Source organism: Enoplosus armatus, chromosome 19 (genome assembly GCF_043641665.1).
Source record: "Enoplosus armatus isolate fEnoArm2 chromosome 19, fEnoArm2.hap1, whole genome shotgun sequence".
In the NCBI taxonomy this organism is placed as follows: Eukaryota; Metazoa; Chordata; class Actinopteri; order Centrarchiformes; family Enoplosidae; genus Enoplosus; species Enoplosus armatus.
The window spans coordinates 2,805,523-2,866,470 of NC_092198.1; the positions used below are offsets into that span (position 1 = coordinate 2,805,523).

General features: G+C 40.8%; 2 protein-coding genes, 1 long non-coding RNA gene and 1 other non-coding gene across 4 annotated transcripts; 1 reads left to right on the forward strand and 3 right to left on the reverse strand.

The window, feature by feature from the left end:
• The first annotated feature begins 2,953 nt into the window (after positions 1 to 2,953).
• Positions 2,954 to 28,238, forward strand: clvs2 (clavesin 2). The gene is made up of 5 exons (XM_070926263.1): positions 2,954 to 3,342; positions 5,368 to 5,542; positions 24,590 to 24,700; positions 25,609 to 25,841; positions 28,145 to 28,238. Exons 1-5 carry the CDS (start codon positions 2,954 to 2,956, stop codon positions 28,236 to 28,238), a joined length of 1,002 nt encoding a protein of 333 aa, XP_070782364.1.
• On the reverse strand, positions 20,883 to 20,955 carry trnat-ugu (transfer RNA threonine (anticodon UGU)). The gene has a single exon. It is a non-coding gene; the product is annotated as a tRNA-Thr (tRNA).
• Positions 28,239 to 45,386: 17,148 nt separating the features above from the next.
• LOC139301906 (uncharacterized) lies at positions 45,387 to 46,630 on the reverse strand. Its single transcript, XR_011598898.1, has 4 exons — positions 46,599 to 46,630; positions 45,809 to 45,847; positions 45,555 to 45,599; positions 45,387 to 45,422 (listed from the first exon to the last, which is right to left on the reverse strand). It is a non-coding gene; the product is annotated as an uncharacterized lncRNA (long non-coding RNA).
• Positions 46,631 to 46,688: 58 nt separating this feature from the next.
• Positions 46,689 to 60,691, reverse strand: LOC139302594 (triadin-like). The gene is made up of 10 exons (XM_070926296.1): positions 60,673 to 60,691; positions 54,593 to 54,805; positions 53,246 to 53,296; positions 52,016 to 52,141; positions 51,402 to 51,467; positions 51,028 to 51,054; positions 49,779 to 50,143; positions 48,281 to 49,655; positions 47,562 to 47,705; positions 46,689 to 46,948 (listed from the first exon to the last, which is right to left on the reverse strand). Exons 1-10 carry the CDS (start codon positions 60,689 to 60,691, stop codon positions 46,689 to 46,691), a joined length of 2,646 nt encoding a protein of 881 aa, XP_070782397.1.
• Positions 60,692 to 60,948: the final 257 nt, after the last annotated feature.

A 60,948-nucleotide genomic window follows, 5' to 3' on the forward strand; every position in this document is an offset into this window, starting at 1 on the left:
ACTTTCTGAACACAACTGAAAAAATACAGCAGTAATAATACTAATACATATAATATTCATTATATTGAGCTATATTTCTGTATTATGTTAATATGTTATACTGTTTTATTACATAATTTACTACATCATGTTACTATATTTATACAGACAAACACTTTGCGTAATTACTTGATAGTATTATATATTATTCTGGTGTACACTGTAATAATAGATGGTGTCATATTACTCCATATATTCTGTATTCTTGCTTGAGACATGTAGGTGTGCTGCTCCTCATTTCTATTCTTATTTTTATTTGATATTCTTCAAATTATTTTTTGTTTTCTCTATTTATCTGCACTTAATTTATGTCCGCGTGCTGCTGAATTTCCCCTCTGGGGATCAATAACGGCTGATCTTATCTTCATTTATCTCATCTTATCTTATAAAAAGTGTCTCTGCCTGCAGGATACTTTGTCCCTCTTGACGTGGCCAGAAACAGAGCAGCCCATTTACACTCAGTTGTATCTTCCACTTATTTGATTTGTGTGTTAAAAGTTTGATTTTTCCTGATTCAGCAGACGGCAGTTAAAGGCAACATGTGCTGTGACACAGTGAACCGGAGGAGAGATAAGTAGGCAGATACAATAGAGATTAATTCAGCATGTTTAAGTGCAGCTGTCTGGTCACCACTGAGCAGGTGCCACCCCCACCCCTGCCACCACCACCCCCCCCCCCATCCATCCATTTCATCTGTTTCTGTCTGTCAGCAGCAGGTTTGCACTGTTTACTGTGAGTCCACTGTGATGGTGTCCTTCTTCCCTGATGGTCCGTCCCTCCATCTTTTACATCTCAGGCTACAACCAACACTCCTCTTTCACTTCATCCCTCCATCTCCACCCAGAGAGAGAGAGAGAGAGGGAGAGAGAGAGAGAGAGAGAGAGAGAGAGAGACTTCACAATCAGGAAAAAGTTTCTGCAACAACAATTCAAGCCGTTCATCATGTGAGAGGGCGGAGAGCAGAACAGCTGATTCTGCTGCCTGCTGTTAGCACTCATGCTACTTTATAAAGTCCTTTTAGCATTGATAACTTTAACAACGGCAAGCAGCTTCAGCCAGTATCTCACAAACAATGATTTGATGTCTATTTTTAACACTTTTTAGACAAAATATCTTTACATTTCTCCTGTTTTTAAGCTAATGATGATGAAGGGATTCAGTATTTTAAAACAAAATGATATTCTGGCTGAGTGAACACACTGTTTCAGTGTGAAGGAGGTCCTAAGTACACACTGAAATAAAGTCAGCGCTGTTGAAACGATGCTTTTATCCTAGAAATCTAAAAAAAACGTTTTAATCTGGACGTGTTTTGACCTGCAAATCACCAAGTCAATGCTTACAAAGACCATAAACTTTGTCTGTTTAGCTTTAAGAGCTCTGAGTGAAAGACGCCTCCGTCATGATGCTTTCATTCACTCCATGTTTCTTTGCTTACAGATCGAATACCAGAAGAACAAAAACTCCCCAAAATCTGAAACTCTATTGAAAATATCCACAAAAATGAAAAGATTTGGGAGGTAAAAAAAAAAACCCTGCAAACATCTGGTGCTTTAAGGAGACAGGGTGGTGCTGAGGCCCCTAATTTTGCCTCAGGCCTCCAGTCCACCCCCACCTTCATCCCTCCACCCTGTCAGGTTTTCATCTTATAGCCCTCCTCCCTTCACCCCTGCTCATCTGAGTTGCCTCCACTCCTCCCTCTCCTCCCATCAGCATCCTCTCTCCACCCCTCCATCCACTCCCCACTTCTCCACTTTCCTTTTTTGGCCCTCTACAGATATTCTCCATCTCTCCATCGTTCTACCGCCTTGCCCTCTCTCCCTGCATCCTTTATATATATATTATATATATATCTGTTGCCTTTTCATCTTACACTCCACCCCCTCCTCCCAGCCTCCCACCACCTCTTCCCCCTCCCTCCCCTCCGCCGGTGGCGTCCATACACCGACCGGAGCACAGACTCTCTTGTTGTCAGTCACTTTCCCAGCGAACAGACGGCAGCAGCAGCAACAGCAGCAGCAGGAGGAGCGGAGACGGTAATCCCCCCTCCCCAGTCCACCCCACCCCTTTCCAAAAACCCAGAAACCGGTGGCAGGAGGGGAACAAAACCTTCGCGGGACACCTGTGCTGGATACCCCTCTTTTGGGCTTTTAGAAAGATGATTTAAGATCTAAATTCGCACCCAGATTGTGGATGAGGATGATGAGAAGCAGCGGGGACTGAGACCTGGATGTAGACGCGGCGGAAACGAGCGGCCAAATCTGCCTCGATTGACGGTGACGGAGCGGTCGGCGGCACCACCAGCAGCCGCACCAGCAGCAGCAGCAGCAGTCGGTCGGCGGGTGGAGATGCGTTGTGAAGGCGGAGGGATGATGATGATGATGATGATATAGCAGGTGCTGCAGGGTCGTGCCGCATTGCCTGGCCGCCGCGAGCGACGCCGGGGAGACGGTGATGCTGTCGTCGTCATTGTGCCACAGAGAGAGAGAGAAAGAGAGGAGAGGCTTTGACATGGAGGGAAGCGGCTGTTTGTCGGCTCTGAGCTCAGGCCGCCCGGATCAGCAGGTTGGATGTACCGCCTGAAGCCCGGAGGACCTGAGTCATGATCTACATGGTGGGAAAATTACAATAAAGTTGAATTCTTCAAGGTGGAATTGAAATGTTTCTGTGCGTAAAAGTGAATGGCCCATATGTTGATAATGCATCATAGGAGCATCACGGCGCCTGAGCCTGTTCAGGGTGGATTACGTCTACAGAGCAGCGGGCCTCCATCTGAAGTCAGCTGCTGATCAGGAAACCATAGAGAAAATCGTTTCATATACTTCACCCTGTTGCTGGAGGTAGCAATTGATTCTGTTGTTTGACTGGACGCTGCCGTGCTGTGGGCCCCCCCGTGGAGGGACAGCTGTTGCAAAAGATGACTCACTTACAAGCTGGCCTCTCTCCAGAGACCCTGGAGAAGGCCAAGGTGGAGCTGAAAGAAAACCCGGAGACTTTACACCAGGACATCCAGGAGGTCCGGGACATGATCATCACCCGGCCGGACATCGGTTTCCTCAGGACAGACGACCCGTTTATCCTCAGATTCCTCCGGGCGAGGAAATTCAACCACTTCGAGGCGTTTCGGCTGCTGGCACAGTATTTTGAGTACCGACAGCAGAACCTGGACATGTTCAAGAACCTGAAAGCCACGGACCCGGGCATCAAGCAGGCCCTGAAGGACGGTTTCCCCGGCGTGCTTTCCAATCTGGACAGATACGGCAGGAAAATACTGGTCCTGTTCGCAGCCAACTGGGACCAGAGCAGGTAACACAGAGGCAGAGGGTTGGGGCTGGTGGAGGTGTGGCTGTAAAGTCTGTATTCAGGTCATCGGATCAGACACACAAAGAGAAAACAGGACACAAAGACTAGAGGAGAGTCCGTGTTTTAAAACCCATCATAATTAAGTGGAGTCTGGTTTATGGAGCTGTCCATTCAGCACCACAGAATCATTGTTTATCAGAAAACAACAGGAAACAAACTCATCTTTCTTCTTTAATCAGTTGTGGGGAAGCGAATACTCTACATGGCCAAAAGTATATGGACACCCAAACATAACAACCACTAATCAGCTGCTGTCACAGCCTCCACTCTGCTGCTTCCAGACTTCCCACCAGATGTTGGAACCTGGTTGCAGGGATTTGCTCCCATTCAGCTACAAGAGCATTAGGGAGGTCCAACACAGATGCTGGGCGATAAGGTCTGGCTTCAGTTTAGTTCCAGTTCCAGTTCATCCCAAAGCTGTTGAATGGGGTTGAGGTCATGGCTCATAGCCCAGTCAAGTTCCTCACCACCAAACTGGGAAAAGTCAAGCACATTTTATTTATATAGCCCCAAATAACAACATTTGCTTTAAAGGGATTTACAATCTAAATAACATACAACACCCTCTATCCTTAGATCCTCGATTCAGATAAAGAAGCCCCTCCAAAAGAGGAGCAGTCCCTCTTCCAGGACGGACAGACATGCGATAGATGTACAAAGTTGACTGAAAGAATAGTAAAATGACACTATGGAGAAACAGACAATATTAAAAACCATTTCTTTATGGACCTGGGGGTGTGCTCGGGGGCATCATCATGGTTAAAGAGGAAAGGCTCTTCCCCAAACTGTAGTCTAAAATATCATCGTGTGGTGTTTTAATTGAAAGATATACAACTCAAGCCCCAGACCGGAAGTGTGTGCACAGGTGACGGCACGTCCACATACAACAAGTGAACCTCCTGCATTTAACATTTTATTTCACTAAGATGTCCTGAGGTCTGATGAGTTCAGTTTTGAGTAGTTTAAACCAGCGTTTCACAACCTTTCTTTACCTGATAACCCTTTCAAACGCAGAAATGGGGGTGCTTTACTTCCAGTTAACCATACGATCATGTGACTTTTGTTCTCTGTGAAAGTGATTTTGGTTGTTTCATGAAGCTTGCAATAATCTTCTATTTGACACATCTCAGAAATACTATATTCTATAGCACGTTAGATAGAGCTGCAGTAGACTCAGCTCGTGTCTGTTCAGCTGCCAAATTAAGAAAAAACATTTGTTAGCTGTATGTAGAGGGAGGCTAAAGGTTTCTGGATAAAGAATCAGAGGGAAATGAAGAGGGAGACAAGATAATGAGGGAAAAAACACGACTGTGGAGTAAGACAGTGAAATCTCCGAAGCATCAGCTGGATGAAAACCCACCGAGGCATCAAACAGCGTGACCGGCAGCACCAGCATCCTCACGGTCACCGCCGAGAGCAATTATACAAAAACATGCAGTTTAGCTGTTCCACAATCATCTAGTGACACACCAACAACCGACTGTAAAGACCTGCTCATTAATTCAGAAATAAATTACACCGAGAGGAAGCTAACTAAAAGATACTGTTTCAGCTGTGATGAGATTTATGATTTAACGTCAGATAGTTTTTCTTTTTAATCGTTCAGGCCAAGAAAATGCCAAAACGAGACCAAACTCCAAATGTATTCAATTTAAAATTATATATGAAAGAAAAAAAGCAGACAATTCTCTCATTTGAGAAGCTGACTGAAATAATCAAATATCAAAATAGTGACTGATTATTTTATAACTGATACTGGGATGAAAAATCTGATTACAATATATCGGTAAACATAAACAAATCTTGATACCAATATTTCTTTGTTTTATTGGGACCAGGTGTAAAAATCAACTTGTCAGCGCCCTCTGGTGGACAAACTATGTAACTGCGGCCCCGTTGGTCAATTACGCCAAACATATTCACGATATATCTGTCAATAATAATTAAACATTTTGACTTTTTTCTCAGATACACATTCGTGGACATACTGAGGGCTATCCTGCTGTCGTTGGAATCTATGATTGAAGATCCGGAGCTGCAGGTCAACGGCTTCATCCTCATCATCGACTGGAGCAACTTCACCTTCAAGCAGGCGTCCAAGCTGACTCCCAGCATGCTGCGGCTGGCCATCGAGGGGCTCCAGGTGAGACGCTCAGCTGTCGGGCCGGTGTTGTTATGGTTGGGTTAGTGGTTGTGGGTGCAAAGTGTCGGGCTTTGGTCACTTTCCAGGACCCTTACCAGGTAAACTTAACCAAACCTACAGAACATTCAGAACATATACTGCGCTGCAGCTGAAGTGATTAGTCAATGACCGTAATCGATGTGTTAATTCTTGTGTAAAAACTGACCTACAACAGTTTGGATAAGCAAATTATTTTATCAAATGAAAATGTGAAACATTCTCTGGTTCCATCTTTGCTGCTTTTCTCTGTTTTGACTGTAAATTAAATAGTAAATTAAATATATTTGGACTGCTGGTCATCTAAAACGAGCAATCTGAAGACGTCACTTCAGCTGTTGGGATCATACTTATTTTCTTTTTACAACTTTCGGACATTTTGTTGACTGGAGAATTTCACACACAACAATAGAGTGTGAAAATAAATGCTAATTGCAGCTCTACGCGAGCATCCAGGAATCCACAGGAAAGCTATTTTATTTGCCATCAGAGCTGAGGGGAAGAAAAACATCTTGGGTAACAAGCTCTGACAGTGGCAGAACAAACCTCCAGCTCCCTTCCCATCATCCCCTCTGCAGTCAAAATGTTCCACTTATGAACAAGTCAAGCACCGTGTTAAAGCCTCGAGCTTGTTTAAAGAGCAATGGAAGAGAATAAGGACATTTCCATTTTGATTACACGCTGCTGGCTCGTTTGGCCGATAGATGATGTAAAAAAAAAAAAAAAAAAAAAAGATGTGATTTTTAGTGGTTGTCAGTTTGGTTTTCTTGAGTTCTCGTTTTCTCTAATGAGAGTTGGGATTCCAGTTTGTCTCACGTGGCATGTAGAAAACAGAGAAATGAGACGCGACGGCGCTCGTCGGATTTGTATCTGTGTATTGGGGATTTTTTTTCACGGCATGAAAACGCATTAGTCCTCTCCTCACCTTTAACGTCATTATTGAAACGAGTTACAGGAGAGAAGGCTCACAGGCAGAGTGTGCAGCTGTCCTCCGGTAACCAGCCAAACCCGAGAGGAAACGTCTTGCCTCTTGTGTGTGCGTGTTATTGCTTTCTCAACATCCTTGTGAATCATCTGCCAATTTGTGTTGGGCTCCATTAGTCAAAGAGAAATCTAAGGGGAAGTGTTTCTAGAGGGAAGTGTTGAGTAAGACGCAGCGAGGTCTGAAAGATTATCTGATGTGCTTGTGATGGATGCCAAACTGTCAAAGTTGCTTTCCTTGAATTTTGCACTAAATCCAATCCTATATTTGTGTCTTAAAGCTGAGAAAATAAGCAGAGGAAGTCTTACCCCTGAGGGTGAAAGAAAGTTATTTGAATTCTGAAGCTTTTTTTTGTGTAGTTTGAGTATTTTATCTTTAACCTTACAGTTCAAGTAATTTTGTTGGACCTGCATCAAACCTGTGTATTGAAGCTGGATATCAAATCATTTTACTTATTTGGTACCAGATGAAACGTGTCCACAGCACCAAGTACCAAAAGATACCATTTAGTGTCCGGTCCGGGGCCGCCGCTGCCAACGAGGACCTTTATTTCAGGGAATGTGTGGTTTTAGCAACCTGTTGCAATGAAGCATTTTGTGTAAATCAGGTGTAGAGATCAAGTCTTCAAGGGTAACGATCAGGTGGAGGGTTTCCATCCAAGTGTAGCGCAAAATTTGAAGAATCTCGAGAAAATTCAGCAAAAGAAAACGCGAATGGATGAGCGTTTCCACCCACTAAGTGACCAGAAGCTTAGAGTTGGTTCATAATTTTCCAGTCGGTTGCCATTAAACCATTTGCAGAAGAAGAGAGCGCGACAAGATGACATAATTAAAATGTATGCATGAAATCAGATCGATGGAAACACAGAGAGAGACTACATCAACTTAGATTGTGAAATGAAGAAGGAAACAGAACTGACTGACTGTTTGAACCATTTCATTAATGTACTTAATGCTTGTTATTAGGCAACATTTAACAGATTCGATCCACATCACCCAGTGATTTTTTAAATATTCCAAATCGTGTATCATTTACATCCATGTGTGTGTGTGTGCTGGCTAGCAGTAAAGGAGAAGCACAATAAAACAAAACAGAGACCCACCCATGAAACATTGCTCCACAGCGCTACTAGTGGTCAAAAACTCTGCAGAGCACCTTTAACATCCATCCATCACCTCTTCAACAGTAAATCCCTCCATCAGAGGAGCTTATTGTATTGGTTTGTGTTAAAATGACTGCCATACTTTCTTTAACCAATGCGTCCTCTTCCTGAGCCCCAGCAGGATTTAGATAAATATCCACATTAGCAGGAATCCTCCATACGTTTTTCCACCTCCTCCACTTTCTGTAAACATTAGTTTTCTGCAGTGTCAGCACGGAGTTGAAGTGGCACGTTGGCAAAAAAAAAAAAAAAATCCTTCTCCTTTTTCAGTCTGAGGAAACGAACATAGACGCAAGCCAGTGCATCACTGTGACGAGTCCATATATAACACATTTCCGACGGCTCTCCAGACACAGATTAGAGCTTGAATTATTGATGGGAGCTATTAGCTGAGCCCTGAGTCATTCCCAACTGTGCAACTGCTCACACAAATGGCTGCTCATCATGTGGTGCTGAAAACGCAAGAAAGAAGCGTAATAGGGTGATTTGATTTGACTTGATTTGACAAATAAAATGCACCAAACACATTACCAAAATCATCAAGGGTGTGGCGATGGATTCAAACTCTGGACGCAAAGATGGGAAAACAAATTTAAGATGTCCTCATTCAACAAATCACATGAAAATCCCAAAACCAACAATGAAACCAGTATTATCTGCGTCTCAAAGTCTGAAAACACCTCAGTGAGCCACACATAGTTAATACTCACTAGAGCACCAAATGTGTATTAATCCGCCACTGAAAATAGTCCCCAACAAAAACGCTATTTTCTCTTGTTTGAGTAAGTTTGATAAAAAACTACTACAGTGCCCAGCTGTTTTAGGACATTAGCCTTTTTTAAACTTGAACTATGTATTTTCTTTTACTTGTTTTTAAAGATTTACGTCTCCAGTAGGATCCTATGGGCTCGGGGCTGAGAGCCACAGACTGGGTCGGTTTTCGTCTTTTCATGGCAATGAGACAAATGTGGACTAACGCAGGCACTCTTATTCATCTTATTAACATATAGATTTAGTTTTAACCTGATTTGAAAAGCCTAACCAGGGACGGGGGCTGCAAATTAGGTATATATATTAGATTACATTTGTTCTATTACCTCTCCCTATCTGTATCACCCCTGTTAAATATAAACATATAAATAAATAAATGGCAAACACATTCAACATTCATGTTTCGCCCTCCGTACAGTACGTGAGAATAGCAGAGTCATTCGCACACTGAGATCTGAATGTTTTTAAACAGCCACAGTGAGTCACGTCAGTCTGAGCAGGTCTGGTTATGAATCTGAAAACCAGTAAGTGTCAAAGAGCAGCTGAGTCACTCATCTGCAGGCCAGTCGGACAGAGTTCCTCCTGCATGAGGGTCTGATGCAGTTTGATGGCTGATTTACACTGAACACGTCACTCAGTTAACTTCTGTGTGCATCAGCAACTTCATATCTGCTGCTGCTGCTGTCCTTGTTTCGCTTTGTTTCCAAAGATTTTTCAGCGCGCTGGATCATCTGATGTCTAAATGAACTGACAGCAATGTGACAAATAACAACAGCAATTACACTGCAGAAAAAAAGCCTGACAGGCACGCAATATATTCCATTATCTAGAGGAATGTACTAAATATATATAATATAATATATATAAATATTTTGTTTGTATCGGCTTCATTTTTATCATCTAATCATCTAAGTTGTTTTTATCTGGCATATATTCATTAGGATTGGTATGATTCTTAAAATAAGCTAAGTTTTACTACATATTTGGGATTTCAGTGTGACAAACGTGCCGTCGCACTCGTTTCTTATCAGCTGTGCAACTGCAGCTGTGACAAATCAGGACAAGTTACCTTGAAATAAGTTTATAACCTAATTCAAAATGTGCGTGACGATATTATGTACCCATGACAAATGAAAATCAGACTTAAACAACCTTAAATATGATAATATGACATTCTTGAATTGCCAGAATTGTCATCTGCCTGCCTTTCCTTTGTCTGGTCCTCCATGTTAATGCAGCTCAAACTGCCTCATTTGGGATTTACTCTTTGTCATGGCAACCCTGACGATGTTAGTTTTGAGCAAATACAAATAGCATGTAGGCCACATGCCTTGGGATCCAGATTTGTAGCACAGTATGCTGTTCAGATCACAGCAGAGGCAAGACTGTTAGTCTGGATCCCGGCTGGTGGCCCCTAGAGGGTCCAACGGTTATTACACCCCCCCGACTACGCAACAGTTATTATTTTGTTGTGTTGTGTTTTTCTTGGGATTCTTTGTGCCTGTAAGTATATAGTCAAGAGGCAGACAGGAAATAAGGAGACAGAGGGAGGGAGAGAACAGGGACGCTGTGGTTTATGTATTAAGTGAAACAACATACTGATTATTCTGCTAATGATGCTAAAACTGTTGCATGACATAAGAAGGGTTAATCTTTCCTGCTGCTGGAGGAAAAGCTCTCGGAAACCGAAAGGGTTCATCCTCTGGGGACTGTCACGTTTCAGGGATGATGAACCGTGAGTCGCAGAGGAAGATGCAGGCAAGATTTATATCACAGCATTCTCAGTCAAGACTTTTAGCCACAGCATGTAAAATACGATGGATCTTCTGACAGCAGCCGCGAAGGGAAACGATGGTCCGAGAAACCAGACCTCCTTCAAACTGCACGTCAAACAACAGCTGATCTGGCGGAAATTCAACCTGACAGACCAACTGACGGCCTTACATTTTTTTTTGCTTTGCTCACTGGTTTATATCTTGAAAAAGAAGCGACACAGAGTGAAAATCTAATGGTCAGTGTCCTCAAAGTGACCCTCTCTATCGCCGAGCGCTGCCTGATCCAACCGACAGTACATTTCCCCAGTTGTGAGAAAAGCATTTTTTCCACTTACATTTCTTTATGCTCTCATAAAAGAGATTATATTAAGGAGGTGAGACAGTGTGCAGGATGGGATACAAACCCATCCAGTCATAATCCTCCAGGATTACAATGTTACAGAGGGATTAAAGCTTCAAGTGTGTAAAACCTTCTTTTGGGTTCTTTTCAAAACAAGTTTTAAAAAACGTTAAACTGCATTCAAAGTAATGGATATGAAAACGCTCTGTTATAATAATAAGTTAAGCTTTAAATTAAGCAAAAAAAAAAAGAAGTCAACAGTTCAGGAGTTCAAAATACAGCCTTAAATCTAGATTAACGAGGCGGAGAAGAAAAACAGCCGAACAAATTAAAAGTGCTGTACGTAATGCATTAAAAGACAACTTAAAAGAACAGAAATCCTTTAGAAGTCTTTCAATAAATAAAGTATATTCTCATGTGAAATGGATGACTGTAGGGAAATGTCTCTTTGTATTGATTTAGAATATCTTTTAGTTTACGTCACGTTTTAATTACTGCAAATATACAACAAGACTCGAGGGACTTCCTGTGGATGTCTCGTCTCTTGAGGTCAGAGACGTGAATCGCCTCGATAAGGTGATCTGTCACAGCCTGGCGCCATCTGACCTCAGATCAGCTACCTGCCACTCAGTAATGAATGAGCTGTCCTGAACCTGTGACACTAACTGACTGTACAGCAGCTGACAGCCAGCAGACTCAACACTGCAGCTTAGGGCTGCTCGGCAAAAATCATTATTATTTTGAGATCCCGGTTATTTAACGCGATTACTCACTGACTTTGGAACAGTGGATTTCTTGAACTTTAAATTTTGCGGCGGAAGAAATTGAGGAGGCTTTACTTTCCTCTAGTTTTTGTTCCTTTCGTTGCCGTTGTTTGGGTCATAGACGGCTTTGTGACTGAATTTCAGATCATTACAACGAAGTAAAGAGAGTGAGTTTGGGCTTTTAGGGAGGGGCGGAAGTGCTCCACTGGATTTATGACACAAGACAAAAGGAGAGAATCGTCAATCAACAATCATTTATCTCGATTATCTTGTTTTCAGATTCGTTGAAAGCCCAAATCGTAACTGAAGATTTGATGAGTTGCCCTCCTGCAGCTTCATGTGTGTAACCTGCATTTAAAGCTGCAGTATTTAATGCACTACAGTCGCATTCTTACAGCTGTCTGTTTACTGCAGGAGTTGCTGACAGATCCATTAGACAGTTTTTCTTGTGGCCTTGATGTTGCATTCGTGGGAAAGTCCAACATATGGGACTTTTTACTGGGATGATAAAAGTACTTTTTTACAGAACAGGAGGATGATGAGGTTCAAACTTAAGTAAGCGATTAAAGCTAAACCAAGCAGCTGCACCAGTCGTCACCGTGATGTAAAACAAACCTGACGGCGTCACAGCTACAGGAAGTCTTCACAGGACTCGGTGTCTGGTGTCTAATGGACTCGATTCTGCTGTTCATGCCCGAATGAGTGCACTATCGGCTCTGCTGCATCATGGAGGATGTGATGTGATGGAAAAAGTGCAGGAAAGATCTATTGCTGCTTTTTTAGACCCTGGCTGCTCGATGGGGTCTAATTATCCTCAGATCTAATGGGATCTGGTCTCCTTTTACTCAGAAGGAATTAATGGCACAGAGTAAAGGCAGTTCTGCCTAAAGCTGACCTGTGGTTTTAGGTTCGGATGCACCAATTCGACCTTTTCTTCTCCTGATGACGATTCTTATTCCTGCTGTAAACATCCGACACCAGCGCTCATTTTTCTACCTCACTGTGTGGAGCTCTTTCAGATTCTTCATTCAGTAACATGAGGCCCGAAACACATCATTTCAAGAGGATGATGAGATTCCAGTTTTGTGCAGAAAAGTGCAGAAAATGCACTCTTTTGGTAAAGTTAGCTAAACCCGAGCGACAGCGGTGCTCGTTCATGTGCCAAGGAGCTGGATGAACTGATAACTGATACTGTAGCTGCAACACTTCCTGCAGTAATGACACTGACATGGATCCAGACGTTTGATGATCTCATCATGTGATGCTCTTTCAACTGACATCTTCACCTCGCGTTTAGTAAGAAAGTAAAAAAGGGAATATAGAGACGGCGTGTCAGCCACATGGTCATCTTCCTTTTAAAACTGTGCTGGTACGAATGACTCAACGCTCTCCTCCTCCTCTCCCTCTGGCCCCTCTGGCCTCCCCACCCCTTTTACTTTTGTTTTCTTTACCCTCCCCCCTCTCTCCTTAACAACATCATCATTCTCCCCCTCCCCCTTATCTCCTTCCTCTCTGTCCCTCGATCCAGTCACTCCGTCATTGTTCGCCAGAGACAATATTCGCCGGGCAGTTCATGTGATGTCAGCGTCTGAAGAGCGGCAGCTTGTGATTCAGCTTTACGTTTAAAAATGAGCTCAATAATCCTCCAGAATCAGCAGTATTAAAATAAAATATTCACCACCAGTCGTCAGTAACTCCTATAGAAACACAACACAGCCTAAAATGACAGAAATCATTAAAATCTCTTGTTTTTTTCCTCTTGTTGAACCTTAAAGAAGCATCTTCGTCTTCATCAGCCGACAGGTGCATGATACAATGTGCTTCGTCGTACCCCCCCCCCTTCCTCTTTCTTCCTCCACCCTCCCCGGCTCCCTCCTGCTACATCCCACCCTCGCCACGTTGCCACGGCAACATGTCGGACTGCCGCGCTGTCTGCTCTGCCCTCTCCTCCAAATGGGCTCCCTTTTGTTGTGCGTCTCAGACAGAAACACATTTCTCCATCTCACTCTTCTTCTTCTTCTTCTTCTTCTTCTTCTGCTTCTTCTTCTTCTTCTTCTTCCAAGACCGCTAAATACTGTAAATGTATCATGTCTTGTGTGAATGTGTGTTGCATAATTAGTCGTGCAGTGGTCCGAACAATACTAAGATAGACACAATACCGCAGGAAATAAATACAGAAACAGAGTAAAGAAATAGTTCCTTTGGTGCAGCTTCATCTCGTGCTTTTAGTTTTTCTAGCATCCACCATGAGGCTGACATTTGAGTTTTTTAATTAGATGTTTTGACAACTGTTGGACTTTTCTCAACATGAACTTGATGGATTGGCAGATAATCATAGTTCCCAGCTGACTCTGTTGATCCTCGGACTTTTCCTCAAGCGTCATCATCGGGTCAAACGTTGTCTAATACTTTGGTCATATGATCCAATACCTGCAAAACTAAAGACATTCCCGTCGGCCTCAGCTGTGCTTGTTGTTTCTTTTAATTTGAAATGTATTTTTTGGCAACTTGTTCTGTTGCCAAAAAAAATCAGTGAATGCCGGTTGAAATGCAGGTTTCTTACTTTTACATCTTGTAAAATCGGCTTTTGATCAATAAATAAGTGTAACATCTAGTGCTAAACAAGTAGTTGATTAATCAATTTAATTATTCAAATCATTATTATTATTATTATTATCATGCCAAATTGTCAAACACATCTTCTCAAATGTGTTGAGTTGCTGCTTTTCAGTTTTCTGACATTTTATACACTAAATGATTCATTGATTAATCATAAGACATATTTAGCAGATGAATCGATAATGTGAAAAATCATGAGTTGTAGCTGTAGTGAGATCAGTTAATTATTTTTACTATTAACATCACTTGTATAGATATTGACAAAATGTAAATCAGTGACCATTTCTTAATTACTGGCATTAATTTATGACTCAATGTGCCTTCAACGGTGGAGCTTATAGGTCCTGAGTAGATATTTAGTCAGTGAACTCCCTGTCGATTTACTGCATTAGCTTTGTCTGATATTACAATCTACAGAATTATGAGTAATAAGTGGTTTCTAAGGACCCTATAATTTGGCTTTTTTATTTATTTATCTCCAGTAGTATAATTTAGACAGCAAATTCATTATATGCTTTAAAATGAGGAAGTAAATTAACAGGAAATCCGTTGGCAGGTCTACTTCTTCTTCCTTCTTCCATCAGATTTCTCAGTTTACCTGCTGATGATATTAGAAACAGTCCGAGGTGGAATCTGTAAACAGGAAATGGAGCTGGTTTCTAGTGAATGAACAGGCTGTGGGCCAGGTTCGTCTTTACAAACACTTCAGTATCGATTTAAACTGTTTCCCTTCTGCCTTTTATCTTTGGACTGCAGCCGTGTGTCCGAACGCTCTCCCACTTCAATAACAGGGATTACACGAGGTCTGACTGATGTGGGGGTTTGAAGCTGGTTCAGAAAGAAGCTGCCAATATTCGAGATCTTATGCTTATTTTGTTTTTTTTTGCATGTTGAACGTGTCTTCGTCGGCCGTTTGTTGCGACACAAACCGAACACAGACTCTCCGACGCTGTAAAGATGGAAGTGTGGTGTTGTTCTTTGTGGTTTGTGGTTTGCTGTGCAACGTTTCTGACTTTGACTTAACATTCATTTTAACCACAACGATGGCTTTCCAGAACCTCAACCAAGCAGTTTTACTTGCCTAAACTTAAAGGAATGGTTCTATACATCTCAGAAATAATGCCACGACAGCAACTACATTTCCCGTAAAACCACTTCTGTTTGTGTACGCGTTGAACAAACGAGATGCAACGTGATAATTAGTCAAACTTAGAGGTGTAACTTTGGACAGCCATGTTTCCAGGTAAAGCTAATTATAATATTTAGTGAACAGACGTGAGGGAATCTCATCTAACGCTCAGCAAGAAAGTGAATAATCATGTTCTCCAGATCAGAATCTGCTCTCATGAGTCATTTCTGTCACGGCCATTTTGTAATACTGATACTCATGTTTCCAGGTTTGATCAGTGGTTTCTTTATGTTGCATGTTGGAGGTTGAAGGCAGCCGGAAAAACAATATTTGATAGCTTAAAATGTTTAAAAGTTTACATCAAGACTTTGACTCATAATTTTGTCGATAACAAAGAACACACAAGGCTCATGTGAATAAATGAACACTTGATTCATTGTGGATCAGGCTGTTTGTGAGGACCTGGTGCAGATCTGTGTCAGATCAGGCGATTATCGAGTCATAAATTGTTGCTGTGACTTTGCCGGGAGACATGACAGACGACATGTTGGTCCCCGAACAATCATGGCGGTTGTCGTCTGCTATGATACACCACGCGGGATAAAACCATCAATTGTCGCCACAGACGGCTTTAGTTCCTGAGGCCCTACGGCTGTCGGGGGTCGGGCTGTTATTGGGCTGATATTGTGCAGTCTGAACCCGCTAAAACAAGTGGAATGCAGCCATTTTAATATTAGGAATTCCACTTGTGCTTTTCCTGCTTCTCCTGATTTAAGGTATCATACCTTCTGCAGGTCACCCGGGGGTCTAATATTAGTCTTCTCAATCTGGACACTCGGGTCAACTGCAGCAAACACACACACACACACACACACACACACACACACACACACACAGCCAGACCAGGCAATGCTGAGAAATCCTGCAATAAAATAAAAAGAAATCACTCTGGTCGCTCTGGTTTTTCAGATATCCTGCAAGCAGACAAACAAACAAAACCAAAACCTCCTGGATGAAGTTAATTACCACTTAACACACCACGAAGCTCTGGAGTTAAAGGACGCACGGATGTCGGCAGTTTTGTAAACACTCGTTCAGGCAGAGTATAGCACTCCACAGGCAGCTGAAATTAAAAAAAAGATTTAAATACATGTGCGATCTCTCGGTCGGAGAGAAACTTCATTCCTCTGCTTCCTTCCCGCCCGGAGCTCCTGAGAGGAGTTGGCAGCATGTTAATAACCTGCAGAGGCTGCAGTTTAATTGGTGTGACCGTCCCTCTCAGTGTGAATCTCTAGCAGGAAAGAAACTGTAAAGTTACTTTTGATACCTCAGACAAGTTGTTTTACTGATAAATTCAGCAAGTCATTTCACGTGAGACAGGCAGACAGGCAGCATGTTTTAAAATGCTTTTAAGTCATTGTAGTCGTAATTCTCCAGAATGGGTCTTTGTCAAAGTAAATATTTTACACTGACAAAAAAGGTCCCACTTAGATATCTCAGGGAGGCAGAACAGTGAGGGAGCATGCACAAGAACTGGACCCGTTAATGTTGTGAATCACAGCCATGCTCTTCTTCAAGATAACAACAGAAAGGAACAAATGGGATCAATGGTTTGAGCGCGACTGAGGGGAATGGGTTTGATTGGTTAAAAGGTTTGGAAATGTATTGACTGGATGAGGAGTAACAGCAGGAGGAAGAGCGATGTTGAGTAAACAGATTGGATAAAAAGCTACAGAGAAATAAGAGTCCGAGGTTGGCTGCATCAGTCGAGTGAGCTGAGAGGTTTAAATTATCGGAGAAGCTGGTTGGTCTTTGACATTTTTGTGGATTTTCCGACCAGAAGTGAAGCCTGCCTGAGACGTTTTCTGCCTCTGCAAGACTCGCTGTTGATTTTAACCCCCGTTATTTCCTTTCAGTTCAGCATTAGCTCCAGTCAGACGTCTCCTCATTAAGGTGGTTTTTGTAAAGAACAAGCCGGCAGCAAAACAATGTTGTCACTCCAGGCTACACTTTATATCCTGAAAGGGAAAAGCACTCAAATGGATGTCTTCTTTTTGTTTCTGAATCCACTTTTTTTCCCCCTCTCCCTCCCTTTTCCTTTTTATTTAACTGGAGGACACATTTACTCATCCCTCTGTTGATGGGAAGTGACAGGAGCAGAGCAGAGTGGAGAGAGAGCTCATCAACCTGATGTGCTGTGGAAAGACTGGAAAAGCATGACGGGGAGAGAAGATGTATGACCGCAGCCCCCCGACACATATAGAGTGGTAAACGACGCATGTCAGATGTCGTAACATCAGCGGCTTGCTAACAAAACCTTGGATGTTGCAGCGTTTCAGGTCTCTCTTGTAAAAATAAAGATTTGCAAAACAGAAAGAAAGGAGAACTACCTCCCATCAATAAGCTGAGACTGACTGCCAGCTCTTTTTACCTTATGTATAATCTACGTAAAGCTGCTAATATTATCAATTAATATTTGATTATTTCTGACATTTAACATATCAAAAAAACTGAAAAAATGCCGCTCATAATTTTACCAGACCTTCAAATATGTTTATTTTTTTTCCAAGCAGCAGTCCGAGAGCCAAAGTGAATCAATTCACGTTGACGTAAAACGGAGAAAAGCAGCAAACCCTCACATTTAAGGGCGCTAAAACATGAATGTTGATTCACTGCTGCGTAGGAGAATAAAGCTGTGTGCGCTCCAACACACTGCCAGCAAAATAATTATTAAAATATCAACATTTCAGTCATGTAAGAACTGATGTCTTCTTTTTACAGATTTCTTTAAAGCGGCTGCATGTGGAGGTTTTATTTGAGTTTAGCATCTTTCAGATCAGCAAATGATACCAAATAAAGAACTTTTAAAAGTCACACATATAGTGGGTTTGAAGCCACAGTGAATTCAATGACTCTGCTCTTCAGCTCAGTGTAGTTCTTTAGCCTCTTTCAGCTCATTGTTTCGGTTTCACGGCACATTTCACTCTTACCGCTCTCGTCAAACCCTGTTTCCAGCAGAACAAGCTCTGATAAAGTGACGGTACGCCTCCCATCCAACACCACATGGCAGACAAACACAGTTAGCAACCAGCTAACTTTTTGGTATCTTCTGTAGCGGACCTCTAGCAGCAACTTGTCAGGGGTTGGTGGAGACCAAAACAGAGTGCAAAGCAGAGCGGACTTAAAATGATCAAATTATGTAGCCTGGAATGGAGCATGTTAGCCTTGTTAGCCATAATAACTTCATAAGGTGATCTAGACTGTGTCTGTTGGATAGTTTTGACGTCCCTCTGAAAGAAAATAAGGATCTGATGTGGATCTGGTTCCATCCTGCCTCGTGCTGCCGTCACAGCTCCCATTCGAGAAAGTAAATAAATGACTCACAGGTTGTAGCTCTGTATGACCTGAAGAAGAAGAAGCACTTCCTCTTCCTCATGAAAGGGGTCCCGACAGAGGACCTCTTCAGATTAAATTCACATTAGCCCCCGACTGATGCTGGATTTTTAGGGACGATTCAGATACCAATATTTGAAAGTTATAAAACGATGCATTGGCCGGTCCTGGTCCTGACTCGGACCAGCAGTCAGGACTGGAATCGAAATGTGAAACATGCTGGGAGCAAAGCTTGCGGTGTGTGTGTGGTTATCTGTTAAAGGACACACAGAGCGTCCTGAGGGGAACTCACTGCTCGAGTAGGCAGAGTGCAGCCTTTAATCCCGGTGGCGGTGGACAGACATTTCGGTAAAGAAGCAGCTGTGGCTGCTGACGATTGGCTGACTTCATCTGTTCTTTGCTTCAGCCGTCGAGGGGATGTCGACGTGTCACATGTCGTTACCTCTGAGTGTCCGTGTGCCTTTGAAAAGACTCTCAGTGTTTAACCCGCAGTGTCGGTGGCAGCCTGTCTGTTTGTTTCCCCTCTGGATCTGTGAGGTTTCATAACCGCAGCACACCAGCAACATATGAGAAACTGCACTGACGCCGCGTTCACGTCACGTGGGACAGAAGGTCGAGATGGAGGGATTGTCGTGTTTACGGCTAAAATCAGACAGCCAAACTGCAAGCTTAATTTATATCGCGAACGTGTGTATGATGCAGGGGTAAATAAGGTGTTTTATATATTAGATTAGAATGATAAATAAATAAAGCTTCATCCAAAGCTCATTGATTTTTTTTTGGTGTCATTTAAACAAAACTTTCAGCCAGATTTAATGACTCCTAATAACCGCCGTTAACCAAGGTATATTATATTATTATATTATATATTAACCCAGTTTTTATTGTAACCAGAAGAGCAAAACACATCAGATCCGCTGATTATTGCACACCACAACACCAGATAAATTACAGTGTTTGTGCTGCCAATAGGATTCTTTTTGTGTTGTTGACTTTTTAATTCCATTTAATTTCTTGCTTGTTTTTGTTTAATGATCTAAATGATGGTAATATTTTTAGTTTCTGGTTAAAAAGGTATTTCTCTGTGGCGATTCTATCCATAATGTTGTCACTTAGAAGAAACAACAGTCGGTCACTGGCACAAAAATAAAAGCACTTTTAGTGGACGTACTTTTTCCAGGATGTATATTTTGATGTGTGTTTTAGATCACAGACTGCAGAAAACCACGACTATAACCTGTTTCTGACATATCATGTCTGCTATCTCATTTTGGGTGATGCGATAGGAGACGCTCTCAGGTTTCACCTCTGTGAAGTGAAGCGATCGGTCCCCAAACTTACTGAGGAAAAGATGCTCTGAGACAGATTTCAAGACAGATGAGGAGTCCCCCCCCTCCCCCACCTCGACTCCTTTTAGTCTCCTCCTTTTAAAACAATGAAAAGATTCATTCTGAGTCATTAGTGTAATTACTGTTGATGAGAAAAGACCATCACCAACGAGATTGGCGGCTTCTTCGCTGCAGTTTACGTTTTGTGGCTCGAGGTCAGATTTAGAGGAAAAATCTGCTGGATTGCTGAGTGTCACAAAGCGGGAGGTGGGCGCAGTTTCTCTACAGCTAACCAAGCTTTGAAGAGAAAATCATCTCTAATGTGTTTATCCTCTTCAGCGAAGCCACCGGCTCCGTGGAGGGGGAGGTGAGAGATGAGGCAACCGGCTTTAACGCACAAAACACTGAATGTATCTGCGTGTAGAGCGATGGACTCCTCAGTCCCACACGTTGTCCTGTCGCTGTTGACGGACTTTTCTCCGTCTTCTGTCACCTTTCGTTCTCTTCAACCTTTCGCTGTAACTGAGCGCGCTCAGCAGCGACCTGCAGCGAGAGTCCAAAAATAGAGAGAGTCGACGTTCGCCTCCAGAAGACAAACATCAAAGAAAACGCTGAAGTGGTTTTGAGTGGCTGCTTTCTGGAATTTTTATTTACTGAATATTTGAGCTGTTTACTTTCCAACTAACCCCCCCCCAGAAGTTATTTTCAACCCGGTCACAATTTCCTATTATTCAGTTTATAAATCAAATGTCAACTTCTGTTTGATTTGTGTGTTTTAATGATTTTCAGAACCCTTCTTGTTCAGATATTTAAATATCGGTTTGATAAATGACCTCACTTATACAGCGCTTCCCAACATAGGGTTCAGTGTCTTGCTCAGGGACACTTCGACATGACGGGGGGAGCTGGGGATCGAACCCTGACCTGCTTTACTTCCTGTGCAACAGTGCATCTGTTATTACAGGTGGATTTCTTCATAATCACTATATGTATGTATATGTGGGACACCTGCTCTGCCAGGTGAGATACAGGGCAATATGTAGGCTCCAGTGAGGATTGAACTCACGACCCCTGGTTTACAAGACCAGTGCTCTAACCACTGAGCTATAGAGCCATAAAGTGTCTATACTGTGAGACACAAAACGGATAATACAAAACGTGCTACAAGTCAGATTTAGGTAGAATTTCTAAACCCGAAAATAAATAAGACAAATCAGCGGCCAGAAGAGAGCGCACAGTTTCTGCAGCAATGAATTGAATTCGCAGAGATCTAATCGCAAATAGTTCACAGGGAAAAGTATATTAATATATATATAAAAGCTCATCTGATGTTCGAGAAAATGCGAAACTAGCTGGAGCTAAAAGGATTAGTCGATCAACAGAAACGTTCTCTGGTTCCAGCTTCTAAATTGTCAGGATTTGCTACTTTTATCGGTTTTAAATCATTATAAATTTAATATCTTTGGGTTTTTGACCGTTGATCAGACAGAACACAACATTTAAAGACGCAACGTTAGACTTTAGGAAATTGGTACAGACATAATTTTCTAACATTTTACACATCAAACCATCAATCGAATTGTAGAGAAAGTCGTGGAAACAATCGTTTGACACTGACAGTTAAAAGTTTGTTTGACTCTGAGTGTAAGACACTTTTAGGGGCATCAGACTAACTGTGGCTAAAATCTGAATAACGAGATGGCAAACTTGGCTCGATTAGTGCTCCAGGAGGATTCATCCGCTCCTTAGATTGGGGGAGAATATAAATATTGATTTCAAAATCTGCATTGGAAGCGGATGCTGAAATACTGACCACAAGAGGAGTGAGTGATGTCACTGCGCACACTTCAAGACCTTTTGAGTGGATTCTTGCGGGAGGGAAACAATGGAGCATCTAAAAAGTATTAATCGTCTTTTTTTCTTCTAAATCGTGTCTCAGTCCTCTCGTCTCTGGCAGCTGCTCCTCGGGGGAAACCTTTTTCATCTGCGCTGTAACAAGACGACAAAACAACGTTGTGGAAAGATCATTTTAAGGTTTATCGTTCCTTTCATTCCCTCTCGGATCTCCTCTGCCTTTTATTATTCTCACCACGGCGTCCTCCACCTTTATTTGAACGCTTTCTCCTTATACCTCTTCCTTTTCCTTCAGGCAGATCAATCCTTTAGCTCCTCTTCTTCCTCCTCCTCCTCCTCCTCCTCCTGCAGTCCCTCCAGTGCAGCAGCAGCAGCAGCAGCAGCAGCAGCAGCAGACGTCCTGCAGTTCCTCTTCCATTTTCAGTTTCATGTTTCATGCATAATGCAGCAGGTCCCTTCATCAAAGTGAAAACGTCTGTCAGAGCAGAGGGCCGGCCGGGGGTTCAGAGTCAGAGGGGCCGGACAGCTGAGAGGGGGAGGGGCTGTCTGACCACGGTTTAACCAAAATAAGCCTCTTTATTATTAGTAACCTGCTGATCCTGCTGATATTTTCCACTAATATTCAGTATCTATATCTGGATTCTTTGGTTTCATAAACGATTTTAGTTTCATTATGATGGGAAAAGTAGTAAATGCTCCTTTTCTGCTCTGTTTCTGTACAAAGTAGTTACACAAAACCAGTCGGGTGTGTGGTCTTTAATCAGATTTTTCTCTTTGTTTTCTGTAATGATTTTCTTCGCTGTAGTTTAATGTGAACCGCAGTGAAAACTGTTGAAACTGGTAGAAATCCCGAAGAAGGATGTTGATCCTTATAAGTCGTGTGCGTCCGATCTTAGATATTTAGTGCACAAAGTTGAGCTTTGTCCCGATCGCGGCGCTAAAGGGACAAACCAGTGTGGGTCTGTTTGGTCTACATGCACCGGATGTGTTCGGCCATAATGCAGCTGTGGCCTCGTGCAGTGAACTTACATGTTTAAATCACGTCTTAAAACACATTTTCATTCCTTAACTCAGTGTGACGTTTGCCTTTCTTCTTCTATGTTATTGCCTTTGCGTTTTTATTGTGTTGTTTTACGGTTTTCTCTCTTCTTTTTAAATGTGCTTTATAAATAAATTGGATCGGATTTAAGTTGGAACATTCTCACTTTAACACGCGTACAATGTGGCCCAGTATGCAGCCAACAAATATACAACACATTTGATCAGAGGGTCACCAATATCCTCTTGGGAATCCTGAATATTCACAACAGATTTCATGTAAATATGGCTGCAGATGTCCAGAGATACTGTATTTTGCTCTGGACCAAAGACAGTCTGGTAGTCAGCATCCCCGCCAGCAGAGCAAAAACCACTGGCGGTGACTTCGGCCTGGATGATTCATATCTGTCAAACCCTCATTTACAAACCTGGCCTGACCTCAGAGACTCTCACTGTCTCCGTCTCTCCCACACACACTGCTCACACTTTTTATATAAACGTCTGCCCCGAGCCATTTTCATCAGCCAGCTCTGTTATGTCAGAATATAATTTCACCATACTGCTGTACCACAGCCAAATTATGACTCACACACACAGACAGACAGATAGACAGATAGACAGTGGAGTGTAATTATCATAATTGTGTCCAGCGTTCTAGGAAACGCCGTGTCAGGCCCAGACTTCACACGCTAACCTGTACGAACAAGGACTCATTTCCCTCAGGCGTCGAGCTGCGGCGACTCCAAAATAGACCGGACCATTTCCTATTGACTATGAGATTAGAGCCCATTTACAAAAACTAATCTAATGAAAAGGGACAGGAAACTCACAGAGGTAATTTCTCATTCGCTGGAACTCGAAGAAGACGGGGGGAGAAAAAAGACTCTTTGTTATTTGTGAAAAACACAGAGAGATTATGGATCTTAGTCTTTATGAGCCATCACGATTGCACTTCTCATTAAGTCTCCGAGTCCTCTGGTTAGAAAAATGCATTATATACGGCGGCTGATAATGACTTTGCACGGAGCTCGTTTTGCTTATAGTGAGTTTTTGTGAACGAACTAAAAGCTGAATCTAATTGTAGGTAACGGCTGAAACTAATTAGCTGTGTGTCAGATAAACCAAGCAGCCCCTCCTCCCTGTCTGCAGGTAGTGAACATAAACTTGTCAATCAGAAAATATATGTTTATCATCCTCTTCTCATTTCTGTTTTTAAGATTAATATTTTTGAATTCCATCTCTGTTAAAGGCAGCATGTGTTTTGTTTGCAGTTTTTCAGGTTGAAGATCTTAGAAATAGACGCTTTAGAATCAAAAAATGATCTCAGTTAATAATTTTGTAGTTCCTCTGATTCAGCGGTGAAGGCACAACATCCTCCAATGTCAAGTCCTTCAATAATTAAAAAAAGAGTCGGCGATTCTGTGTTAATAATACACAAGCTGACTTTATTTAGTCAGTCTGTAAAAGCTCCGAGGGCCACGTATGTTTGTTGAGCTGAAATGCATTTTTCCTGCAGTGCTTCAGTGCGTTGCTGAGTTATCTTTCATATCAGCTTTTTAAAAATGCGTTATCAGCTGTACTCACATCAAAGCCAGAGGTAAACTGTGCCCTCGAAAACATCATCAGTGTTATTTGAAAGCCAGTTTCAGGCACGCGTGTGGATTCAGGCAGCATTTTGATACTGATTTGCTGATGATATATTCATTTCTGTGAACAGTGAAAAGGTAAAACACACCATCATGAACCTGTTTAACTACGTCGATATAATATTCTACTGTTCACTTCTGCAAATTTAAAAAACATCCTCGTTCGTCTGTATTTACCCGTACGTATGGCTTTGTTTGTTTTCCCAACAGGACAGTTTTCCTGCCAGATTTGGAGGAATCCACTTTGTGAACCAGCCCTGGTACATCCACGCTCTCTACACCGTGATACGACCCTTCCTCAAAGACAAGACCAGGAAGAGGGTGAGGCCGAGAGATCTTAAAGCAGCTGTCAATATTTTTATTACACGACTAGTTAGGAGTCAGCACTTGGCTCTGCAGTTCCTCTCAGCTCTGTGTATTTATAGCGTCTTTCAGCTCGTTGTTTTGGTTTTACAGCCCGTCACTTAAGCTGGAAACGGCTGCAGCAGGCGGCTCCAAAGACTGACTTCCTGCTTAGCACAGTTAGCGACTAGCTGGTGGACAAAGTGGAGCATTTAGCAGCTAAACAGACAGATATTTCCCTTGTGAGTTGGTGGAGACCGAAAACATCTTGTGGCCACAAACAGGAATCCAAATGAATGATTATGTTGCTCTGGATGTGAAAATAAGCAAATGTTTGCGAACAATTTCGCCACAAGTGGCCAAAAGAGCAGTTAATGCAGGTTTAATCAGGCTTTCAACTGTTAAAAGAGTCGGAAAAACGTTTCTATATTGGTATTTCAACTTTAGGAGAGACGGTTTATCCAGTTTTTAAGCATTTTTATCAAAAGCAAATGACAAAATTCCAACAAATATATTTTGTTTTCTATATTGTGATGAATGCAGATTGGACTGAGAGCATTCAGTATTAGTTTTGGTTATATTTGCTTAGATTCCTTCAAAATGTCATGACCCATTTAGCAACTTACAGACTTACCGATACATAAACTGAGCTCCCTGAGCCTAAAACCCAGGCTAATATATCAGCTTTGAATTGGTATTATAATAAAATGATATTGAAGTAAGGACACCATCTTTGACTTGTCTGCACAAAAGCCCTTTAAATGTATGATGGATGAACACAAGTTGAGCTCTTCATGTTATTTATTATTCACAGGTGAAAAATAATCTGAATCTGAATTTCAGTCAATCTAAGCGGACTTCCTGTCTGTGTCCTTTTCCCTTTGCAGATCTTCATGCACGGCAACAACCTGAACAGCCTCCACCAGCTGATCCATCCCGAGATCTTGCCGTCGGAGCTCGGCGGGATGATGCCGCCGTACGATATGGGCACGTGGGCGCGAACGCTGCTGGACCACGCCTACGACGAGGAGACCGACTACTGTCCGGAGTCCTACACCCTGTCGGTACAAGACCTGGAGAGAGACCTGGAGAAAAACCTGTCCCCAAAAACCATGAAGAGGTCAGCTCATGTTTATTTTTTTACATTTTTAGAGCTCCAGACAGATGTTTATGGAAGGAAAATGTGTTACTTATTCAGCATCATATCTGTTAATATATCTTTCTAAACTCTACACTTCTTAAGGGAACCAGGCAGATTTATATAACAAGTAGTGATAAACCAAACTAACATTGTGCTCGTTTTGCAGGAAATTACAGTATTTCTAGATACAAATGTGGGAAAAGTGTTCAAACTAAAGAAGCATTTGCCAAAACCTCTGCAGTAATCCCCAGTATGCATCAGTGCATCAACAGTATATCAATATATTGTCGAAGTGATTGAGTTATCTTTGCATAATTAGTGTAAACAAGTGAGATAATGACGGAGCTAATGTGCAGATTTTATCTCACTGTGGTATTCTGGTCTCCTTCTCCCACCTCCCACCTCCCACTATCGTACATTCATTTATTAATTTCTTTAGTCAACAGCAAAAAATAGCTGTTATATAATAATAATGTATTACAATGCAAAGTCATGAGCTGTGAGAGTGACAGTGAGAACATAATAGATTGAATAGAAAGCAAAATTACTAAATAACAAACTTAAAGACAAAATAATGAATAATAAAATCCCTTATGACAAATAAAAGAAAAAAATGAATCAAAGTTGAGAGGAGGCGCTGAAGCTCCACGGGGGGTGGGGGGGTCAGGTAGCCCTCTTTTACTTTAATTTTTATAGATATAAAATATAATATACATGCATTTAATTAATTTCTGTGAAGAAGACAACTGAATTTAAGGGTTGTTTTAGAAGTTTATGTCTTTATTTATTTATTATAAAGCCAGACTGCGTGGACTATTAAAACATATGTATAATAGTGAAATGAAAAGAAAATCATAATACCCACATAAAATTGGATCCTTAAAGATATAAGATATATAACACACTGCAATATCCACACGACATCTATAATAAACTGAATAATATAACATTCAGTTTATTCAGAATTGTAAGCAAATTGCTAGTTTTACACAAACTTCCTGCAGGTGTTAAGTTCTCTTGTTAATTGTTATCATTGTTTTATATGCAACAAATATAATGAAATATACATAAAGATATTTCAAAAGAAGTAGGCTACTTTTCCCAGTTTTTATGTGGGTGGGGGTCGTCAGTTTGTACACAATGGTGACAATAAGGGTCCCTTAAGAAAAAGGTTGGGATCCGCTGTCGTGAAGGGCTCTTTGGGACTCTGCTGCTGTGAGTATGTTTGACATTTCATGGAGTATCATTCCCCCCTATAGGCCACCATGCAGCATGATTCACCGTGACAGTAAATCATCCGACCACTACGCGACACCAACTGACTCATTCACCCGCAAACATTTTGACATGAGCTCAGACAGCAGAGTGTGACTGCAGATCAATCAACAGCCCCGCCGATAATCAATAAATCATAAACCAGTTATATATCAGTTAAAGTGTCTGAAAATTAAACTGTCTATTTGTGAGGAACAGGTTACAATACGAGTAGTATAAGTACTGTTATATAAAACCAGTGAGCAAAACTGCAGTTTTGGATGCACGATGGGGTGAATGTATGGAGGCTCATTCCTGCCAAGATTTGCTTTTATTTATTTATTTTTTTAATAAACGATAAAAACTAAAATTCGCAGTAAGTCATGGTAAGTTTTACCATTTTAACAAAGATTTCTGGAGAACAAATTTACAAAAATATATGCAACTCAAGTAAGTACAAATTTGATATACTTGAGTATTTCTATTTTATGCTAGTTTATACTTCTACTTCACCACTTTTGAGAGAACATAATGTACTTTTTACTCCACGACATTTACATGACAGCTTTAACTGTAACTTTGCAGATATATATTTTATATATAAAAATAATCCACAAATAGATCCTGATGTATTATTATAGATTGAGCTACCCAGCATTATATAAAGTAGTTCAAATTCACCCAAAGTGGTGTTAACACATCAATATGTTTACTTTTGATTCTTTAAGTGTATTTTGATTCCAATACATTTGTACTTTTACTCAAGTAAATTGTTGAATTACTGTGTATTTTCTACTTTTACTTCATTAAAAGTTCTGAATACTTCTTCTATCGCTGTATACTGATATACATATATAATACAGAGGGCACTGCTATCGAATCAGTATCTGAATCAGTAAATGTGGCCATGTGAACATGCAAATAATGCAGGTAACTTAAGACCAGGTCCGGCCTCAGTTACTAGGAACTCAGAGGAGCCATGAAGACCTCCACTAATCCTGATCGTCTCGTGTTCTGGTTCCATGCAGGTCTCAGTCGGTGGTGGAACCAGGAGTCCTGAAACGACCGGACAAAGTCAAGAGTGAAGAAGACAACATGCAGCCGCTGCTCTCGCTGGACTAAACCACACATTCAGCAACAGCTCAACAGCATACCCAAATCAATATGTACACACACAAACACACTGACGTACCTGTGCACCTGCTGTGAGCGACACGCGCGCCCTGAAAACACCTGAACCTCCAGAAAATGCTGCTGCTGCTGTTGGATTCTTGTTTCTCTTGAACTCAAAAGGAGCCGACATGGAGCAGACAAGCGGCCACAGGACGGCACCCCGAGAGCTACCGATGGTGTTAGATATATTTATTTATTTAGTTATTTGTCAAGTGCCAATTCCCCCCAAAAAAACCCTGTAAATTAACGTCTTTCAACAGTCCAGCCCCTCGGCGTGGAGCAGGGACGGAGAACAAACACAAGCGCAAAGAGAGCGACGGCGCCACATGTGTGAGAGAACAGTGTTTCCTACAGTTGTATAATATATGAGTGACGGAAATCATACTTCAAAGAGGGGCCACAGTTCCTGAGCTGCAATTTTCTTTTTTCCTTCTTTGTACAGTAATTTGAAGAAAACGCCCCCCGTATGGGCGAGAAGCACGGCTCAGGATTAGCAGAAGTGACAATAATGAGCTTGTTCAACCTCCTGGACACAAAACTGGCAGACAGGCAGGCACTGGGTTTACTGGGAGTTTCCTGGGGGGGGGGGGGGGGTTAATGGGCGTCTTTTCCTATGTCTGAACTATCTGAACTCGCTCTGGTTATCTCTTCTAAAAGCAAACCCCCCTTTACGGTAAGACTTGGCTCTATGAAATGTTTTTTCCTTTTTCAGCCGCTTTCTCTTTGTCGCAGAATACAGTATTTCTTCTGCTATTAGGAAAACACAAAGCTGCAGCCTCTTCTTAAACAGTGACTCACTTCATCAAGTATTCGTTTGGCTGGGGATGACCAAAAGATATATTTTGAGAATCTAATAAGTAGGATGTCTAGCCAGACAAATAAAAAAGCCTAAATTTAATTTTATAAAAGACATCACCTGTGACTTTGTGACACATTTGTTATATTTTTTGGCAATAATAATCTTACTTCTGAAATGGTCAAACATTACCACAGTAACAACATCTGTTTTTAAACAAAGATTTAAAGAATTACGCATTAAAGGACAGCACTGGTATTTCTTGCATGTTTTACTAAAAGACGCACTCCTTCATTCGCATTATTTCAGTACATTATTGGTGTTTCATAAAGCAGCAAAAAATGTAAAGTATTAGTATTAGTTTATAATCTTAAGTCAAGCTTTCTCCTGAGCTTTCAACCACATCTAGTGTCAAGATTTTAAGCATTCATGTGCTGTCGTCTGATAAGAAAACTGCTTCAGTGCCGCCGTTAGGTGAACTAGTTTCCAGAGTCGTTCGAGTGCAAAACTCACATTTTTTATTCAGCGTTTCGTCAGGAAATGCTCTTTGGCAGCAGACTCTTAAAGGAGTCCCGTGGAGTTTATGACCACTAGTGGCGCCATGGAGCAATGTTTTTATGAATGGGTCACTGTTTGTTTGTATCTGGCGATGTGATTCACATTCCTGCCGTTAGTTTCACACTATTCCACTCATGGACAATTGGCGAATGCACCAATAAAAGCAGTGAAGAAGAAGACTGCCAGCTAGCAAACATGGCCTCTTGAACAATTTAAAATATCCAAAAAAAATCAAATGAATAATCAAACTCCACAGGTCACCTTTAAGTCTCAAATGTCCGAGCTTCCTGACAGCAAGTGAACACACCAGAGCTCCACACGTCATTGGTTAACTACAATAATTTAACTTTTACAAACTGATAATGACACACAGTGATAATTTATTTACAATATCTCAGTAATGGCAGTAATATAAACATGACTGGCAGTAAAAAAGTACTTTCTAAACAGAGGTGGTCTATGTTAAGTTTTATCTCAGAAAAGTATTATTTCACATATTTAAATGACAGTATTTTATTATAATCACATTTTCATTTAAAATCTGCAGCTCGTAGGATATTTAAAATGACGCAGACACTCTCTCTCTTTGCCTGTTATCTGTTTATACTGACTTCTTCGTATGAAACCGGCACCGGCTGAAGATGTCTGACACACTGTAGTTTCCAAATCAAAAACAGTTCACTGCAAGTTTATGTTGTGAAATTCAAAAAGGTGTGACAACCCCGAATGTTAAGAACAGGCCGGCAGAGAGGAAGGGCCGCGAATACGCCATCAGAGGAAAAGCCAGTCAGGCTGACAAGCGTGCAGCCGAGCAGATCACAGAAAGGCCGGCGGGCAGGAAGCGTGAGGTGGCCGGCCGCAACGAGAGCAGACAGCTGGAATGTTAAACTATCACACCAGCGTACATGACATGTCAACCCCGCTTACAGCAGCTCGGAGGCTCGGCCCTGTGCAGAGACGAGTTCAGACGACGCTGACACTGTCCTTTTGTTTACTACGTGATCAGCCAGACAAAACCTGCAGGAAAACAGCCTGTGAAGCCTGTTAACAATAATAAGTCTGGTGTAATTTCATTGTGAATTCTCATTATTAATTGCCCCTTTGCTAAATTCCCCTGTTGCTCTGTCTGTCAGGCTTTCTGTGTATAATAGAAAATATAAATAATAATAAGCTGGCAGATTTTTTAATACAATCCCTAAATTGTCCTAAATTTCACACAGTAGTAAACAAAAGCATTTCATTTCCAGCTGGTGACCATCTGTTTTGTTCACTAGTAGATTTGATCAGCTGTGGTTAGCTAGCGTTAGCTAATTAGCTGAGGCTAACGCTTCTGACAGCATTCGTGCCACCCTAAACCTTCGTGGAGCTTTCCTTTCTGTTCGACGCTCCCGTTAACGTTAACACGAACACAAAGAGTTGACCTCCTCGCTGCAACAACTTCACGTGTCGGTGCAGGAGGTGTGTCATGTACCCTTCATGATAAAAAAAGTAAGACAGAACTTTAATCTCTTCCTCGTTTTAGTTGCCCAACCCTTTCCACATGTTATGAAGGCATAATTTAAAATTCTTCAAACGTCACTGAACATAATTTGAGGTTCTGCAGAATGTTCAGTTTGAATTCTCTGAGCGTGAAAAGATAGTCATTAACAGCAAAACACGTCAGATCCAAACCTTCATCATCAGCATCACTACTGATGTCAGTTTTTATCTGCACTTAAAGCCTGTGTCGCCTCCCTTAAAAAGTCAGTAAGATGAACATTAAGATTATTTTTGTCAAGACGTGTTCACGTTTTATAAGAAACAAACAAAGTCTGGAACTTGTCGGCCATTTTCGGCGTCTCTTATTGTTGCATGAGAGAGGCTGTTCCAGTTTAAATGAATCAGTCAGACACTTACTGTAGGGGAAATGTAGAACTGCCAGTTTTGTGCACATCAGAGAGACTAATAAACTGTGGGTCAAACCTGAAGACAGATGTTCATCGAGTTGTTTTAGAGCGATTTCCGTGCATTCGTAGATATCTGAGATGTAATTTTAACACACATGCAGAAGAACAGTTATCAGGATTGAGTTGAGCTCTTGCAGCATCGATGTCAGTCGGGAGGAAACGCAGACACACACACACACACACACACAGCCACTGTAGATGCTTCCAGTTGTTAGGATGCAAAGTTTACATTAGATAAACATCTGTATACTGCTTGAATATAGCAAAGTTTAACTGAGTCTCACACAGAGCGTCCTGCAGGTTCACGGGTTATTTTTAGGGTCGCAGTATTAGAGGACGGTAATCAGAGGCTGCTTTCTGTTGTAAAACTTATTGTATGTAGAGGAACTTAAACACAGTAACACACAGGTTAAGATTTTAAGTTCATTACAAATATACTTTATCGGGTGACGCTTCGTGCTTCGCCACACCTTTAAGATTTTTTAAAAGGTTTTCTTTTCTTTGTCTGTATTTTATTAAAATTGCTATCTACCTTGTTTATTACAGGTGACAGATTGGTATATGTTGTATGAATTGTAAACAGGATTATGAAGTTAGAATCTGTTTTTATTTTAAAAAAGATTCAGCATTTCGAATGTTCTTTCTGTGTTGTTGTTATACCCCCCCCCCCCCGACCTTGGATCAAAGTATTGATGAATACATTTCAGAAACCAACATTTAAAGCTTTTCACTGTCTTATTATAAACACACCGATTTTTCACTCCAGCTTACATGAAAGGAAATGTAGAGCCAGCGTATTGTTATTCTCCAGACGTCACAGTGACGCACAAGACTGTAGAGAAACATGACCGGAGCGTGAAGCCTTTTTCACTTCAAACAAATACTTGTGACAAGTTTACCTGCTTTGTTTTTGTGTGGTGAGCGACGTGGCGTAATGGCCTGAAACACCCAAACATAGCCTGCTTTAAGCCGTAGTAACTTCATTATCAAACATTAACTCTGTAAAATATTGTCTTTGTATTTTGAGGAGAGAAGGTGAGGGTTTTCCCATTGATTGTCAAATAAATCACATGCTTCATGTACGCCATGATTTACTCGCTAAGTCTGTTTCCGTTGCATTTTGTTTTAACGATACACCGACTTTTTTTTTTAGTGATATTTTGATTGTTTTTTTTCAAATTTCCAGCGTTTCCACTCAGTTTTGTTTTTTGCGTAAATTGAAAATCTCCAGTAGCTCAAACATCACATCCTGTTGATGAGACTAAATCACTTTGAATGGGAGAATAACAGTGAGCAGAATCTACGTTTCATCCACGACCGGTGATTTGTGTTTGGATGTGCATGCTCTTTGACACGCGACTACAATACAGATTATTTTTATTTATAAGTTACAATCACACTATTTCCTTTATTTTGGTATTCTGGGATACACATGTTGTTTGTATTCTTCTGGTTCATTTGTCAAAAGGGAAACAGTTGACCTCAGTGCTGATTTACATGATGAGTTAGTATTCAAATGTTCACATGAGGATAAAAACGCCAGCTCTGTGAATCATTCCTGACATCGAATAATGAAATGAATCGTTCATCTTTATCTGATTTATTTATACATTTTCACAATAATGCATCAAACTCTCCGTCACAAGTTGTGTCGATGTACTTCTTTATAATGGTGTATTTTCTTGTAGGAGTTTGGACGAACAGGATTTTGTTTCTCACTGACTTACGACCAGTGTTTTGATTTATCTCAGCCAAAGCCACTTCTTCCATTAAAAACCCAACGTATTGCTTCTTATCATTAAGTACGTGTACTTTGAGGAGTCGGACACTGAATGACTAGATCATTTTCTGAAAATGAATGCATAACTTTCAGTTGGTGATATATTTATTTAATTTTCACTGTTCTTTGATTGTATAGTTACAGTAGGAACTGTAGGGAGACCAAACTCAAAACTGAATTGTGAAGTTATTATGGAAAGCCAGTATATTATAGGAGCAAAAACTGTTCAGTTAGCAGGTGTTAAATGTATAAATGTCCTCAAAGACAATTTGCTGAAATGCATTATGTAAAACGAGCAAAATAAATATGGACACACGTAGATTTTCTCATTTCTCTTATTTTCGTGTCTCACCACTTCAGTTATTTCTGTCCTTTAACAATAATGCAGTATTTGGCAGCAGCGGCTGGAGCTCGAGATGTAAAGATCTCAACTGCAGCTGCGGGGAATCGCTCACACATATTTTTAATTTATGGGGAAACATTTCATTGTCACCAAGCGCATCAATGAGCCTGATTTGCACTTGCTAATACGTGTTGTTGTAAATGTTTTGCTGCCCAGCGTTTGTTCATTAGCAACATTATGTTTCACACCAAGGAGTAATCAATAAGTATAAAGAGGTGATTGGTGTTCAAGTCAAATGCTTTGTGCACCCGTAACGATCCGCCAGAGGCCAGGATTCAAATCCTGTCTCGGGCAGGGAGTGGCATTTAAAGGACACCTGTTTATCTCAGGTGTTTTGTTCATGGATGAATCTGTTTTTTTTTTTAAATTAATCCTCATTGCAGTGGGGAGACGCAGCAGTAGGCTCCTGCAGGGAAATCAGATTAAAAACACTGACTGTAAATGCTTGTGGACGCCTTCAACGCGAACATTTCATCCTCGTGTTGATAAAAACGTAGCAGCAATTATGTGTCCTCCGAACATCTTCTTAAGTAAATTAGAGTGTATTCGCGTCTCACAGTAGAACAGGTTGTACCTTCACATCCTCAAATATCCGGCAGGTTTTAATTTGACGTGCTTTTTGGCTGAAATGCCCCCTTAACATCAATCCCTCACTAATGACTCTAGCTTGTGGGAAATGTAAAGAAAGACGCAGTAATGGCCTCACACATTTCTGCAAATATTTATTGAAATTATGACTCACAAAATGCATTTTGGTGATTGTATTCTACACGTTACCACAGCAGACATCCTCAGTAGACTCCCTTTAAGTGCCATTTTAGCAGCTCGAACTGTCACTTATGACATTTCATTGGCTCCTAAAATGTTTAAAACTGTGATTGAGTCATGTGATTACGTCATACACCTCCGCTTTATAATACATGCATCAGGTAGTTTAGAGTGTCTCTTTGTGAAACCTTGTCAAAATGATTGCCCCCATTACAGTCTGATGATGTTGAACAACACAAAGAGAAATCCTCAAATTGAAATAAATTACTCTTTTTTTTTTTTCATTAACCAGGGTGATCAGACTCCAGAGTGCAACACATAAAACAAACTATTATCTACAGTCTTTATACAGCGTCTGACTGACTGTTGGTTAATGTGTATTTTACACTGGAGAGTGATGCGTGTGTTGATTACAACTCAGTGTGATGCTGTCTTCCTTTTAAATTACACCATCATGCAAATTACACAAGAAATCATGAACAAAAGAAGTGATCCGCCTAAAAGAACCAAACAGCCTCAAACCGTGTTTGTTCAGTTTGGATAAAATTGCTTAAAAAAAACAACTATTAATACAGAAATGTATCTGCTCTTAGTGCTGAAATGACAACACAATCATCATATTTCCCACTGACTTTAAATCTTGAAACATTTCAGACTCATATTGTAGATTTCAATCACAAAAACAAGCTCTGGTGAGTAAACATCAGCGAATATGAAGCGAACTGAGGAGTTGAAAAGACACTCTGAAGGTCTTTTGAACGCTTTAGTCCTATCAAAGGTATATTCAAAACATTTACTCGTCCACGGTAGAAAACCAGCAAATCATCGTCATGCTACGATACAAACAAGCGCCATAAACTGTGTGATACCAACCAACATTTACTGCTCAGCGCCCTCTTTTTACACCGCTGGTGTTCACCATGATGGTGAGCTGTATATTAAAGGTACTTTGTATAGTTTTCAATGAACAATATGAATATTTGAATGTTTTAAAAACTGCATTCTTAACATCAGCTTGTAGTTTTCTCCACTTTTATTGCTGCTTTTGTACATTTTGACTCGCAAAAGGTTTAAAACTAAACTTTATTCGTGTTGTATGTACCCCTCGATACTTTGCTCTACGGCGCCACTAGTGGTCAAAAACTCCACAGGAAACCTTTAATGGCAAGTGGTCAGGTGGTTAAGTGGAGAGTTGTCAAAACTGATCAAAGTATTGACTTTTAGAGCATTAGACTGTGTTATAATTGTGAAAAAAAACATCAGATTATTAAAAAAAAACACTCAAACCCAGTCCAAAATGTTTCTGCAGGTACAGATCAACAAATATAACATGGTCTCTGTGAAACTTAAGCTACTGAAAAACTGAAGAGAAACATATGGATAAGTACATTTTTGTTTCAAGTGCACACACTGTACCCTTTCAAAACTGCAGCATGCAGGGGAAAAAAGGTACTTGCTCTTAACATCATTACGCAAACTTGTGTACATGTAATCACATATAGTCAAGGTAAACCCAGTATTCCACTTTTAGGTTCAATGAATGGCTCTTAAACCTGCTGTATACAGCCTTGTGAGATTAGATTAGATTAGTTAAGATTTAGAAACATGATTTCAGCACACGGCTGCAGCTGTATGTTGTAATCACTGCAGAGCAGCTGAAGTTTCAGGGCCTCCAGACGTCCAGCAGCCTTCTGCTGCGTCTCGCCACTGGAAGAGGATTCATTAAAAAAAAAGTATTCATCTATAAACAAAACACCTGAAGTAAGCTCAGACGCCAGGTGTCTTTTAAATGCCGCCCCAACAACCACACGCACTCGGTAGGTTGCTATTGTAAAACGGGTGTCAGATCTCATTTGGCCATGAAGCACGAGGACTCTTCACACTTACGTTTCTAAACCCTGCAGGCCGACAGCGAGCCCGGGGGCTAGCTTAGCCTCATTTCACGCTTTCACACACTCACCCAGTGTTTACATCACGCCTCAGGTAAAACTCAGAGAGTTGACGTGTTCAGCAGCTGAGATTCGATTGGACGTCTCATTGCTTGGGTTCTAACCCAGCTTCACACCAGTGATTTTAAAGGTGCATTCAGAGAGAACATGAAGACATTTTGTCCCGCTTTATTGTGCAATCAGTGGCCACGAACTGCCAATGACAAACTCTACAGGTGCTAGTTGCTGTTTGCTTGGTAGCAACATTACATTTACCAATGGTGCATGTGCAAAGAGTCTTTACAGCTCAGACTCAGACTCAAGACAAACTGAACAGGAACTCCGGTTCTCCGTTATTGTCCTCTTGTCTCTACAGCTGCAGAATCTGCAACTGTTTGTATGTCCTGTATGTATTTGCATCTTCTCTGAAATTAGCTTTGGGTTCAGTCTGAACGCACCTTAAGACTTTTTGGGGATAACCCTGAAAAGTTGTGGACAGACCTATATAATATAGTATATATAATATAATATAAAGAGGGCTAAAGGCTACTGTACCTTTAGCCCCACATTATCAATCTATAGTTAAATAACTGCTCAGTCCACGAGGTATTATACTGTAGGGAACTATTACAACAGTAACTCACAGGTGGAGCTGAACTTTAAAAACACGGAGGAAGTCATATCAGGACACCTCGTGGATTATTAGGAACTGTAAGTGTGAATAAACTGTCAGCCGAGGGCGAGGCCCCGGACTAATGTGGGTCTTATCACAGGATTAATCCTAGTGTGAAAACCCCTTTTGGTTCTTCTCAGTTGAGGTTTTCATTCAGTAAGACAACAGTAAAATTGCCGTCAATGCTCAGCAACAGTTTTGCAGCAACAACGAGCAACAATGGAGCGAGTGAGGTAACTGAAAATATGACAATGTATCAGGCTTAATAAAGAAGCTGATGATTAACATGACACGAATGACATTTATCCACCGTAGCGGACATCACAGCGTCTCATTAGTTGGTCACAGCAAAGTAGTCCTGTACAGACCCCCCGTCTCTGAAAAAAAGTTTAACTAAGAAAGCTCGACTTTAAACAGTTTGATCATGACCCGCACTTCATTCATGAGACCAAAGCCTTTTGAGGTTTAAAGGGAAAATTTACATGGGAAATATCAACAAAAGGCCAATCAAATAATAACAGTATTCAAGTATTAAATGATTATTAGTATTAGATGAGGGGACCATGTGCTGTAAACTTCAGGTTAAATTAGCAACTTCTTCTAAAGACAGACATCAAAACAAAACGTGTCAGTGTCTGGGAATGAAAAACATCCAACAATTACATTTAACATGTCAAAGTACCTCTTTAAGATAAGAAACCTGTAGCGCCTTTAAGTTAAATGATGAGGTTCACACCGTTTGATGCAGACGAGCTCACCTTCCTCTTTACTCCTGCCTGGTGTCGGGTCATCTAAGAAGAAAGTGTCTCGTCATTATTCATCAACATCTAACATGTTGATGAGACTGACGGATGTTCACGCTCATGATCAGAGACAGGGAGGCTGCTTGGATCGACTGTGGGAGCTCCTGGGATTTGACCCCTCCAACATTTGCATGCTAACGTGTTGCAGCCGCAGCTAAGCAGCAAAACACAACCGGTCTTGTTTTGTCGCGCAGGATGACGGAGATTTAAATCAGTGATTCATCTTTTACATTTTCAAGTTACAATTCAGAATGTAATTCTGTTCTTTTAAAAAAAGCTGAAATATGCGACATGCCTGTTCAAGTAATATTTAATCGATTCAAAATCAAACACATGTTCTTGTTTTTCTCATCTCTTAGTAATGTCCTCATTTTGTTTCCATTAAAATTTGATCCCAGTTTGAACTTATGATTACTTTTGTTTTTATTGCACTATTATCCTTTTTCCTCACATGATGTGCTGCTTAAATCTTAATATATATATATATATATGTATATATATGTGTGTGTGTATTAAATTAAACTAAATAGGATATCTTAGAAAGCTTATATTAAACTGGACTGTGAAAGTAAACTGAAAAACAACATGTCAGAGGTGTGTACGTTTATTTCAGTCAGTGTTACGTACATTATACTGAGTTAATATTCACATGATTGCTTCCTTGTTGGTGATATTATATCACATCTAAGGCAGCGACGACCAGTGAAGCAAAACACGGCGAAGCATCAGCTGAGAGGGAAAGTGGGAAATGTCAACAGAAACCCCAGGAGCTCAACCACATAGAGAGAGAAACAAATACATAAATAAATTAAAGAGAAAATAGTTCTGTCCACTCTTATCTTGTCTGTCTGTGGTTTTCCTCAGAATTTAAGGATTTGACAGATTTAAAACACCCCCCCCTGCTGGACCGGGAGATGCAGTGCTATTAGACATGGTGGTGAGAGTTCAGGTTGTCCTACTGCCCCGACGCCCTCGCTGCTCTCTGCTGCTCCAACATGGACTTGAGTGCAGGGGACATCATGGCGGGGGACATCGCTGGGGTGAAAGGTCGCAAGGGGTACTGTGCATTTTTACCAGGGATGTAAATGCACTGGAAGTATCTTTGGCCTGTGGAGACAGCAGGGGATGACGGCCGTATATAACTTTAAATTTGGAGTTCTAAATTAACCCAAACTAACATCAGTGTAAAACCAGCTGAGCCCAAGACTAAAACCAAAGTGAGATAATAACAATTTAACCAAACCTCTGGCAGTTCCTGATTCCCAAAAGTAAACAACTAAAATACATCTAAATTTAAAGAGAAGAATATCCCCATGAAGTGTAGGTTATAGGTCCAGCAAAGAAACACCTGTGTGCTCCCTGTTGAGGCGTATGTCCGTCTTATTTCCTGTCTGTCTCTATACTGTCAGCGATACAAAAAAAGGCAAAAATATACAATAAATCTTGTGAAGATTTGTATGATTTTTAAGAGGAAACCACTATTTTTTAAAATGCTTGATGAACTTTCAGGATCTCTTACCTGGTTTCTTCTTTTCTGTGGGGCTGTCTTCAGCCTGAGGCTCCTCTGCAAGAGACAAGACAAAATACGTTTGGTGTGTGTGTGAGACAGAAGACAAAGTATGCGTGTCTACATGCAGGTAAGTAGAGGAGGACAGAGCCTGGAAAGAGCTTCAAACGACACGCTGTGATTTCCTTTTGTATTCTTTCATTCTCTCGTTAAAGTCCAGCTGAAATCAAAATTCCCTTTTGATAGAAATCAACACAACATCTGCTTGATATTCGTTTTGGCTCTTTTGTGCCAACTGTCAACAGAAAACATTTCAATGTTATTTTATTTATAAATGTTTGAGATTACCAATGACGCCCAGCAGATATTAAAATAACATCAATAGAGTTGCTGATTACACGAACAGTGAGGAGAATAACAATCTCAGTTTGACTTTAAACTACGATTCATGATGCAGATCTTTCAAATGTCATTTTCTCTAAACGATACAAAGTGAACTGTGGTTGGGTTTATCATGCATGAAACGCAGCATTCGAATATTGGTTGCATCCACAAAGTAGTGAAAATGAAACACTTCTTACATGGATGCTTATCTTCCTGCTTGACTGCTCTAAGCATCCGAAAGAAACGCAGCAAAGCGAACTTATAAATTTCAAGTTTAGGTCGGAGAAATCAAAGAAACAGGAGCTTCAGTGTGAGACGTTAACGTGAGGACAGTGTGGAGTCACTCGGGGCAGTGGGGGAGTGTTGATGCTCCACTGGATGACTCAATAAGAACAGGACACTAATACCCCAATTTAATGGGTTTTGGTTCATGGATTTAATCAATCCAGCTAAGTATTATTGTTGTCATTTTCATCAAAGGCCATAATCTCTTCCAGTGACTCAAGGCGTCTCCGACGGCCAGTAATCTCGTCTCAATCAGCTCGTCTCATTAAATTCTAATCACTTATGTTCCTAATGTCATTAAAAGAGAACGTCTGCTCGTATTGAGTTAACCAGTGGAAAGATGGGTGGAAATTAACCGAATACCTCAGGCTTTACAGGGAGCTCTTTTTCCATTCTCTATGAACAACAAGCACACGGTTTAAAACACTCCAGCAAACATCCAGGTGACAGAATAGCTCGAAGCATCGTTTGATTTATTGTTTAAGTCTTGAATGTGTTTCTCTCTTCATCTAAGAGGCTTTATCAGTTCTATTGATTAGTGGGAATACAGAGAAACCATAACTCCAACCAAGTACATTCATATACAACTATTAGGCGTCATCTTAAAGCCCCTACACACCGTCAGTCCGCCCGCACACAGGCATGTCCTATTAATACTGTTGCACTTGTTCAGACACATGTTTCCACAGTATGTGTCGTTCCAGAGGGCATAAACAGACAACTTCTTACTTGTTTAATGTGGAGGTTCACTAAACAACACATCTTATAAACATTATATCTTCACCAGGAGGGGAGAAAGCTCTCTTTCAAACCTAAACAACGATAGAGGCGACGCCTGCCGCTGCCTGACGGGCAGTTTGTCACCAGTTCATTCTTAATCGTGTGACTCTGACATGACAGGCAGGTGACCTTAACGGCCGACAGGTGACATCAGTCTCGACCAGTCAATAGAACTGATGAAGCTGCTTTTAAAGAAACATCCTCAAAAAAAAATAGTTGTTGTGTATAACTTTGATGCCCTCATACTCACTAGCTTGTGATGGCTGTTTCTCTTCATCTAAAATGTGTGAAAGACAGAAACGGGTGAATGTCAAATGTACACACCACACATTAGATTCACTTTCTCATTCTGAATTCATACCTTGAGCCTCTTTCACAGATTTCTTTTCAGCCTTCTCAGCTTTGCCTGCGAGATGGGGAGACAGCCCTATTACAGCCTGCCAAATAACTCTCCATAAAAACGCTGTGCATTTAATATTCTTGCGATATTATTCCCCTCTCTGTGTAATACAGCCTGACATGTCCCTAATTACAACTTTATCATGCATAAAACAGCCCATTTAATCTCGTAATCTGCGACTGTGTTTCAAGAGGTGTGATTTGTCCTGAAAGATGTCAGCAGAGGCTTAACATTACCACGCCTCGAATATGAAACTGAAATCCCCCCTCTCGTCTGCTCCTCTACCGTTTGACTTATGTTATATGTTTAGAAAACCTGCCGTCGAGCATGACCAAGAGACCGACTCTTAGCATCATTTCAATTTATGTAGAATTATCCCTCAAATTCATCTCATGCGTTTGTATTTTCAGTGCGAGTTTCACGTTGAATAGTCGACTTTGTTGTTTAAGCCACGAGAACGTGACTGATGATAAAAAGGTGGGCGACGCAGCCTTGTTACGTTCTGAAAGAATGCTTGAATGTTTACATCTCAGAGTCACGTTTGGAATAAAGACGGCTTAAAACAAGAAGTGTTAACTAAAAGATGAATGGGAACTTTTGGTGTTATCACAGCGGTCTAGGGGCAGAGATGCACCGCGACGTCTCTGGTTCGAATCCAGAGGGGGGGCCTTTTTGCATGTCATCACCCTTTTTCTCTTTCCACACATTTCCTGTCTGCCTCTCGTCTGTATGCTGACAATTAAAGGCAAAAATGCACCCAAACAATCAGAAAATGGGTGACTTCTGTTGCTGATGAAATGATATATCTGCAGAAGTAAACCAACAAATGCAAGCATACAAACCTAAAATGTGCACTTACTTTTCTTCTCAACCAATAAGTTTGATCTCGTCTTGGCTGAAAATAACAAGATATAAAAATTAAGAGCTGCAGGTTTCAGTACGGGAGGCCAGTGAAATCCTAAATACTCAAGGTAGAAGCAACTCTCCGTCGTGTCACCTGGTTCAGACGAAGATCTGGCTGGTTTCTCCTCCTTTGCCTGAGAGGTTACATTCGCCCTCCTCAGAGCTTCTAGTCTCGTTCTCGGTCTGATCGGCTGTGGACGTGGTTCTGGATCTGGATCTGTTTTAAGACAAATTAAAACCTAGGTTTAAATTCATACCACTTACGCCAAATTCTGGTTTAGCATCTGCACAAACACAATAATTCAAGTGAAAAATTGGGCTGAATTGGATGATCGTCACCAAATCAAGGACAAAATGTAGCTTTAGTGAAGTGACGCATGTTCGCAGTTTTACCTTTCTTGGCTGTAGACGCTTTGGATTTGCTCTTGACAGGCGAAGCTTCTGAAAGGAGCAAAAACAATTAGTTTCCAATCATTTTTCACGTCGCCGACATTCATGATGATTGACTTTATGCAAATGACTTCAGTTTGTTCGGTTACCTGTCTTTTCAGAGGCTGATTTCCTCTTCTGTCGTGCAGCTGCAGGCTCTAACATAATGAGGAAAGAGCCACGATTAGTGGCCTGAATAATTTGTTTTCTTAGTAAAATATTAACAAGTTTAAACCTCTGGCTTAATGATGTTTCACCTTTCTTAGCAGCTGCAGCGGTTTTGGTTTTCTCTTTCACAGCTGGCTCTGTGAAAACAAATGTAGCATACTCAAAGATATAAAATACAAATGAATACAAACCCCAATATTGTAACTTGCTAACAAGCTTGTTTTTCCTTCTTTTGTTTATGTGAAGTAGAAACTTAACATTCGTTACCTTTCTTAGCCACCGCAGGACTTTTGGTTTTCTCTTTTCTTGCTGTTGTCTCTGTTCCAAAACATGCTTAATAAGTACAGTACATGTTCAATTAAAATCAATATCAGTATAACCATAGTTAGTTACAGTGTTCATTCACCTTTCTTTGCAGCCGCTGCTTTGGTTTTGTCTTTCGAAACAGCAGCATCTAGAATTGGCAGAACGTGTAGAGTTATGTTATTCACATCTTACTGAAGTGTGTAATTCTGTCTGTGTACTTGCAGCTCAAATCTTTGTCTGTGTCATTTGTAACGGTGCTCGTGTGCGCGCCAGCGAAACATCAAATTACCGAGCTGTAAACATAAATTACCTTTCTTTGTCTTCGCTGTGCCCACTGCTGCCTCTGAGGGGATAATCGGAGTGAAATGACCACGTAGAGTTAATTTTCCATAATGAATGCATTCATACAGCACATTGTGTCATTGTACATCGCTGTTAGCTGCTGCAGCTGTGGTTTGTGACGGGGGGGGGGGGGGGGGATCTGGAGAAGCATACTGTACCTTTTTCTGAATCAGCAGTCTTGGTTTTCTTCTTTGCAGCTGGAAAATATCAGATATGAATTATTGCTCACTGCAGTAATCATGTGTGTGAATGTAACTCATTACACTGTTTGCACCTTTCTTGGTGGAGGCAGCCTTCACTGCTTCCTCAGCTGTCTCTGGTTCTGAAAGAGAGAAGAGTTTAGGTAAGTCATGATGTTTAAGTTAAGCAGATAACATTACAGATTGTGTACGTCTTTGAGGATTTGGATCTGATTTGATATTGACTTTAATTTGGTCAAATAACAATTAGAGAATTTCTCACCCTGAACTGGAGCTACAGCTGGCTGAGCTTCAGTAGCTGGAGTCTGGATCTCAGGCTGAACAGGAGCCTCTTGCTCTGTGGCTTCTGGCTGGGCTGGTTCAACTGGGGCGACTGGCTGTACTGGTTCAATTGGTGGGACTGGCTGTACTGGTTCTGGTGGAGGCTGCATCACTGGCTGCATTAGCGGTTGATATGGTTGATATTGCGCATAGAGGGGATGCATCGGCGGAGGTGGCTGCTGCTGCTGATAAAGAGGCTGCAGAGGTGGAGCTCCGGGATGGACGGGGTGAGCGGTCAGAACAGGAGCAGAGGGAGCTGGAAAAATGAATGGTTTTATTTTTCCGGCAGAAGAAGACGTGATCACACTGGTCAGAACATATTGAAAGAACTTACACTTGCCATGACAACAGTGTAAATACCTGACATGGTCGGAGGAGGGTACGGGTTGTCTGTGACGATGTGATGAACTGGAAGATGAGGAGTTCATTTGACATTTTAGCAGGTGGACATTTGGAGGTAAAAAAAGAAGAGATCAGCATATTTGAAGCAGGTCGTCATCTCCGGAGTTATAAAATATAAAATCTGATATGTATTTCCTCTGGGTGATAACTTTTCAAACTGTTCCCGAATTCTTTGCTACTTACCGTACCAGCCGGGAGGAGACGGGCAGTAGACCGGGGCCGGTCTGCAAGGGCCAACTGAAACAAACATCGTAAGTCACAGTTTGGATTTTTGTGTAATAAATGTGCCATACAGATGTCCCTCCAGGTTACTACATGAAAATAATTATATATACTGTATGTAAGTTTAGATATGTATACCTTCTTGTTCAGATTCTGGGACTTCTTCTTGTTTTTTGGTCTCTGGCAAAGAAAAAGGACCAGTTTCAGAACACAGTGCTGTGTGCACATATACACACATTTATATAGCATATATATATATTATATAGACCTGCTTCATGATCAAAAAAAGAAGAAAAAGGAAAATCTCCCTTTCTACAGTCATGGCTGACTCATTCACTCACCTGCTTTGGAAGTCTTGGTCTTTTCTGCTCTCTTGACTTTTTCTTGGCATTTGAAAGAGAAAACATCCCATTAATTAAAGTTGTGACAACATTGTGACAAAATCCACTTTCCAGATCCTCTTAAGCTCTCCAATTAACATGTTATGTCTTGTTTGTTTGTGAGATGGTGAATTGTTGCTTTGTACACTTTGGTTTTTGTACAGTTTGAACAAACCAGATATGACGTGTGAACAGATACAGGCTAGCTGTTTCCCCCTGTTTCAGGTCTTGATGCTAAGCTAAGCTAACCAGCTTCTGGTTGTAGCCTTATATTTGACTGGCAGAAGGGAAGGAGTGTATATCTGAAAATGTTGACCTCTTCCTTTAAACTGAACCTGATTCACATAAGACCATTATCTGCCCGTAGTGAGTTTGAGTACCTCTGAGAATAGTAGGAATTCTCTTGATCCTCCTGACTTTTGCCCCCAGACCTGGAATTCTGGGTAGAGCTAAATACAACACATGCACATAATTTAATGTATTTACACCACAATAAGAACAAGGATTAATTATTACTTATATTATTTAATTTTCAAGACAAAGGTGGTATAAAGATGGTACGTTACAATGTTCAGTGTTACCTTTCCTCTTTGGCTTTTCTTCTTCTGTCTTCGAAGCTTCACGATCTTAAAAATTAAAAATTAAAAAATGACAAGTAGAAGATTTAAGGAACTTTACTTGGCTATGCTTCACAATGCTCCATTAAAGTTATCACTAGCTTTATGTTACAGTCAAACAAAGAGATGAATGAGTGAGAGATGATATCTGCTGGATGGGAAGTTTTGTGTGGTGGCTTTAATGGGAATCCCTTTAATTAAAAAATATTTATTAGTACCTTTTCTCCTTCTCACAGCTGAAACCCTCCGTGGAGCATCTGAAAACACATCAACCACATGAGATCACAGACTTGAAGCTATAAACTGAACTTCTCTGCTCCGCTGGCAGTGGGATACAAATCTGCAAATCAAGTTTATATTCTAGCATTATTAGCAGATAGGGAGCTGATTTTAAACATGATTTTAGTGCAAGAACTCAAACAAAAAGTTTCCCAACTCCGTGAATCTGAATGCAACAGGTGCAAAAGTTCTTCATGTGAAGACGATAAATTAAGAGCTGTTTGTTTGGTGGGATTTTAATTACGTTAATTAAGCTGTCAGTCTGACATCAACACTAAACATGAAAGCACCTGCCTCTCTTAACCCAACTTTAAAGTTGTTTTTGATGATAATATTGTGATTTTTCAATCAATTGCAGGGAAGAAAAAACTGTTTTAATGCCATACATGAACTTAATAAACAGGTAGCGTGACCTAAAAAGTGCTTTATGATACATATTATTGTCTCTGTTACATATGGAGTTAATTTAGTGTGGATATAACATTTAAAAAGCAAAAAGATTGGTCAATCCTGGTTAAATTACTCGCTCCAGTCTTTCAAATGTTTCTTAAGGTGTCCATAAATATGAACCACGTTTAATACGTATTTCTATTAGAAGATATATCTGATTTCTGAATAGGCTGAATAGACAAGCCAAAATAACTACTTACTTACCACTCTTTAAACTGACAGCGTGTTAAAATCGAGATGTAATACTGTAGTTTCTGACATTACAGGGGTATCACAAACCTTTTTTATCTGCGGTCTTGGCTGCAGGCTCCTTGGCCTTTGCAGAGTGCATACAGGGACACGCTGAAATCACAAAGCACGAAGGTGAAGTTACAGTGACGGTAAATGTGATGCGAAAGCTGTGATTATCTGCTCTCGCTCACCTGTGGGTTCGGTCCTCGCAGCTTCTTCCTCGGGTTCAGGCACAGGTTTGATCACGTCCACCGCTGCCTTCTCCTCCTCCTCGTCGCCTTCGTCGTACTCCTCTTTTTTGTCTTCGGGCTCGTCTACGGTTTTCTTCAGCTCAGCTGTCGGCTCTTCGTCGTCTCCCTCGTCCTCCTCCTCCTCAACGGCAGCAGGGTGACTGGTAACTGAGGGTGAAAGCAGGAAGTGAAACGTAACAGATTTGCATTCAGTTGTAATGTGACTGATTGAACTCATAGTTATAAAGTAGCAGTCAACTGGAGTGAGAAAGACTAAAATATGTGACTAAGAAATACATTAAAGTACAAATCAGCCAAATTATTCCACAGCAATCTATCAACAACACTTTTCCTAAACTACCACAAAACAAGAAGCTGTTGGATGAAATGAATAACAATGAAAAAGGATCTGATGGTCTTTGTGACGGGAAGCTTGGATAATGATAGAGATAAGTGTGCAGATGTTTTACATGAATGCAGTATACAAATGGAGGAGACATAAGTGTGGTGTTGTGAAAGAAAAGAAAGGACAAATATACAAGATGTTGTCTTGGCTGAACGCTTCAGTTCTTTATTCTATTCTATCTTGTTTTTATTTGCATCAATTTGAGGATTTTGGATTTTTCTTTTTGTCCTCTAAGCTGCATGTGAAGAACAGTATGACTGTAAAAATATTAGATTTAAATAAGTTATGTGTAAAACTAGAGATAAACCTCAGAACTTGTGAATGTTACAGGATTTTAAACAATATAAAACAAGTGCATGAAACTGTTTTGCTCACCGATTGTTTCTGTTTCACCCTCCTCAGTTTTTTCTTCATCAGCAGCCTGTTTGACGTCGTCCTCGTCCTCATCCTCGTCCTCGCCGGTGTCTGCTTCAGTCTTTACTGCCTCCTCCTGGACAGTGAACGCTGCTGCAGTGGTAGCTACAAATACACAGTGCAGTATAAATACACAGCCAGCCATTGTGATATGCCAGGCAACATTATGGGAGAGGAAAGTTTGGGAACTGGAATGATGATACAAGAAATAAATAAATAACAAGACAGCAGTAAAATGTATTAATTTATTTAAAATTCAGATTTCTCATGATAAAATATTATTATTTTAAGTTATTATTACTAGTACAATCTTTATTATTGTTGCTGTTGTTGTTTTTGGTACCTATTTTTTTTTTCATCTGTTCATCTAAAAATAGAATAAAAATAAACATGTCTTATAAAATTCATATATAAAATATAATAAATATATTCATCCATATACAGTTTTCTCCTTTTCTATAGTACATATCATCAATATTGACGTAATATTGATTTAACCGTTGACATTTTGACCTTTGTTTTTGTCCATTAAGGTAATTTGAATGGACGCCTGCCAGCCAATCAGAAACAAGACAATTTGAATAGACGCCTGCCAGCCAATCAGAAACAAGCATGTCCTCTGGCTGTGGAGCACTGTAATTTAACTCAAAATGAAAGTTATCAATAATGTTGGACTATACCTGCTAGCAAGACGTCATCAACATCATCATCACCTTCCTTATCTTCATCATCATCATCATCCTCTTCATCCTCACTAGCTAACGACTCTGATGTGAGTTCTTCATCATCTTTTTCAGTGTCAACAAGTGTCTCTGTGATGTCTTTTTCGTCCTCTTGATCGAAGGTGAACTCAAATGAGCTGATATCGACACCTTCGTCATCTTTATCATCATCATCATCATCATCATCATCATCATCATCATCACCATCGGTTGTGTCATAGGAGATGTCTTCACTGAAGACAGATTCTTCATCTGTTTTAAGAGCAATGTCATCATCATCATCTTCATCACCTAAGACACCACTGTCTGTACTCTCAAAGGGAGGGACGTCGACTTCCTCCTCTTCATCCTCCTTTTTATCATCATCATCATCATCGTGGATGTCCTCTTCAGTGACATCATCAGGTTTGTCATGATCATCCTCGTCTTCATCATCGTCGAGGTCAGCGTGGATGTCTTTGTCAAGGTCAAAGTCGAGGTCTCCATCTTTGAGGTCACTGTCTTCCTCATCATCTTCATCGTCTGCAAAGTGCTCAGAGGAGGCAACAGAGATGTCTTCATCTGATTGGTCCAGATCATCATCATCCTCATCAGTGTCTTCAGCAACTTTGGCGTCTTCTTCCAGGTGTTCAACATCATCATCTTCGACAGCAGGTAAGGGAGGAAGATCTTCCTCATCAGCAAGTTTATAATCATCGACTTCATCATCTTCATCATCCTCACTAGCAGCAGGAATAGGAGGAAGATCAAGCTCCAGGTCATCGTCGGTGTCTTCCGCAATGACGTCATCGCTGTCAGATGTTGTGACGCCTGCAGCTAGTCTGTCATCTTCATCGTCGTCGTCGTCATCCATCTCTTCCTCCTCCTCGCTGGAGAGAAGTGCGGATTCACTGACGTCTGAGGTGTCAACGAACGCATCGTCACTGGCGTCGTCTTCATCATCGTCTTCTTCGTCTTTTTCGTCATCTTCATCAGGCAGAGTCACGTCTTCGTCACTGTCTTTGACGTCAACAGGTGCGTCAGACTCAGAATCAGGAGACACTGCCGACTCTTCATCCTCAGAAGTGGAGATAGGTTCAGGAGAAACTTCATCATCATCATCGTCTTCTTCATCAGCAGCATCTGCCTTCTCTTCTTCTTCCTCTTCCTCCTCATCGCCTTTGTCAGGCTCTTCTTCCTCCTCTGCTTCCTCTTTCACGTCATCTTCATCATCATCATCTTCATCAATTGCAGCTGCAGCCGCTTCAGGTTCCTTCTTATCGTCCTCGTCTTCATCCTCATCTTGCTCCACCTCAGCAGCTACCTCCAAATCCTCTTCCTCCTCCTCCTCTGCCTTCACATCATCTTCCTCTTCATCAGCAGCTGCTTCAACTCCCTCTCCCTCCTCCTCCTCCCCTTCCTCCTCCTCCACAACTTCTGCTCCTTCCTCCTCTCCTTCCTCCTCCTCCTCATCCACAGCTTCTGCTCCCTCCTCTTCTTCTTCTTCTTCCTCCACTCCTTCCTCCTCCCCATCCACAGCTTCTACTCCCTCCTCTTCTTCGTCTTCCTCCTCCACTCCTTCCTCCTCCCCCTCCTCATATTCCTCTTCTTCCTCATCGTAATACTCCTCCTCCTCCTCTTCATACTCTTCGTCCTCATAATACTCCTCTTCCTCATCTTCATACTCCTCCTCCTCCTCCTCTTCCTCCTCCACCTCCTCCTCCTCCTCCTCCCCAGCAGCCTCCACTTCCTCTCCCTCTTCTCCCTCCTCCTCCTCAACCTCTTCTTCGTCCTCCACAACTTCAACCGCCGGTGGTTTCATCTTAGCTTGCATCCCTACGACTGTAAGAAACATGTTAAAGTTATTCTAATGATCACTGTAATAATGTTTATTTATGTGTCACAAATCTCTCATCAACCTCTGGTGCTGTTATGGAGGAAATCTGGAAAGTCTAGATATTTATTACCTGACTTGAAAAAGTAATAATAGAAGTGATTTATGCTGTTAAATACTAACATACATCCTAAGAGATTAACTCACAACTGCCCCCCTGTACAACAGACAGGAAGGAACGGGGCATGAATGAGCAACTTAAATGTTACACATGAATATTTATAGTACTGCAAGTAATTAAATAATATGTATTGAAGTAATACATCGTACAGCTGTAAAGTAAACTTGTAGCTGCATGAACTGTTTCTACTACAAGCTGTAAACACAACATTGACAAATGATGATAAATATAACACTAGGAAATGTTGTTGTTCGCTTATTTACGCACCCAGCAGGTATGGCAAAACATTAGCATTCATTTGGCATCTGTGACCATAAATATAAGTCCTATATTCACTCTCCTTGTAGCTTAAAGTCTCCACCAACAGCTGAAGGAAATATCTGACTCTTCAGCTCTAAATGCTCCACCATGTTCACCAGCTAGTCGCTAACTTTGTCCGTCTGCTGTTTGGTGCTGGGCAGGCTGTGAACAGCCGGTTTATCAGAGCTTTTTCCCTGAAAACAGCTGCCTACTGCAGATGGAAACATCTGATTAGAGAAGCGAGACTGAGCCAAACAGCAAAATTTGCAGGCCATGAAAATAAAAATGAGCTGAGGGAAACCCCCCTTCACATTACACAGTCATTTGATACAGCTTTAATACAAGTCTTCCTGTTCTTCTAGCCTGCAAACAATCAAGCTCCAATATAAATGTGCATAAAGAGGTACTCACCTTTACTCCTGGATGGTAGAAATTCTCCTGCAACACAGACACAGAAATGGAAATCAGCAACAAAACAAAACTACATGCTACTGTTTGGATGTCAGCTCACATACAGAACATTCAGTCAGTTTTAGTAGAAGTTTAATAACATAGTGGAAGCAGTTGAAATGAGAACATTAGTGGGAAACAGACAAGCTTCTTATGAGAAAGGTTATTCGGGCAGCAGGATAATAAGGAACAACACATACCTTTGACTATTGCTAGTAGAGTGATTTACTGTTGTTGCCTCCATTACTCGACTGTTACAAGGGCGAGGGACGGGGTGGATTATATCTACCTGGGGTTAATCTACACGTTCATAGAAAAATGTAACCATAGAATACCTTTTGCTTTCTTAATCTTCACATCCACTTCCTCCTTCTCCTCCTCCTCCTCCAACCACCTTGAATCTTTGAGATCGTTCATAGATCAAGTCAGCTTGAAACTCTCACCATAATAACACTCAAGTCTCTGGCAATGTTGTCACCTAGATCCATGTATGTCTTCCTACAGTCCCTCAGCCACACATTTTATGTATTTCTGTGAGCTTTTAACAAAACAGCGAAGTCAACGAACCATGTCCATCTTAATCATTTTCATCCATTGATTTCAGTTTATGAGATAATGTTTGCCACGCTTACAAAGTCAAAACAGGACAAATTGCAGCACATGTGCCGTTCCGTGTAATGAATTGCTTTTTGCCTTCATGAGCTGTTTTTTTATGGGTTATAAAAACATAGACAAGACATTCATAGCAGCGAGCAAGGCTTTTTCATCGCTTTATCTGCAGCCGAATGATGATTGCAACAGGAAATACATTGAAAACTTGAATCAATACAAACCTTTTTTCCTCACTGCGTATAGATTTCCTGGAGAAGAGGAGAGGGAACTGAGTAAATGCACTGTAACGTCATAACAACATGTTTATGTAGCTTTATGGAATACACTGTGACTGTACCTTCGTCTTCCTCAGGAGCAATCAGGTTGGAAGCAAATTTGAATATTACACTGAACACGTTGGTTGATTCCTCCACGGCTTCGTTCACCAACTTCATGGGGTCTGAGCCGATCTTGCTGAGGCCTCCTGGTGGAGCAGGGACATGAATACAGGCACACAAACACACCGGTGGATTTAGTCACTCGTTTTGTTTGACTGAAGTTGTTTTCCTGAACCAAACAAATCCAAAGAGTTTCTGAACTCTTACTCACACGTTTCCTCACTGCAGACGAAGCTCTCGTTCAATGCAATGAGGAAACTCTGGAGCAAAGGGTTAAACTGACGGTGGGGCCACAGGGGCTGAAGTCAAAAAGCTGAAATCTGGATTTCAGGAGATGATCAATGTTCTAATAGGAGCAGGGACCCCCCACCTTCCAGTTTAACCACAGTTCTACATAACATTGTTGTATATGCGTGTAAGCATTGACCCTCTTTCATCAAGTCATCATTCATGGGTTCTAATCTGCTTTTGAACGTATCAGAATATTGATCGTCAACACACTAGACAATGGGAATTTTGGCTCAAATTAAACAGACAGAGAGTCTCCCAGTGCTTTAATATGAACTTGTTTGATGAAGGAGGGCCGGAGTTCCCAGCATTTGAATCAGGGCAGTTAAACAGATCTGAGTCCCGAAAAGAGGTTTTGAAATTGCAGGAAAAACTAAATACGTGATTGTTTTTTGTCCACGGAGAATAGTTTTGCATATTTCACAGTTTTTCTAGCCCTGAATGAAACCAGATCAATGCAAAAAGCGAAGTGGGAAGCAAAATAAACATAGAAAAATATAGAAAACAATAGAACAGAAGAATATAGCAGTAAAATGCATTTTAAAGGCAGAGATTTCAGATGAGATTGATGTATTTTATTTTTCCGGGATTGCTTTGGTAAATCAAGCTCATCTGAAGCACTGACATATTCAAAATGTCTTATTTTTCTTCCTGGTTGGAATCAAAATACTCAAACTAAACTACAAACTATCCATAACGCCATGTTACCGTACGTCTGAATAGAATGAAAGCAGTATCAGACAGGGATGCAGAAATAAAGCAGCTTGTACTCTACAGATCTGCAGACTTGGCTGTGCAGGCCTGTCTAACATTGATAGCTGATATTAGCAGTCAATGTTAGATAATTAGTAGTTTTTATCAGCAGCTGGTCTGATTAGTTAGTAGCAGATAAGGTGCCTTGCCTCTACGGCCTGATTCCTTTAAAACCTTCCTGACGACAGGAGGTGGACGACCTGGTTGGATGAGAAACACAGTGGCAATAAGCAAAGACACTGAGGACAGTGGTGAAGCAAAGAGAGGAGAGGGGGGAGGATGAAAGAGGGAGGTGCTGTCTGTGTTCACACCATGACGGCATGATAAAGACGTGACACGCAGACTACAGCCTTTGACAATGAATTTGAATGAATTCTGTGTCAGAAAGAACAAAAGAGAAGTTGATATTTCTATCAATATCTATGCACACATTGATTTGTCCTTGTGCTCTTTTGTCCTTTGTTTCAAGATGAAATTGTGAATATGAAAGATATTTAATTAGCAATATTATAGTCCAGGGAAAATGTATGCACTGCTATGCTTTGGTTATGCTATTAATTTACAGTGAGAATCGTTGTGTTATGAGTCTGGAAATTAAGGAGCAATGAAGTGAGATGCTCTTGTTAGAGTTAGAAAATTGAGTAGAGGTGAACACAACAGAAATTAATGGAGTTTTGGAAGCATTGTTTGTTTTAATGTTGTGAGGAGAAGTGGAAACAATGCTTGCAACAGAGAAACATGTGAACAAGTAAAAGTTGTCAATTTTATAGCTGTACAAAAACAATAACATACTAAAGTGAAGGAAAAGAAAGACATAATAAACAACATTTATGATAAATAACAATGATCAAATGAAAGGGAGGGAGCCTGCGCTGCATGGTCAAACAGCAAACTCATTTGCACTAAACTAATTTGTTGGTTTGTAGTGGTGCATTAAAACTAAATCTACATCCACTCTAACAGAGAAGCCTGACATGTGCTATGACGTACTGTATTGCACATGAGTGGATGGACAACTGACTGTTGGTCACTTAAAAAGCCTGTCAACGAGGAGCAAGTCTTTCTGCTTGCATGACAATTGTGCAGGCAAAATGGTGATTAAATATACTATAATCCACTTGTAGATATGAAATGTACAGCATATTGCTTCAATATGTATTGAAGCAAGTATTGAGAGCTGTTTTTTTTGGGAGCTGAATCTCGTTCCAAATTTACCCATTTTACAACCCTCAAAACTGAGCCAATCTGGCAGCCTTATATGAGCCAGAGCCAGCCCACATTGGTCCTCTGGTCAGCCACAATCTGCCTGAGTCAGCTGGCTAAGTAAAAGCTGCATGAAAATGTGAACTCCACCCAGGAGTTTATACATTTACATACAAATTTCCAAATTTCAGTCAAGAAGAAGGAAAAACATGTCCCTCAAAAGGTCTTCTTCAGTGGACACCTGTATTTGAGACTGAGAAGCTCAGAGGTGAACAGAAAACACCTCTCCTTACCTGAAATGGTCTTGTAGTCCATCACATCAAACATGATGACAAACACACAAGACCATGTAATGATGAGAGCCAGAACCAAGATCCAGGCCAGCGGGGAGCTGAAGGTAGAGTGGAGGTCATCTGTAAAAGTCTTCTTGGACCCTCGGACAGGCGGTGACCCGGCGTCTCCACCCTTATTGTCGATGACCATGGTGGTGGTGGTCGACGACCGCGCTGAGGAGCAAAGACACTATGATCAGATACTTCTATAGAGCAGTTTTTATTGGGATGTATTGAGGACATAACTCTCTAATGATCACAAGAAAACTAAACTAAGAAAAATCATCTTCACCCATTTCAAGTCTAGTTTTCTTTAAGGAACAAAGAATACCTGACAGCAGATATACTGGATTTTTGTGATGACTCCCTTTAGAAATGAGTAAGTGGCCTTGCCATACATTCACTGACCCAAACAAAATTCAGTTTCTATACTTGCTTTGGTTGCATGTACAATGGCAAAATAATATAGTGGGTATACTAATAGCAATTATAATGTTATTGACCTTTTCAAAACAATGTTATTAAGTGATTGTTGTGAACACAGACTCAACTGTATAAACCAACCAGAAGCAATTAACAACTATCAACAACAGTAAACAGTAGGCCAGCTGTTCATTTTCTGTTCACTGAAAATTTAACATGTAAATGTTTCATTTATTTCCTTATATATATTGTAAGATGCATATTTATAGTGTCTTAAAGACTAGAATTAAGGGACAATGTTGGAAATCCCAGAACTGCAGTGACTGTTTTAAAACAACCCTCTTAGAGAAACTGATGGTTACCTCTGTGACTCAAACTGGGGCTAAAAGTTACGCTAACGTGTTAGCGTAGCTTACATGTCCATCAGCTACGATCAACATTAGCATTCATTTGGAGTCATGTTGCTGTCCACCTGACAAATGTAAATCCCATGTTCACTGTCATCTTAAGTAGCTCTGTTTTGGTCTCTACCAATTCCTGAGGAAAAATATCTGACTCTATAGCTTAGCTGCTACGTGCTCCACGAGCTAGTCGCTAACATTGTCTGCCTCCTGTTTGGTACGGGGCAGTGTAAAGTTTATGAGTGTGTTTTGAATCTTCAGTCAATATAAGCTTAATTTTCCTGATTTCTGTGCTGTGTTGCTGTACATATTCTGCCACCGGCAGTTGGTTTCAGTTGAACACTCTGTTGCTAGCAGTTTAACTGACATTGTGAAATCCACCATTTTGTCTAATCTGTGACCAAGCAAATATTGAGAGGCATCTTTTATCTACTCCTGAAATGCCCTCGTTGCAGCATTTTCTGTAGGTATTATTTCATTACAGCTGTTTTAATATTGTTGATTTGTGATTTAGTTAGTTGATAAATGCTAATTCAGTTTTTCTGTGACCAGTTTACCACCAACCAAGCTAGCCGCTATACTAGCTATCCAAGGCTAGTTAATGTGTTGCTAAGTAAATTACAGTGCTAGCTAACTGTCATGTTTTCTACTCTTTGTAGGCTACTTTATCCTGTGTTGTACTGATTTTTACTTCACAATTTCCTCCAGTAAAAATCTCAGACGCCAACTCCAGTTTTCAACCTGAATTGGATGTGTGTTTAGCTCGCTGTGCATCTAGTTACATGCAGAGTGAGGGCAGAAGAGTGTCATGTAGAGTGGTTTTGCTCAAAATTAACATCAAAAGTATTAATTATCTCTCCATTTCAAGCACTTTAATCCCCACGTAAGTTACATTTCATGCCATTGGGTATAACTTTCTGGGGGAAAAGTGTCTACCTGAATCTGTGTAGGAAGTGGGTCGAGTACCATTTATGGTCAGAAGGTCAAACATTCAATTTCTGTTCCCAGCAGACTCTCTATGTTGACCCAGTCTTGCATAGTCTTGTTATTATGAACGCTTTACTAATCAGGAACCAGTGCAATCTGTTTTGTGTTGCTTTAAAATGTTATAATGTTTATGATAAGACAGTGTTTCAGGAGGTAACACGTACTGTGGCTATAAACACAGATTTTAAACAGTGCATCGTATTATTTTTGACTCTTTTTAATTAAGATACGAGATAATGGATTAGTTTTTGTTACATAAAATCAGTTACAGCGTAGTTGATAATGTCACCGTGGGTGTGTTGGGAAAGCTCCGGCCACCTGTTGACTCTCTTCAGCTCACTGTTGGCAGCTACTGAAGGCTACTCCATTACTGCTGACTCAAACAGCTTAGCAGCACTCTAAACACACACACACACACACACACACACACACCTCTGTCTAACCTCATTACTCTTGACTCCATTAGGTTAACGCAACACACGAGTGATGAAACCTCCCAGTGATAACGGGACGATTGTCATGGCGTTGGACGGCTGCTATAGGTTTGAGTAAGTGTGACTAAATGTCCTGAAAAATGTCAGTGTTGTCAACCATGCTTTCTTTGAAGGAGGTAGTTAGAAAGAGTACCAAACACCAAAACTCTGCTCATGGTGTATGAATGGATGGCCTCTCTGGTATATGAATTTCTTTTTTTTTAACTGATTGCACTGTGGCCTAAGCTGGTGTCAGTCACATACCCAGAACGAGATATTTTGACAACTACTGATCACACTGCAATGAAATTTAACAAAAGTAATTGCTGGATTTTTATATGATTTGTGTAACCTGAGACATAAGACATCAGTAGTTCTAATTTCAAATGTAATCTGAATAAAAGTTAATGAGTTACTTAGACTTTATGTTGTATGTTATAAACAAAAAAAACGTTTTGAAGTTAGTGGTATGTAATATTAACAATCTTCAGTAAATCAAACAAGTTCATGTTTTGATTTTATTGCTAACAGCTACCATGCTAGCGAGCCTATGCTAACGAACTATCAAGTCGTCAACAGTGTACCTCCATTGGTCATGCATGGATCTGTTCTTAGCTCATACACTGGATGAATTTAAACATGCCAGTCTGCAAGTTAATGGAAAGCTTGTAAAATTCCTAAAATACACAAACTACACACAAAAAAAGCTCATAGATTACAATCCCAGTACTTTCAACCTGTACTCATCTTTACTTTTAGGAACTTTAGGAACAAAAGACACCAGTCAAATCTGATTGGAGGCTTCCTATTTCAACCCCGGTATTCACTGAGGTCTTGCTGCTGTTATACACCCTGCCACACTGGGAGCGGCCCAGTACAACCACAGCCCACTGTTGGTAGATTCACTGGAGTAAATGGAGAGTAATAGCTCACTTGGGACATTTCATCAGTAGTTGTTGAGTGAGAGAGTTTTGCTTCCTCTTACAGGCTTTTATGGGTAGATTTCACCACGTACTGTCGTCCTGTTTACATGTAGTACTCACTTCTCCAAGCTCTGGGGTTACTGCTGATGTTATGATGTGAAACCTGCCTGATTCAAGTTTCTGCACTCAAATTCATGAAAACCGGCATCAGCCATCAGACCAAAACCACAATTTTTGCCTAAGAATGCCGATTGGTCAGCTGGACAGCAACATATCTTGACAACTACTGGTCAGATTTCCATTAAATTTGTATTCAGTCCTTAATATTTCAGGGACCTTCATGACCTTTCATCCAGTTCTACTGTCAGGTCAAATGAATGGTCGTCTAGATAAATATTGTTTTGTGGTTTTTATGTTCCTGGTTTTGTCATGTTGGGCTGCACTAAGGCAAAATCCACTCTCCAATTGCTCTTTTAATGATTAAGCAATAAACCGCTGAAACCTTGAAACCACTGTTTAGTTTTTCCGCTGACCCTTTGACCTTTCCTCAGGTGCCACCATCAAGACAAAATTTCTACTTCTAAATGTGTCCAGATTGTCATGAAATTTACTCATTTTTATTTTGGTCACTCTGTGAGCTTCTCCTCCAGCTCTCTGATCAGAGCATTAACATTAACATCAATAGCTTGTAAATCTTTCCCTCCACCTTCGCTTTAATGCCTCTGTTGACTTTTTAAAGCCAACTCTAAATGGTTTGACCAGCCATCCATGCACGATTCCTCCTTTTATGGCTGACTTTTCTGTTGTTACTCTCACTGGGTATCCATGACAGCTCAGCTCAGAGCGGTCATTAGGAGCTCATGGTAGCCTGTTCGGTCAGAATATGGGGAACCGTAGTCATAACATTTCCTTAATGAGAGCGCAGAGCTGAACTAAGTGCAGCAGAGACCTTTGCAATCCGGCTGGTTGAGCACGGTGGTGCTATTAATCAGGTTAGGAGCTTGATTCAAGCTGCCGTTGTGCATCTGCTGTAATGTTAGTGTGTGACACTGCAGACTGTCCATCCAGACCATTTAGGATGCAATAATCCGTAAGAGGAAATGGATTACAGGTCACCATAAATATAAAGTACAGTCATTCTACTACACTACATTACTACAAAGTCTATTTTACAGATTATTTGTAATTAAAAAAAAAATCACACATTTATATTTGATCTGCTCTCTGCTCACAGACATCAACTTCCCCAAGTATGGACCATTTCCACCATTTGCAACAGCTCTGTAAACACTGACCTGAGTTGTATATTCAACGCCCATGATTACTCTTAAACACACTTGCTGCCAAAAACTACACAAGAAACAGTATATTCAATAGCCTTTGACATAATTACTCTTTTAAATGGCAATGCAAGAAGCATTGCCATTTTATTTCAGCACATTTAATATTTCCAGAACAAAATCAAGCTAGAAGTTATTGTAAGTTTTCCAAAACATTTTACTGTTCAGAACTTTCTTGTAGGGCTGACTAAGTGCAGTTTGCTAGTAAAATCTTAATGTATGAGATAACTTGATCTTGTGATCTTGACTTAGTTGGAATTTATTACCTCAAGACACCAAATGCTTGTCATATATGGTTTAAGCACAGTGTTCTGAGGTATCAATAATAATGTTATCGCTAACAGAATAATGGTCTTCCACACTTTTACAGTCTGTCCAAGTCTGTCCTGTCTGTCCTCATGACCATGTGAGAGGGAGGAGACATCAGAAATCCAAGAGGATGAAGTAAGCAGGCTTATTACCACCATTTGCTCTCTTGTTTTTGAGGCAATAATTTGGTATCCTGAGATAATGTGACAATTAAAAATTAAAAGTTACTTGGGAAAACCTTCTTAAAAAATAAACATGAACACCACAAGAGCATCATTCTTGAGCGTGGAAGTTAACTCTTGACCTTGGAAATAGTTGCTTCAAGCTTGACAAAATAATCTTTCCACTCACTCGTCGTTTCCGGAGCTTTCAACCACGTCACGGTCTTCATCAGTGGCTGGAGTTCCTTCTGTTGTCATGTGGCTCTCAGTTGTCATCTCCAACTCCATCCTCTGATGAAGGCCTTGAGATGTGTTTGAAAGCTCCGGAAAAGCTAGTAATTGGAACCTACATGTATGTTGTGAGGTGGATAATCGCCATCTCCTTATCTTAATTAAGACACACGTTTTCAGTTATACAGGTTCAATAGCAGTCTTGTCAGGTCGAAGGTGGGCAGAGCTATGCTGAAGTCACCAAACTCCATTTACATTTGAAGATGTCTTCTTTTCCAACTGTGCCATGTCAAAATGTCCTCTGTAAAAATGAAGGTGTAAAGTGTCAATCTGCACACGCCCACTCAGTGAGAAGATCTTTAATCCACCAAATAAGTGAAAACAAGTTTTCTCAAGCTTTAATAGCAGCAACAGCTGCCGTCTACTCTCAGACCCTCTTGTTTGTCTCATTTCATCATCCATGAACCAAAAACAGTTAAAAGTCGTGTAACAACAGTGTCAGTTGATGTGGTTACATGCAACAGGAGGCACAGTGTTGATGCTGCCCTGATCCTATACAGCACTGTAGATGTCACAGGGGTCTTAAAGCTGCATTACAAATAGCCGATACATGATAGCGCCGTATTTTTAGATACTTCCAATCATGAAATTCCCCTACACACCAGGTAGCACGACGTCAGAGGGACTGTGTGCAAAACAAAACATACGGAGCCCTGCAAGAGCTTCATATACACAATGTGAAGGGCTTCCATGTTGAAATTTAACAGTAAAACTTAATGTGATGATACTTTACCTTCAACTGCCTCTGTCATACTTTCAAAATAAAAGTTCTATTCCAGCAGTAAATCCCTTGTGCAGATTATGTTGCCATGAAAAGAAATATTTCTGGTAGATCCTCAACTCCTCTGCGCGATTTAATCCCAGTGTTTAATTCCAATCTAGCAATGTCCTGTGAATGGCTGGTGCGGAGGATATGTGGAAAACCCGAATCCTTTGGCCACCACTGGTAACACTACACCTCTTTTCCCATTCTCATGACTTAAATCTGCATTTTCCTTTCTTGTTCCAG

Excerpts from the sequence above, each read along its gene's own strand:
- clvs2 (XM_070926263.1), top strand. The coding sequence starts at position 2,954 with ATGACTCACTTACAAGCTGGCCTCTCTCCAGAGACCCTGGAGAAGGCC. Across the intron at positions 3,343-5,367 it reads GCCAACTGGGACCAGAGCAG|ATACACATTCGTGGACATAC; the intron begins GTAACACAGAGG and ends CTTTTTTCTCAG. Across the intron at positions 24,701-25,608 it reads AAGACAAGACCAGGAAGAGG|ATCTTCATGCACGGCAACAA; the intron begins GTGAGGCCGAGA and ends TTCCCTTTGCAG.
- LOC139302594 (XM_070926296.1), bottom strand. Across the intron at positions 53,297-54,592 it reads GGACTACAAGACCATTTCAG|GTCGTCCACCTCCTGTCGTC; the intron begins GTAAGGAGAGGT and ends TCATCCAACCAG. Across the intron at positions 47,706-48,280 it reads TGATGACGTCTTGCTAGCAG|CTACCACTGCAGCAGCGTTC; the intron begins GTATAGTCCAAC and ends GTGTATTTGTAG.